The sequence below is a fragment of the Schistocerca serialis genome, chromosome 10 (genome assembly GCF_023864345.2).
Source record: "Schistocerca serialis cubense isolate TAMUIC-IGC-003099 chromosome 10, iqSchSeri2.2, whole genome shotgun sequence".
In the NCBI taxonomy this organism is placed as follows: Eukaryota; Metazoa; Arthropoda; class Insecta; order Orthoptera; family Acrididae; genus Schistocerca; species Schistocerca serialis.
Window position 1 is genome coordinate 252480871 of NC_064647.1, and position 72089 is coordinate 252552959.

Here is a 72089-nt window from a genome sequence, read left to right on the forward strand (position 1 = left end):
CTACTGCTTTATTATATTGCTTGACACAAGGAAGCCTGATTAGACTCGAGACCGATATCAGTATGTAGTGTTACGACTTGCTTTTGTGTTGGGAGGATGTCTGTTCCAGACCCATCTGTTTACTGTTGGTTATACTCTGCTGGAATGTTTCGGAAACGGATCAAAGTCTGTTCCCATTAGTTTATCTCACGGTCACAACTTTGTCAAAAATTCCTCGCGGAGGTTTGACGTTAGCATCGATTAAGGTGTTCGGTGTTACCGCTAAATCTATTTCAGTGTTCATACTGTTTTAGGGCAAAATAATCGAGCCCTGCAAAATTTCCGTTTGTTGCTTTAATTTTGGACACCAATGTAGTTACTAGATTAAATTAATTACAAATTTTTGTTATTTCGGTGTAATAAAACAATATGTGCTGTTGAATATAGTGCCAAATTATCTTACGTCACCCTCTACCTTGCATGCTAGGTGGAACAGTTTTGTACGGCTGGTTGCCCCAGGATCTCAGTAACTGTGAGGGGATGTTTGCTCTAGAGGCCTTGTTCCCATCTAGTTCTTTCACTGCTCTGTCAAATTCGTCTAGAGTATTATATATCCATAGCTTCATCTACTTCCTCTTGGCCTTCTGTATATTTTCATGCTTTCGACCTCTCTTTCTCTGCTGAGTGGTGGTATGCCAGCTGAACTGCTAATACGCCCACAGTAATTTCTCCCTTTCCAAAAAGTTTCCTTAATTTTTCCTGCAGCGTAAATATTTCCAAGAGTCACGCATGCTTCCATCCTCTGTATTTGTTCTCTAGCTATTACCGTCCCACTATTTCGTATTTTCTAAAAATCTCATTTTTAGAATTCACCAGTATGCCTTCCATTTTGCCTGCTTCACTTACTGTATTTGTGTATTTTTTCCTCACATCAATTTAATATTTCGTGTGCTGTCCATGGACTTCCACTGGACCTTGTCTCTCTCTGACTATTTGATTGTATGCTGCGTTGACTATTTCATCGCTCAGTGTTACCCATTCGTCTTCTACTGCAGTCTTTTCTTCTGTTTCAATCAGTTGTTGCCTAACATTCCCATTAAATCTCTTAACAATCACAGTCCTTTCATTTTATCTAATCCTCATGTCCAAGACAAATGAACAGCGGTGTTCTCAAGTAGACTATATCGTTTGACACCTTTCTGTAAATTTTTGAGTTTCAGTCCTCGCATTCAATAAATCGTTGTCAAAGTCCACCACTGCCCTTGAAGATTTTTTACAGTTTAAAACAGTAGCAGTCAATCTGGTCCCTACCACCTACTAGCAAACGTTCCTGCTTCCGTGACTGGTGGTAGGCAGTAGAGATTTCCGAAACATTTTGGTTAGATTTTCATAACAATTTGACATAAAGTATATGGTCAGTAATTATTATTATATGCACTAACTCTCCTCCATATATTTTATATACGAAAGTTCCTTCCCCATTTTATGGATCACCATATCTTTGGAGCTGGTAGGCAGTTAAAAAATTTTCTGCTAACAGAAACACAGAACTGGCCAGTAGGTTGATTACCCCTGGTTTAAAAGCAGGATCGAAATCTCTTCATTAATATGCACGAAAACTTCCGGTGTCTCTAGCTCTCTTCCATATACACAAACGTATTTAGTGATTCTTAACCCAAGACTTAACAGTGACTACATTGTGTTCTATGCAAAATTCTAGCAGGCTACTTGCCATTTCATTCCTTTCCCCTCTTTCCTTGTCTTCCTTTTCCTGCTATTGAGCTACGCTCCTACATTCAATTTCCTCTTCGTTAATGAAACAAATAATTTATTTTTCCTAAAAATTCATTTTTTTTTTTAATTTGGTCCCCATCTGCAGAACTGGTAGGCATACAAACCTGTATAACTTGACGGGTGTTGACTTTGTGTCAAAATAAATTACTCGCCACTGGATAATGAAATGCGAATCAGTGCCAGTGTTTGCCAATACTTAATTACCTGTAACATAATTTCCTACATCAAATTGCGTGCATAGTTGAATGAGAAGCCGCTGTGAAAACAGGCTGGACTCCACGGAGGACGAGGGAAGCGTAGCAGTGCTGTTAACTGCAGTCAGTCTCTCACCCCCATTAGCAGAATCGCCGCTCGCCCCTATGCGACAGATAAGCACGGTTCAAATGGTTCAAATGGCTCTGAGCACTATGGGACTTCTAAGGTCATCAGTCCCCTAGAACTTAGAACTACTTAAACCTAACTAACCTAAGGACATCACACACATCCATGCCCGAGGCAGGATTCGAACCTGCGACCGTAGTGGTCGCGCGGTTCCAGAGTGTAGCGCCTAGAAACGCTCTGCCACCTCGGCCGGCGATAAGCACGGGGCAGGTACGTTGCGGAGCCGGGCTGTGTTTCGAAAGAAGGCTATCCTGGAGTCGAGCAATGTAGGTTACGTCTGCAGGATGTGTCGGATGACTGACCGTTTTTTGCAGGCTGTGTGTCCACGAGGTGCATGCCACTAGATGGCAGAGTCCCAGAAGAACAACCGGCAGCAGGAAGTCAAAGGCAGCCGAAAGCACGGGCTGTTGAAGTAACACCTTAGAAAGTGGAATGGCAACAGCAAGTTTTGGACTCCTTTGAAGATTGTGGGATGCCGAGACCTCATTCAGGTGCCGCTAAAGCAAATAGTTAAAGAAATGCAAAAATAGCTATCAGTGCTTCTCGTAAATACTCTGGAAGTGGAAGTAAGGAATGCACCTGTGCTTACAGAGGTCCTTCCTTATTGGTCAGAGCGCGATGGTAGGCAGAGAGAGGGAGTAGGTTGGACACATTTTGGTGTGCCGAGACTGATAGGATTTTTCAACTTATTAACCACCTGAAATATCATTAAGGGAAAGAGACCAGCGTCTTGCAAGACAGCTTCTAACTGGTCGGCAATCATAAGAATTAATACTCATCCAATCACAAATTGCACAACACCAAAAAAAGCAAAGCACAGAGTTTTCGTCAGAAGCGCTCTGCAGGTTTCTCGTAGGCAGACATCACCCGTACACGACGCCTCCAGGCTCGTTTTGGACGAGAGGCTCTCGACCCGCTTAGCTGACACAGACTGATTCTGCAGCCACATCAGCCGCTACTTGCAGGCTGTGGTTATAGTGAGGTTCAGCCTCAACAGAGAAGCAAACTCCAGACAAAGACAAATCATTTGCAACGACATTCAGTATTCCCTCTGAAGATTTGTTTGCAGTTAGGGGTTCAATATGCTTTCAACTCAGGCAATAGATACAAATGCATATCCTTCTGTAATTTTTTCTATCTCTATGCACTGATCTTCGGCAAATCATGGTACGACTCCTGTAAATGTAAATGTTTTGTCCTAATACGTGTTCACTTGAGTTACATTACAGATGAATCACTTTAATGTTTGTTCCATTTGTTTATTGTGAATTTCATTATGTTCAGGTGTAATAAAATGAGTTCATTTTGATCCTTGTCCAATTTTGCAGTCCTTTTATCATCGTTTGGATATTATTTATGTCTGATATACAGGTCTAAATTAGGATATCCAATTAAAGAATACTTTAAAGTGCTCCACCCACATGTCACACAATAGAACATAAGTTTAAAAATTGGTGACTGTTCAGACTGTGTTTATTTCTGAAGTTCTGACGCCACAACTGTAACCATAAATTCTTTTTCAAATAAAACTTAACTTTTAAAGTAGGATTTGCATATTTATCTCAATAATCACTATATCGAGCCAAAAAAATTATTCTTAAAATTGCTTGCTTGTAACCGTTTCTTGTGTTTTATTTCAGAAATGAGGAAGTTAGTGCAACTCCATCGTAGTGCATCCAAAAATCGTCTTCGAACTTCTGGAGGGAATTTTCGTATTTCTGTTCCCTGTGTACCTCACGTGTTTCGTCTTAGGAGGGCACTGAACTGAAATATGTATGCAGGATCTGAGCAGTCTTTTGAAGGTCCATTAGTTTTATTCAGACATTTGGAGTATTGAAGTTTAGAAATTCTGTAAGGGCGTGCTGAAATTTACAGGAGATACGAGGTAGGAGTTTAGCGAGACGGGCTAGGTAGACAGAAAAATTTCAGTTAACTGTGAAACAGTAAACAGTGGATCAGACAGGGAGAAAGCTTACAGTAGCATTTAACATATTGTCTTATTATGATGCTCAGTGTTAGACCTGAACTATATTCCAGTTTTTCTGTTCATTGTTAGTGCTCTATTAGCTATTTTTGATTTTGTGTTGATAAGCTGACTTAAAATCCTGTTCTTCCTGCCAGGGTATTTCACGAGAACGCTCTGTCTCATATGTCAGCCTCTCTGTTCCCTTTTTAGACTGTCTAACCTGCAACCCAGTTAAGTGACCTAACATTCTACACTCGAATCCATAGAATGCGTGATTTCTGTTTCCTGATGACAATATCCTACTTAGCTATACTCATCCAGGGATCTGAATAACAGACTACTTCACCTCTAGAATAATTTACCTGAGAGGATGTCATCATCATTAAACTGCACATTACAGCTGAATGTCGAGGAGAAAAACAACGATTGTAATTTCTTTTTGCCTGCAGACATTCGCAGTACAATAATAGCAAAGGTCTTCTGGATAATATTGCAAGGCCAGATCAGTCAGTCATCAAGGTTGTTGGTTCCGCAAGTACTGACAAGTCTGCTGTCCTCTTCAGGAACCGTGCGTTTGACCTGCTTCTCCACGGACACCCACCTGCCACGTTCACACACAAGGAATGGCTACGTGTACTGTCGGCAAACACGAGCGACCCCTCTGTGGCAAGTCCTGTCGTTTGGGGGATTACTTGTTTGTATCGTCATTTTTTAAATGCCCAGTAATGAAATGCGTAATTAGCAGTCGCACCTACTGTCAGTGTGACGGACAACTGTATGGCGAAGCCCAGCTGCCAGTCAAAAAAAAAAAGAAAAAATATATATATATATATATATATATATATATATATATATATATATATATATATATATATATATATTGCGACAGGAGTGAACTGAGCAGCAGGCCTGTACTGTGCACACAGCTGCCGCCCCGGCCAGACAATGGAGGTGGAGGAGGGGTGGGTGCGGCGGTCCCGGGACGTTTGGCGACCGCGTCGGGACGCCAGGAGCCGCAGTAATGGCGCCCCCCGCCGGACAATGCGCCATTGTCAGCCACGAAACAATATCCGCCTGGCTGCCGTCTGCTGCCTGCCGTTCGCAGCGGTGATCAGCGGCTACTTGCCAGCCGCCACGTGGCTATTTACGTTCGTATGGCGCGCCCAGAGCCTCTCCTATTTCTGTCCAGGATGTCGGAATACAATGAACTGTTGCAGTCGAGGCCACCAGGGGTGGAGCATTGTATCAGGTACTCGACGCCATAGCACGCAATTACGTTGGTACCAGGAGGGATGTGGGGGAGGGGAGACACGGTTGCACAACTGATGCGCATCTACACACTTGTATGCACCCCACAACCCACAGTGCAGGGATCTTCATATGACATACCAGTACTGCCGATATTTTATTCTATTCCGAATGTCTACATGTCTGGTCAAATGTCTGCGGCCCCTCTCGAGATACACGTCGATTGCAGCCGAAAGATCGCACAGTTTCTTCCTAACCGGGCTCTTTAAATTCAGTCAGCACCAGACTGCGTCTCACAGTCCGCTGCTCGTGGTCTTGCGGTAGCGTTCTCGCTTCCCGCGCACGGGCTCCCCGGTTCGATTCCCGGCGGGGTCAGAGATTTTCTCTGTCCCGTGATGACTGGGTGTTGTGTGTTCTTCATCGTCATTGACTCGCAAGTCGCCGAAGTGGCTTCAACTAAAAAGGACTTGCACTCCGGCGGCCGAACTTCCCCGCACCGGGCCTCCCTGCCAACAATGCCATACGAGCATTTCATTTTTTGTGTTTCACAAAAAAGTAGCTGAACATTTCTGCTACACATTCGTTTGACTTCTACCGCACTGTTACGTTCCCAGCTGCGCACCTGTTGCAGAAACTCCACGTGTGGGGCCGTAAGCCCATATCGATGATGTTTCGTAGAATGATTCGCACGCTGGCATTTGTTGATGGCCCAGCACTGAAATCTGCAGAAATTTGCGGAATTGTAGCACTTCTGTCACGTTGAATGATTCTCTTCAGTCGTCGTTGGTTCCGTTTCTGCAGGATCTTTTTCCGGCGCAGCGATCTCGGAGATTTGATGTATTACCGGATTCGCGGTATTCACAGTGCACTCGTGAAATAGTCGTATGGGAAAACCCCTCCTTCTCGCTACATCTGAGATGCTGTGTCGTATCGCTCGTTCGTTGACAATAGCACCACGCTCATGTAGCACATTTGTTACCGACAAATTAAATAAGTTTTATTTGTTTTGTAGCCTAGAGCTACAGAAGCAGTTTGATTGTAAAACTCTTTTTCTCTTCTTGCTCTTATCTTCGCGGCTTCGTTGGCCTGCTGTGTTTACGTCATCAGTTAAGCATGTAATAAGGATAACGTTAACAAAAGTATACTTTCTCGCCTTTTCGCATGCAAACTAAACGTCCTATTTTTTCCTTCGAAGCGAATAAATACTTTTTATTCTCTTTCCGTTTGAGTCCTGAGTTACTTTAGTTTATTATTATGATCGTTTTTCTCTATGTAGGTCGGGGTCAACAAAATGTTTTCACTTTCGGAGTAGGATGTGGTGACTGATATTTCGTGCGAAGATCCCGCCGCAGTGAAACGCGTCTTGGTTCAATGATTTCCACCCCAAATCCTATACCACGTACGTGCCACTCTCCCCTTGTATTTATAATACAAGACTTACTGCCCTTCTTTGAACTTTTTCGATGAACTGCGTTAACCCTATCCGGAAAGGGTGCCACACCGCGCAGCAGTATTCTAAAAGAGGATGATAATCGTAGCGTAGGCAGTCTCTCTAGTAGATCTGTTACATCTTATAAGCGTTCTGCCAATAAAACGATAAAACGCAGTCTTTGGTTCACCCAGCCTGCAACATTTTCTATGTGTTCTTCCCATTTACATTGTTCGTAACTGTAATTCCTAGGGATTTAGTTGAATTTACGGCCTTTAGATTTGATTGGTTTAAGCATTCATGTGAATGACATCACATTTATCATTATACGGCGTCAACTGTCAATTTTCGCACCATACAGATACCTTACGTAAATTGTCTTGCAATTGATGACTTTACTAGACGGTAGCGTCATCTGTAAACAACTTAAGACGGCCGCTCAGATTGTCTCCTAAATCGTTTGCATAGATACGGAACAGTAGAGGACCTATAATACTGCCTTGTGGAACGCCAGAAATCACTTCTGTTTTACTCGATGACTTTCGACCAGTTACTACGAACTGTGACTTCTCTGATAGGAAATCACCAATTTAATTTTACAATCGAGACGATATTCCATCAATACCCAATTTGATTGCAGCCTGCTTGTGAGGTATGGTGTCAAAAGCCTCCTGGAAATCTAGCAATAGGAAATCAATTTGAAATTCCTTGCCAACAGCACTTAGCTGTTTGTATGAGTAAAGAGCTAATTGCGTTTCACAAGAACGCAGCTCGTGGTTGTGCGGTAGCGTTCTTACTTCCCACGCCCGGGTTCCCGGGTTCGATTCCCGGCGGGGTCAAGGATTTTCTCTGCCTCGTGATGACTGGGTGTTGTGTGATGCCCTTAGGTTGGTTAGGATTAAGTAGTTCTAAGTTCTAGGGGAGTGATCACCATAGATGTTAAGTCCCATAGTGCTCAGAGCCATTTTTTTTCACAAGAACGATGTTTCCTAAATCAGTGATCACTATGTGTCAATAGACCGTTCTCTTCGAGGTAGTTCATAATGTTCGAACACAATACATGTTCCAAAATCACGCTGCATATCAACGTTAATTATATGGGGCTGTAATTTAGTGGATTACTCCTGTCGGACTTCTTGGATACTGGTGTGGCCCGTGCAACTTTCCAGTCCTCAGGTACGGATCTCTCGCCAAGCGAGATGTTATATACGATTGTTAAGCATGGAGCTGTTGCATCAGCATACTCTGAAAGGAAACTGAACGCTGTACAATCTGAACCGGAAGATTTCGTTTTATTAAGTGATTTAAGTCGCTTCAGTACTCCGGGAATATCCGCTTCTAAGTAATAGCTAACACTTGATTCAAGAATCATGAAAGAAGGTTGTATACGTGGAAGAACCCTGGAGATACTGACAGGTTTCAGATAGATTATATGATGGTAAGCCAGAGATTTAGGAACCAGGTTTTAAATTGTAAGACATTTCCAGGGGCAGATGTGTACTCTGACCACAATCTATTGGTTATGACCCGTAGATTAAAACTGAAGAAACTGCAAAAAGGAGATGGGACCTGGATAAACTGACTAAACCAGAGGTTATACAGAGTGTCAGGGAGAGCATAACGGAACAGTTGACAGGAATGGGGGAAAGAAATACAGTAGAAGAAGAATGGGTAGCTTTAAGGGATGAAGTAGTGAAGGCAGCAGAGGATCAAATGCAGTAAATGCAGTAAATAAAGCAGGCAAAAACGAATACAAACGTCTCAAAAATGAGATTGACGGGAAGTGCAAAATGGCTAAGGAGGGATGGCTAGAGGACAAATGTAAGGATGTAGAGGCTTATCTCACTAGGGGTAAGATAGATACTGCCTACAGGAAAATTAAAGAGACCTTTGGCGAAAAGAGAACCACTTGTATGAATATCAACAGCTCAGATGGAAACCCAGTTCTAAGCAAAGAAGGGAAAGCAGAAAGATAGAAGGAGTATATAGAGGGTCTATACAAGGGCGATGTACTTGAGGACAATATTATGGAAATGGAAGAGGATGTAGATGAAAATGAAATGGGAGATATGATACTGCGTGAAGAGTTTGACAGAGCACTGAAAGACCTGAGTCGAAACAAGGCCCCGGGAGTAGACAACATTCCATTAGAACTACTGACGGCCTTGGGAGAGCCAGTCCTGACAGAACTCTACCATCTGGTGAGCAAGATGTATGAGACAGGCGAAATACCCTCAGACTTCAAGAAGAATATAATAATTCCAATCCCAAAGAAAGCAGGTGTTAACAGATGTGAAAATTACCGAACAATCAGTTTAATAAGCCAGAGCTGCAAAACACTAACGCGAATTCTTTACAGACGAATGGAAAAACTAGTAGAAGCCGATCTCGGGGAAGATCAGTTTGGATTCCGTAGAAATATTGGAACACGTGAGGCAATACTGACCCTACGACTTATCTTAGAAGCTAGATTAAGGAAAGGCAAACCTACGTTTCTAGCATTTGTAGACTTAGAGAAAGCGTTTGACAATGTTGACTGGAACACTCTCTTTCAAATTCTGAAGGTGGCAGGGGTAAAATACAGGGAGCGAAAGGCTATTTACAATTTGTACAGAAACCAGATGGCACTTAAAGGAGTCGAGGGACATGAAAGGGAAGCAGTGGTTGGGAAGGGAGTGAGAGAGGGTTGTAGCCCATCCCCGATGTTATTCAATCTGTATATTGAGCAAGCAGTACAGGAAACAAAAGAAAAGTTCGGAGTAGGTATTAAAATCCATGGAGAAGAAATAAAAACTTTGAGGTTCGCCGATGATATTGTAATTCTGTCAGAGACAACAAAGGACTTGGAAGAGCAGTTGAACGGAATGGACTGTATCATGAAAGGAGGATATAACAACAAAACGAGGATAATGGAATGTAGTCGAATTATGTCGGGTGATGCTGAGGGAATTAGATTAGGAAATGAGACACTTAAAGTAGTAAAGGAGTTTTGCTATTTTGGGGAGCAAAATAACTGACGACGGTCGAAGTAGAGAGGATATAAAACGTAGACTCGAAATGGCGTGGAAAGCGTTTCTGAAGAAGAGAAATTTGTTAACATCGAATGTAGATTTAAGTGTCAGGAAGTCGTTTCTGAAAGTATTTGTATGGAGTGTGGCGATGTATGGAAGTGAAACATGGACGATAAATAGTTTGGACAAGATGAGAATAGAAGGTTTCGAAATGTGGTGCTACAGAAGAATGCTGAAGATTAGATGGTAGATCATATAACTAATGAGAAGGTATTGAATAGTATTGGGGAGAAGAGAAGTTTGTGGCACAACTTGACTAGAAGAAAGTCCGCAGCTCGTGGTCATGCGGTAGCGTTCTCGCGTCCCACGCCCGGGTTCCCGGGTTCGATTCCCGGCGGGGTCAGGGATTTTTCTCTGCCTCGTGATGACTGGGTGTTGGTGTGATGTCCTTAGGTTAGTTAGGTTTAAGTAGTTCTAAGTTCTAGGGGACTGATGACCATAGATGTTAAGTCCCATAGTGCTCAGAGCCATTTGACTAGAAGAAGGGATCGGTTGGTAGGACATGTTCTGAGGCATCAAGGGATCACCAATTTAGTATTGGAGGGCAGCGTGGAAGGTAATAATCGTAGAGGGAGACCAAGAGATGAATACACTAAGCAGATTCAGAAGGATGTAGGTTGCAGTAGGTACTGGGAGATGAAGAAGCTTGCACAGGATAGAGTAGCATGGAGAGCTGCATCAAACCAGTCTCAGGACTGAAGACCACAACAACAACAACAAGTTACTCACGTTGGCAGCTGTTCTTGTTTCGAATTATGGGATATTTACTTCGTCTTCTTCGGTGAAGGAATAACGAAAGGGTTTTATGAACTCAGCCTTGGTAGCACTGTCATCGATAGCATTTCCATAGCTATCGCACAGAGAAGGCATTGATTGTGCCTTACGGCTGCCATACTTCACATACGACCAGAACCTTTTTGGATTTTCTCTCAGATTTCGAGAGAAAGTTTCGTTGTGGAAACTATTATAATCGTCTTCCATTGAACTCCGTAGAAAATGTCGAGCTTCTCTAATAGATCGCCAATCTGGGTTTTTTTTGCGCTCATTTAAAAATTTGGCATGCTTTTTAAGTTGTTCCTGCAGCAGTGTTGTGAGCCGTTTTGGGTACGAAGGGCGTCAGCTCCGTTGTATGTTAATGTATTTGGTATAAATCCTTCAACTGCTGTCGGCACTATTTCTTTGAATTCAAACCACATCTGGTCTACACTTACATTGTTAATTTGGAAGGAGTGGAGATTGGCTCTCACGAAGGCGTCAAGTGATTTTTTATCTGCTTTTGTGAATAGATTTGTTTCACTTTTTTCGGTGGATTTGGGAGTTACGGTATTCTGTCCTGTGTTCGCTAATCTCTGTAGCTGTTCTGGTGCTCGTTATTAGCTCAGGATTACTTGTTGCTAAGAGGTCAAGTGTGGTTTCACGACCGTTTACTATTCGAGCGGCCACATGACGTAACTGCTCAAAAAAATTTTCAGGGAATGCGTTTAGCACAATTTCGGATGATGTTTTATGCTTACCTCCGGATTTAAACACGTATCGAGGGCAAATTGAAATCACCACCAACTGTAATTGTATGAGGCGGTACAGGTTTGAAATTAGATCAAGTTTTATTCGAGCCTTTCAGCAATTGTATCGTCTGAGCTTTGATTACAGTGTAGTTCTTTGTTGTCGGATATCTGAGACTTTCTGGTGATATCAAATCAATTACATCTACATTTCGAAGGCTTTTTTTTTCTGTCGGTGGTTGTCAATTTCCGACGGAGGAAATTACACAGACCGCCTGCGCGTCCTTAAGTAAATCTGTTGAGGTACGCGTCAACATTTCTACATACAGCGTGGGCGTCGTCGTAAAGTATATTTTGCAGAGTTTTTCATTGGTCGTCGGATTTGTCGTTGATGATGAAATACCGTTTAGATCTGCCGACTGGCGTGATGTGAACGTTGTGTACGTTGCTCCAGAAGCTGGTCTATTTCGATAGAGGACTTTTTTTTCTTCGAGTGGGCTACAGTGGGCAGCTGCCGCCAGGATATCGTAAACCTCTCTGATTATGACGCATCACCTGCAGTTCACCGCAAAGTCAGACGGTGCCATTTAGCAGTGCAGTTTGGTACAAGACTTGCCAGTGTCGTATATTCATCTAAAGCAGACATCAACCACAGCAGAATCCCTTCCCGTCAGCACGATGACAACCGAGTGTCACCTTAATAAAAGATATATCACTATGTTTGAAAGAGTAGTGCACTAGCCCTTTAGAACGTAAACTATTTCAACAGCTAGAAGCAATGACAATTAACTAAAATTCGTGGTGCATTGTACAGCGCGTAATTGCCTTTTCTAATGATCGGAGTGTTCAAAGCACAATTTGAAAGTAGCTTGAGAAACTGGAAAACTGAAATGATGTATAATATCTAACAAAATAAATTATATATTGCGTGTTCCAATTACGCTGTATGTAATCTTAATTTTCGTGAGTTTGTCATTGTTCATAGTAACTGCTGCTGTTTGTTAAATCGTATTGAACACAACTGATACGAAATCTGTCTCGAAATGTCAATTACCCGTAAGCGCCGCTTCGTACAGCCTGAAGACGTAACGTTACTGCGAGTACCGTTACTCGGCCCGCAGCGAGTCACCTGCTACTGGTTGGTCCTCACTGAGTTAAGTTGTTGTTGTTGTTTTTTGGGGAAGACCAGACAGCGAGGTCATCGGTCTCATCGGACTAGGGAAGGACGGGATAGGAAGTCAGCCGTGCCCTTTGAAAGGAACCATCCCGGCATTTGCCTGGAGCGATTTAGGGAAATCACGGAGAACCTAAATTAGGATGGCCGGACGCGGGATTGAACCGCCGTCCTCCCGAATGCGAGTCCAGTGTCTAACCACTGCACCACCTCGCTCGGTCACTGAGTTAAGTGTCAGCTACAGTAACAGGCAACTTACAGGCGTGTCTTTATAGTGGTACTGTATTTCCACTTGAGCGTCCACGTGGGCCTACCTCTCTGTAATTACTACGTACCATCATTTTCAGTGTACGAGATACTAGTTCATAGCTTTTGCTCGAGCATAGGCTGGTGGCCCTATTTTACTCTCCAGCAATTAACATTTCAACCAACATCAGTTGTAAAATTGATTGCGAACTTGGCTAACTGCTCACCGTTATTTAGCTAGAATAAAGAAAAGTTTCCTCTTTATTGTTTAGTGCAAAAATTTAGTGGACACCAAACAATCTCGCTGCCATTCTTTCGGTTAGCTTTTATTCTCCGGAATCGATGCATTTGCTGTGACGTACGGGGAATCGTGTAGTACCGAAGAGTGTGGCCTCGCTGTTCACACAACTGATGTGCGGCACAAGAGAGGCTGCCCCAGCCTGTGGCGAGCGCGCGGCTCCACAGCCGGGCCCTGGCCTGCCCAGTGCTACTGCCTGCCTGCCCGTCTGTCTCACTGCTGCAGCTACACCGCCTGAAACGCCGCGTCGCGGCTGCGACTGCGCTCGCCGGAAATTGAATCCGGCCGCTCTGTTCCGCTGCGCCCGGTTCACCCGCCTTACCGTTCCGCGCATTTTACGTCGCACCCCCACGGACTGCGTCGTCCCTTTCTGCACTTTATGGCGGAATGTGGCTACCCCGCCGTCTGCAGTAAACCCACATTCCGTGCGACACAGATGCGTCGCGAGGAATTGAGCGACCATTCCTACTGTTGTATTGTAGCTGTCCAATGACTAAAACACAGGTACCTACACTACTGTCTGGTTGTTTCCCTAAATGAAAAATCCGTTGGCTCGATGGCAGTTCGTGTGCTGTGATGAAACTACCAGGTAGATTGAAATTGTGCAGCGGACCGGGCCTCAAACCCGGTACCTCGGTTACGGTATATTGATAATTTTTACTTATGGACCATCTGACAGCAACTGAATAAAACACAATTTCAGTGCCATAAGCGTTTCGCGTTTTCTTGCGTTTGTATAAGAAAACTTCCACAACCAGAAAGCCATATTACACGCAACTGAGGAAGACAGGACTAAGAAAGTTGAAGATGTCGGTACCTCGGTCTTTGCGGGCTGTGCTCTTACCAGTTGAGCTACCCAGCTACGACTCGCGAGATGTCCTTGCAATTTCCCTTCCGCCAGTACCTCTTCTGCTGCTTCCCAAACTTCACCGTAACTCAATCGTAGCAGGTACTGGGACAAGATGAAGCCAATTACGAAAAGAAGACAGACAAAGAAGTGGGATCTTGGGAAATTAGAGAGTATAGTCAACAGGCCGAAAATAATTTGGAACAGATACGGCGAAGTGCAGAAGTCTCCGAAGAATGGTATAACACTACAAATACAGCACTGGTAGGATTAGAGATAGAAACTGGAGAAGTGAAAAGAGCACGTAATAAAGAGTAGATAACAGGAAGTATGTTGAAAATTCCTTCTGGATTAAAATTCTTTTTCGGATAGGGACTCGAAACTGGGACCTTTCTATTTTTCCAAAAAGTACTCTACCAACTGAGCAACCCGAGCACGACTCGTGCTGACAGCTTTACTTCCGCCACTAACTCGTATCCTATCTGACAAACTTCAGACAAGTTCTCCTGCATAACTTGAGAGACCAGTACTTCTGGAGTAACGGATATTACGGAGACGTGGCGTGGTCACAGCCTGCGAAACTGTCTACAGAAATTAATCTTTTCTGCCAGGAGTTCTAGTCCCCGAAGTCAGACGGGAGAATTTCTGTTAAGTATGGTAGGTAGGAGATGAGGCAGTGGCGGGAGTAACGCTGCAAGGAAGCGTCCTAGGTGGTGCCAGGGAATTCGAGAGCTGTGTCAGCAGGCCTGGCCTACTGACCGCGGAGGACGCGGCTCCCGGGTGTGAGCCCTCTCTGACACTCAGTTTCAGTCCGCCAGGAATGCCAAGCTGCAAAAATGATGCTGAGTGGTAATATTGTAGTCTAAAATGAAACAGTTTAGATAAGGCTGAAGCACACGAAATGTGTATCGCAACTGTGAGTTAAGAGTGATGAACGGGTTGCAAGTTACCGGGGCAGGGACGTGAAGAATTTCGAACTGTCCAGGCGGAAAGTCACGTTTACTGAGGGAACAGCCGACTGTACGCGGCGTGTGACATATAGAATTCGAAATGAAATTCTTAAGTGCCCACAATAGGTTGTCATTAAATATCAATCTCGTTAATACACTCATACAGAGTAGTATAACGGTTGCAGGGTGTGTAAACCACAAGTCTGCACAATCGCTATCCGCAGCAAGCCCGATAGGCCAGCTGTACGTGGCGCCTCTGCGAAGTTTTTTCATTTCCTTTTCGATGCTGCAACAGCTCTCTAATTCTCTGGCACCGGACTTTCCAGGCTTTTTAGCTTCCTTTCGACGCAAGCTCCCCTCGGACTAGGTGTTCTATAAAATGGTTCAAATGGCTCTCAGCACTATAGGACTCAACATCTGATGTCATCAGTCCCCTAGAACTCACAACTACTTAAACCTAACTAACCTAAAGACATCACACACATCCATGCCCAATGCAGGATTCGAACCTGCGATCGTAGGCCAGCTGGTGTGGCCATGCGGTTAAAGGCGCTTCAGTCTGGAACCGCGTGAACGCACCCTGACACCGCACTCTGCTACTGTCACAACTGAAGCTCGGCACGGCGCTCTGCTACCGTCACGACCGCAGCCTGACACAGTGCTCTGCTACCATCACAACTGTAGCCTAGCACGACGCTCTGCTATTGTCACGACCGCAGCCTGACACACCACTCTGATACCGTCACAACTGTAGCCCAGCACGGCGCTCTGCTACCGTCACGAACGCAGCCTGAAAGTGCTCTGCTACCATCACGACTGTAGCCCGGCACGGCGCACAGCTACCATCACGACCGCAGCCTGACACACCACTCTGGTACCGTCACAACTGTAGCCCGGCACGGCGCTCTGCTACTGTCACGACAGCAGCCTACACAGCGCTCTGCTACCGTCACGACTGTAGCCCGGCATATCGTTCTGCTACTGTCGCGACTCCAGACCAGGATAGCGCTCTGCTACCGTCACAACTGTAGCCCAGCACGGCGCTCTGCTACCGTCACGAACGCAGCCTGAAAGTGCTCTGCTACCATCACGACTGTAGCCCGGCACGGCGCACAGCTACCATCACGACCGCAGCCTGACACAGCACTCTGGTACCGTCACAACTGTAGCCCGGCATGGCACTCTGATACCGCCACGAACGCAGCCGGACACTGCTCTGCTACCGTCACGACTGTAGCCCGGCATGGCGCTCAGCTCCCATCACGACCGCAGCCTGACACACCACTCTGGTACCGTCACAACTATAGCCCGGCACGGCGCTCTGTTACTGTCATGACCAGAGCCTGACACAGCACTCTGCTACCGTCACAACTGTAGCCCGGCACGGCGCTCTGCTACTGTCACGACAGCAGCCTACACAGCGCTCTGCTACCGTCACGATTGTAGCCCGGCATGTCGTTCTGCTACTGTCGCGAATCCAGCCCAGCATAGCGCTCTGCTACCGTCACAACTGTAGCCCGGCACGGCACTCTGCTACTGTCACGACCGCAGCCTGACACAGCACTCTGGTACCATCACAACTGTAGCCCGGCACGGTGCTCTGCTACCGTCACGAACGAAGCCTGACAGTGCTCTGCTACCATCACGACTGTAGCCCGGCACGGCGCACAGCTACCATCATGACCGCAGCCTGACACACCACTCTGGTACCGTCACAACTGTAGCCCGGCACGGCGCTCTGCTACTGTCACGACAGCAGCCTACACAGCGCTCTGCTACCGTCACGACTGTAGCCCGGCATGTCGTTCTGCTACAGTCGCGACTCCAGCCCAGCATAGCGCTCTGCTACCGTCACAACTGTAGCCCGGCACGGCACTCTGCTACCGTCACGACCGCAGCCTGACACAGCACTGTGGTACCGTCACAACTGTAGCCCGGCACGGAGCTCTGCTACCGCCACGAACGCAGCCGGACACTGCTCTGCTACCATCACGACTGTAGCCCGGCATGGCGCTCAGCTACCATCACGACCGCAGCCTGACACACCACTCTGGTACCGTCACAACTGTAGCCTGGCACGGCGCTCTGTTACTGTCATGACCAGAGCCTGACACAGCACTCTGCTACCGTCACAACTGTAGCCCGGCACGGCGCTCTGCTACCGTCACGACCGCAGCCTGACACAGTGCTCTGCTACCATCACGACTGTAGCCTGGCACAGCACTCTGCTACTGTCACGACCGCAGCCTGACACAGCACTCTGATACTGTCACAACTGCAGCCCAGCACGGCGCTCTGCTACTGTCATGACCGCAGCCTGGCACAGCGCTCTGCTACCGTCACGTCTGCAGCCCGGCATGTCGTTTTGCTACTGTCACCACTGCAGCCCAGCATAGTGCTCTACAACTGTCACGACTGTAGCCCGGCACGGCGCTCTGCTACCGTCACGCCCGCAGCCTGACACAGCACTCTGGTACCGTCACAACTGGAGCCCAGCACGGCGCTCTGCTACTATCACGACAGCAGCCTGACGCAGCGCCCTGCTACCATCATGATCGCAGCCTGACACAGCACTCTGCTACTGTTACAACTGTGGCACAGCACGGCGCTCTGCTACCATCATGACCGCAGCCTGAAACAGCACTCTGCTACCATCACGACTGTAGCCCGGCATGGCGCTCTGCTACCGTCACGACTGCAGCCTGACAAAGCACTCTGCTACTGTCACAACTGTAGCCCGGCACGGCGCTCTACTACCGTCATGACTGCAGTCTGACACAGCAATCTGGTAACATCACAACTGACTGGAGCCCAGCACGGCGCTCTGCTACTGTCACGACAGCAGCCTGACATAGCGCTCTGCTACTGTCACATCTGCAGCCCGGCATGGCGCTATGCTACCATCACGACCGCAGCCTGACACAGCACACTGCTACTGTCAAAACTGTGGCCCAGCACGGCGCTCTGCTACCATCACGACCGCAGCGTGACACAGCACTCTGCTACCATCACGACTGTAGCCCGGCACAGCGCTCTGCTACGGTCACGACTGCAGCCTGACAAAGCACTCTGCTACTGTCACAACTGTAACCCGGCACGGCACTCTACTACCATCATGACCGCAGCCTGGCACAGCACTTTGCTACTGTCACGACTGTAGCCCGGCATGTCGTTCTGCTACCGTCACGACCGCAACCGAGCATAGCGCTCTGCTACTGTCACAACTGTAGCGCAGCACGGCGAACTGCTACCGTCACGACCGCAACCTGACACAGCACTCTGCTACTCTCACAACTGTAGCCCGGCACGGCACTCTACTACCGTCACAACTGCAGCCTGGCACAGCGCACTGTTACTGTCACGACTGTAGCCCGGCATGTCATTCTGCTGCCATCGCAACCACAGCCCAGCATAGCGCTCTGCTACAATCACAACTGTAGCCCAGCACGGCGCTCTGCTACCGTCACGACCGCAGCCTGACACAGTGCGCTGCCACCATCAAGACTGTAGCCCAGCTCGGCGCTCTGCTACTGTCACGACCGCAGCCTGACACAGCGCTCTGCTACTGTCACGACTTTAGCCCGGCACGGCACTCTGCTACCGTCACGAATGCAGCCTGACACAGTGCTCTGCTACCATCACGACTGTAGCCCGGTATGGCGCTCTGCTACCATCACGACCGCAGCCTGACACAGCACTCTGGTACCGTCACAACTGTAGCAGGGCACGGCACTCTGCTACTGTCACGACCGCAACCTGGCACAGCGCTCTGCTACCGTCACGACTGTAGCCCATTATGGCCCTCTGCTACCATCTCGACCGCAGCCAGACACACCACTCTGGTACCGTCACAACTGTAGCCCAGCACGGCCCTCTGCTAATGTCACGACTGCAGCCTGAAACAGCACTTTGCTACTGTCACTACTGTAGCCCGGCACGGCGCTCTGCTACCGTCGCGGACGCAGCCTGACAGTGCTCAGCTACCATCACGACTGTAGCCCAGCATGGCGCTCAGCTACCATCACCACCGCAGCCTGACACACAACTCTGGTACCGTCACAACTGTAGCCCGGCGCGGCGCTCTGCTACTGTCACGACCGCAGCCTGACACACCACTCTGGTACCGTCACAACTGTAGCCCGGCAAAGCACTCAGCTACCATCTCTACCGCAGCCTGACACAGCACTCTTGTACCGTCACAACTGTTGCCCAGCACGGCGCTCTGCTACTGTTACGACCGCAGCCTGACACAGCACTCTGCTACTGTCACAACTGTAGCCCAGCACGGCGCTCTGCTACTGTAACGACTGCAGGGTGACACAGCACTCTGCTACTGTCACAACTCTAGCCCGGCATGGCACTCTGCTACCGTCACACCCGCAGCCTGGCACAGCGCTCTGCTACCATCACGGATGTAGCTCGGCACGGCGCTCTGCTACCGTCACGACCGCAACCTGACACAGCACTCTGATACCGTCACAACTGGACTCCAGCACGGCACTCTGCTACTGTCACGACAGTGTCCTGACACAGCACTTTGCCACAGTCACAATTGTAGCCCGGCACGGCGCTCCGCTACCATAACGACAGCAGCCTGACACAGCACTCTGCTACTGTCACAACTGTGGCGCAGCACGGCACTCTGCTACCATCACAACCGCAGCCTGACACAGCACACTGCTACCATCACGACTGTAGCCCGGCACGGCGCTCTGCTACCGTAACGACTGCAGCCTGACAAAGCACTCTGCTACTGTCACAACTGTAGCCCGGCACAGCGCTCTACTACCATCATGACCGCAGCCTGACACAGCACTCTGGTACCATCACAACTGGAACCCAGCACGGCTCTCTGCTACTGGCACGACAGCAGCCTGACATAGTGCTCTGCTCCTGTCACAACTGTAGCCCGGCACGGCGCTCTGCTACCGTCACAACTGCAGCCTGGCACAGCGCTCTGTAACTGTCACGACTGTAGCCCGGCATGTCATTCTGCTACCATCACAACCACAGCCCGGCATAGCGCTCTGCTACAATCACAACTGTAGCCCAGCACGGCGCTCTGCTACCGTCACGACCGCAGCCTGACACAGTGCTCTGCCACCATCAAGACTGTAGCCCAGCTCGGCGCTCTGCTACTGTCACAACCGCAGCCTGACACAACGCTCTGCTACTGTCACGACTGTAGCCCGGCACGGCACTCTGCTACCGTCATGAATGAAGCCTGACACAGTGCTCTGCTACCATCACGACTGTAGCCCGGCATGGCGCTCTGCTACCATCACGACCGCAGCCTGACACAGCACTCTGGTACCGTCACAACTGTACCCCGGCACGGCGCTCTGCTACTGTCACGACCGCAACCTGGCACAGCGCTCTGCTACCATCACGACTGTAGCCCGGCATGTCGTTCTGCTATTGTCGCGACCGCAGTGCAGCATAGCGCTCTGCTACCGTCACAACTGTTGCCCGGCACGGCGCTTTGCTACTGTCACGACTGCAGCCCGGCATGTCGTTCTGCTACCGTCGCGACCGCAGCCCCACATTGCGCTCTGCAACAATCAAAACTGTAGCCCGGCACGGCCCTCTGCTACCGTCACGACCGCAGCCTGACACAGTGCTCTGCTACCATCACTACTGTAGCCTGGCACGCCGCTCTGCTACCATCTCGACCGCAGCCTGACACAGCACTCTGGTACCATCACAACGGTAGCCCACCACGGCGCTCTGCTACTGTCACGACTGCAGCCTGACAGTGCTCTGCTACCATCACGACTGTAGCCCAACATGGCGCTCAGCTACCATCACCACCGCAGCCTGACACACCACTCTGGTACCGTCACAACTGTAGCCCGGCACGGCGCTCTGCTACTGTCACGACCGCAGCCTGACACACCACTCTAGTACCGTCACAACTGTAGCCCGGCAAAGCACTCAGCTACCATCTCTACCGCAGCCTGACACAGACTGTGGTACTGTCACAGTTGTAGCCCAGCACTGCGCTCTGCGACTGTCACGACTGCAGCCTGACACAGCACTCTGCTACTGTACAACTGTAGCCCGGCACGGCGCTCTGCTACCATCACGACCGCAGCCTGACACAGCACTCTGGTACCGTCACAACTGGAGCCCAGCACGGCGCTCTGCTACTGTCACGACAGCGGCCTGACAAAGCGCTCTGCTACTGTCACAACTGTAGACAGGCACGGGGATCTGCTATCATCACGACCGCAGCCTGACACAGCACCCTGCTACTGTCACAACTGTGGCACAGCACGGCGCTCTGCTACCATCACGACCTCAGCCTGACACAGCACTCTGCCACCATCACGACTGAAGCACGGCACAGCGCTCTGCTACCCTCACGACTGCAGCCTGACAAAGCACTCTGCTACTGTCACAACTGTAGCCCGGCACAGCGCTCTACTACCGTCATGACTGCAGCCTGACATAGCACTCTGGTACCATCACAACTGGAGCCCAGCACGGCGCTCTGCTACTGTCACGACAGCAGCCTGACGCAGCGCTCTGCTACTGTCACAACTGCAGCCCGGCACGGCGCTATGCTACCATCACGACCGCAGCCTGTCACAGCACACTGCTACTGTCAAAACTGTGGCCCAGCACGACGCTCTGCTACCATCACTACCGCAACCTGACACAGCACTCTGCTACTGTCACAACTGTAGCCCGGCATGTCGTTCTGCTACCGTCACGACCGCAACCCAGCATAGCGCTCTGCTACTGTCAAAACTACAGCGCAGCACGGCAAACTGCTACCGTCACGAATGCAGCCTGACACAGTGCTCTGCCACCGTCACGACTGTAGCCCGGCATGGCGCTCTGATGCCATCACGACTGCAGCCTGACACAGCACTCTGGTACCGTCACAACAGTAGCCATGCACGGCGCTCTGCTACTGTCACGACCGCAGCTTGGCACAGCGCTCTGCTACCGTCACGACTGTAGCCCGGCATGTCGTTCTACTACTGTCGCGACCACAGCCCAGCATAGGGCTCTGCTACCGTCACAACAGTAGCCCGGCACAGCGCTTTGCTACTGTCACGACTGTAGCCCGGCATGTCGTTCTGCTACCGTCGCGACCGCAGCCCCACATTGCGCTCTACTACAATCAAAACTGTAGCCCGGCACGGCTCTCTGCTACATCACGACCGCAGCCTTACCCAGTGCTCTGCTACCATCTCGACTGCAGCCTGACACGGCACTCTGGTACCGTCACAACTGTATCCCAGCACGGCGCTCTGCTACTGTCACGACTGCAGCCTGACACAGCACTCTGCTACAGTCACAACTCTAACCCGGCACGGCGCTCTGCTACCTTCACGAACGCAGCCTGACAGTGCTCTGCTACCATCATGACTGTAGCCCAGTATGGCGCTCAGCTACCATCACGACCGCAGCCTGACACACCACTCTGGTACCGTCACAACTGTTGCCCGGCACGGCGCTCTGCTACTGTCAGGACTGCAGCCTGACACACCACTCTGGTACCGTCACGACTGTAGCCCGGCAAGGCGTTCAGCTACCATCTCAACCTCAGCCTGACACAGCACTCTGGTACCGTCACAACTGTAGCCAACCACGGCGCTCTGCTACTGTCACGATCGCAACCTGACACAGCACTCTGCTACCATCACGACTGTACCCCGGCATGTTGTTCTGCTACTGTCGCGGCCACAGCCCAGCATAGCGCTCTGCTACCGTCACAACTGTAGCCCCGCACGGCACTCTGCTACCGTCGCGACCGCAACCTGACACAGCGTTCTGGTACCGTCACAACTGTAGCCCGGCACGGCGCTCTGCTACCACCAAGACCGCAGCCTGGCACTGCGCTCTGCTACTGTCATGACTGTTGCCTGGCATGTCGTTCTGCTACCGTCATGACTGCAGCCCAGCATAGCGCTCTGCTACAGTCACAACTGTACCGCGGCACGGCGAACTGCTACCGTCACGACCGCAGCCTGTCACAGCACTCTGCTTCCGTCACGACTATAGCCTGGCATGTCGTTCTGCTACTGTCGCGACCGCAACCTGACACAGCGTTCTGCTACCATCACAACTGTAGCCCGGCACGGCGCTCTGCTATCGTCACGACAGCAGCCCAGCATAGTGCTATGCTACCATGACGACTGTAGCCCGGCATGTCGTTCTGCAATTGTCGCGACCACAGCCCAGTATAGCGCTCTGCTACTGTCACAACTGTAGTCTGGCACGGCGCTCTGCTACCGTCACGACCGCATCCTGGCACAGCGCTCTGCTACCGTCACGACTGTAGCCCAGCATGTAGTTCTGCTACCATCACGACCGTAGCCCAGCATAGCGCTCTGCTACCGTCACAACTGTAGCCCAGCATTGTGCTCTGCTACTGTGACGACCGCAGCCTGACACACCGTTCTGCTACTGTCACAACTGTAGCCCGGCACGGCGCTCTACTACCGTCACGACCGCAGCCTGGCACAGCGCTCTGCTACTGTCAAGACTGTAGCCCGGCATGTCGTTCTGCTACCGTCGCGACCGCAGCCCAGCATTGCGCTCTGCTACTGTCACAACTGCAGCCCGGCATGGCGCTCTACTACCAACACGACTGCAGCCTGGCACAGCGCTCTGCTACTGTCACAACTGTAGCCCAGCATGTCGTTCTGCTACCGTCATGACCGCAGACTGGCACAGTGCTCTGCTACCATCGCGACTGTAGCCCAGCATGGCGCTCTGCTACCGTCACGACCGCAGCCTGACACAGTGCTCTCCTACTGTCACAACTGTAGCCCGGCTTGGTGTCTGCTACCATCACGACCGCAGCCTGACACAGTGCTCTGCTACCATCGCGACTGTAGCCCAGCACGGCGCTCTGCTACCGTCATGACTGCAGCCTGACACAGCACTCTGGTACCATCACTGTAGCTCAGCACGGCGCTCTGCTACTGTCACGACCGCAGCCTGACACAGCGCTCTTCTACTGTCACAACTGTAGCCCGGCACGGCATCTGCTACCATCACGACCGCAGCCTGTCACAGCGCTCTGCTACCATCACGACTGTAGCCTGGCACGGTGCTCTGCTACCGTCACGACTGCAGCCTGACACAACACTCTGCTACTGTCACAACTGTAGCTCGGCACGGCGCTCTACTACCATCATGACCGCAGCCTGGCACAGCGCTCTGCTACTGTCACAACTGTAGCCCGGCATGTCGTTCTGCTATCATCACGACCGCTGCCTGACACAGTGCTCTGCTACCATCACGACTGTAGCACGGCACGGCGCTCTGCTACCGTCGCGACCGCAGCCCAGTATAGCGCTCTACTACCGCCACGACTGTAGGCCGGCATGTCGTTCTGCTACCGTCGCGACTGCAGCCCGGCCTAGCGCTCTGCTACCGCCACGACTGTTGCCCGGCATTTCGTTCTGCTACCGTCGCGACCGCAGCCTGGCCTAGCGCTCGGCTACCGCCAAGGCTGTAGCCCGGCATGTCGTTCTGCTACCGTCGCGACCGTAGCCCGGCATAGCTCTCTGCTACCGCCACCACTGTAGCCCGGTATGGCACTCTGCTACCGTCATGACCGCTACTCTGTGCGGCACTGGCAGTGAGAACACTGCAGCCTTCCCCGAGTCCAGCTTTTCTGGACACACTGGACGCCAATTAGCCAGAACAACGTCTGCTTTCTGCTAATGTAGGGAAGTTCAGTCATGTCGTGTGCTTTGTAATCACTCTTACAGCCTAAGGCGACTCAAAAAAAAGTTGATGTTTCCTGTACCAGACGTTTCCTTCTGTATTCCTCCTCACACTTGTAAGAAAGGGTAATGAATAGCAAACAGAGGCTGCTGCCTCGTGATTACAGTTTCGCTCTCCAGAGCGCACAGGTACAGCCACAACACACACACAAAACAAACACAGAGAGAGAGAAAGAGGAAGGAAGAAATCACAGGCAAGCCTCACTGTGCGTATACTCGAGCTACTTTCAGGCAGCGGTGGCGGTGTTTGCTGAATTGCTGCGCGTAATTAACGTCATTATTCTTGCGCTGCGCTGCGCCGTTCTTCATTACCAGTCCTCATTACGTAATGCGCGAGCGAGCGTAGTGTGTGGTGTGTAATGGGCCAGCATCCCTACAGAGCTGTGTTTACTTTACTGACGAACCGCGTGCAAACACCAAAACAAGTACGGGCTGCCGCAACACGTTAATCTTTCTCCTCAGAGTAGTTGAGACAGTTCAGAGAGCCTAAATGATAGCGTGTAACTAAAAGATGTGGTCACGAAACATTCATCAAACGTAGAGTAAGAAAATGTGTCGCACAGGCACAGGTCTGGAAACGCTTTGTTTTTGTGTCAGTGCCCAGCTTCTACAATTTCCCAACACATTAATCTTCGAAAACGCACAGGAAAAGGACGTATCAGCACAGTATGAAAAACTTTCCTATATTAAATGTTGAAAATGTTCTCTTTTAGCAAGGATACAGTTATCAACTCGCCGTCAATTTGAACTCCTGATGTGCTGAGTCCGTTTAGATTCAGAGAGCATGGAGGCCAAGAGATTGGTCTACCATTACGCATCCGTCCGTCTCAGAATCGGTTATTTAGAAGCATGCGAACATTAACACTGAGATGAGGAGGAGTTCCATCGTTCAAGATGTACACTTTTCTCACCCGTAAACGCACTCGTTCCAGCACAACAGGCAAAGTATTCTCTAAGTTAGCGCAGTAGGTTTCTGTGTTGAGCCTGGTGGAATGACACGAGGCGCTAATATCATTTACCGAGAAGGCCGGCCGAAACGTTGACAGGAAGTCTTTTTCGATGACCTGATTGCACAATTATGTGAAAATTTTTGACAGCCCATATGTGCTAATTGTGAAAATTCACAATCTGATCACGCTGAAACAAAACGTCGTCCGTGAACACCACAGCTGCCCTAAGGCGAATGTTGACACATTGTTGAATGAACCATTTGTAGGAGAGTGCGTGTGCAGGGAGACCAGCTGCGAATACTGCTCTGCACGGTGCGGGTACAGCAGGGTCTCGTGTACTTGTTTTTAAGTGTAGTTACATGTCTAGGACTAAAATAATAATGTATTCATTATGTCGACACTAATCATGTACAAATATGCTGTAACATGATTCGTTCCACATGATTTCCATAAAAGAATCGTCCAAGTGATCTATGGAACCTGTAAATAACCGACTAACTAACTCTCTGCAAGATTAGTCGATGCCTACACAACGGTTTCCAGGGGAAACAAAAAATTGGTTTTCCATCCTATGCGTAATTATTGATCAAATTTGAGAATTTAAAATGCTGTCAGAATCTAAAAGGTATAATATTATGTTAAAGGTTTAACACAATAAGGCAAGTGTTACATATTATGTAAATTGAAGATATAGGGTGAGGGGGGGGGGGGCGGAGGAAGAAAAAGAAATTATACATGAATGATTGGCGTCTGTTCTTTCTGTCACGTCCGAAAGAACAGACGCCACGCTTTCTCATACAGGTACTACAGTTGTAAGGTGTCAGGCAAATTCAACACCTTCCATGAAAACCCTGACATGATAGCAAATCCGGCAGTATGTCACATAGCTCAGAATAAATCCTGGCATTAAATTAACCAAAGTAATACGATCAACGAGTGAGCAAACGGAATACCACAGACTAACACAAGAACGCCTAAATGCATGTCATCCCTTCCCATCGTGAAACAGACGCAGTTCCGAGGGGAGAAAAGAGAACAGAAGTTGAGAGCAGAACCGTGTTAAGCTGGAAGGCCTTGCCATAAGGGACACCCACATCTCCCGCCGACCGCCAAGACCACCCCCTAGCCCATGTTATAGAGCCCTCCAGAGCAGTATAGATCTTACGATAACACTAAAAGGGCCACACCAGCTGCAAGTTTTAGCGTGAGACTATAAGCCTCTCTGTTACGTAGCAAACATTGAAAACGTTGCCCCACCACGAAAAGTATAACGTTTGTCATTGGACAGACAGAATTTTTGTAGGCGGAGCTTAAGGTTAACATTGAGACCCGGATTGGCCAGTTGAAAATACAGCCAGATACCTTTTTCTGAAACCCACTTCAGTAAATTGTAGTAAGGAGAGGTTAGAGAGAGTTGCTTCCGAGACGGCGAGGTGTGTGAGCTGCGCCGCCCGCCGCCCTCTGACGCTGACGAACCACCGACGAGGTAATGAACGCCCGCGATGTCGCATAAGAGCGCATAAGGCTTCACTCACAACTGCAGAAGTCTCATCTGTTACACCCCCTTTTTACGTAATACTAGTGTCGATCGTCAATTAAAGCTCATGGTATTCACATTTGCTACTTGAAGTTAAAATCTGAAACGCGATGATTTTTCTGTTATATAATTATTGAGAAGCCACATCAGCCACAGTAATCTACGACAAGTTAAATAAGTAATTAAAGATAATTGAGGGTCACTGTAGACCATTTTTGATAGTTTTCTCTTTTATGAAACAATTTAAAACTAGATTATAGATGTGATATGGCATAGGTCATCCTTCGATCCATTATAGAACTTGGAAACCCATTCAGGGAATATTCGTTCACATTTCTGTTGAACATTTATAAGTAATGTTTTGTGAGTAGAATAAAAATTCCAATGGTAAACTTAACTGCTTTTTCGACATTATTTTACCAGCTAATTAAAAATAGGAAGGCCTTGAACCCCTTCCACTAAATTTAGTTAGTATTAAGATTCTTTTACAGGGAGTGCAGTGGAGCTGACGCTGAAATCATTAAGTATTTGGTTATATCATCGCTAGTCTCACTGAACTCTTCTGAATTCTACATGTCTTGTGTGGTCTGGGGTCTCCTTACCAGCAAAAGGTCCCAGGTTGAAACTAGTCAATTCCCTAAAAACACACTCAGAGCGTCGTGGCGTGAAAGTGGTAAGGAGACACGACTTAGAACAAACAGACACCACGCAGAGTGTTAGACAATTACAAACTGTGTGTATGTCCTGGAGGAGCGTAGACCAGGGCGCGCAGATTACCCACACTGTACTCAGCCAGTATTCAAGAATGACAGCACTATTTGACCTGCGACAAACATAATAAATAATTTCAAACCAGTACGAAACAATTAATTTCGCTGTTCGTGCAGTAAAACTACAGCAACGGGCATGACGTTTTATTTCATTACTTTTTTACACTAACTATAGTCACAATGGAGAGCCAAGTCGAGAAATCGAAACATTTCCAACATACTCTAATGTTTGAGTTCAGTAGAGGAGTGACAGTAGTAGAGGCAGCCCGCTGTGTTTGGGGTTGGATAATGACATTAGACTGAGCACAGTAATAAAATGGTTTTCTCGTTTTAAGGAAAATCTTTTTCATGTTACTGACTATCCACATCCAGGAAGAGCTTCACTGTTTGACGAAAATCGTTTAAACGTACAAACCCGCAAAGGTCCGCGTGAGTGTGCTCGACGCCCGCCAGATGTGACGGCCTGTCGTCATTCCACACGCGGTGGTGTTCGGGTGTACGGGCACCAAAATCACAATAATCTGCGGATAGTCATATGTGCGTCTCTGCTTCCTCATCGTCAAATGGCTCGTGAACGAAGCAAAAGCAAAAGTCAATGTCTCTCGAGATCCGTAACCGGGGTGCACGATCTGGTGACAGATCGGGCCCACAGTGTTTGTCGAATACAGGTTCTCGAAAATTATCCGACATCTTTCGCGACAACTACGTCGCCTTTCATCCAAAGCTTTCCATTCACGTGCCCCGGTCGCCTCAGCAACGCTGCAACGGCACGCTACGTTGCTATCAGTAGACTGGGCTTCACTAGTCACGGTCTGCACCTCAAGAGGTATGGGAAGAGAAGTCTGGCAAAGCTTAGAGGTGACTGTGTACTGAGTGGTGGTGGGATCGCTCGTGGAAAAATTCCTGTAGTAGTTGATGTTAGAGCTGCATCTTTTTTAGATTGAAGTCAGCTGATAGGTACACCTGCTTAAATGAAGTACCTCAAAGTAAGAGGAAGTAATGTTTCCAAGTAGAGAAGGAATTAGCATATTTCATCAAAATGTAAGAGGTAATAGAGATAAACTTAGTGAACTGCTTATAGATATTGACTCTGAAATTATTGGTATATCGGAGCAGCACTTAAAAAACTTGACAATTCAGAGGCTTCCTTTACCAAGATACAGATTAGCTGGCTGTTTTTCGAGGAGTTCCTTGTATGGTGGGGAGTGGCCATGTATCTAAAAAACAGTATCCCATATGAGTCCATAGACCTACCACGCCGTTGCACTGAACAGATATTTTGATGTTGTGCAGGGACAGTTGAATTTAGTGAAACTAGACTTCTAATTTTTGTTGTTTATAGGTCCCCTAACTCTGACTTCAGAGCATTTCTGCTCAAGCTAGAAAGGGTTCTTGGTTCACTTTATAGGAAGTATCAGAAATTAGGTATATGTGGTGACTTCAATATAAATTTTGTATATGATGGTGCAAGAAAAAGATGTTGGTAGATCTCCTAAATGCATGTGATCTGATGCAGACGGTTTTTTTTTCAACTTCGGTGTGAGGAAACAGTAGCACAGCCATAGACAATATTTTTATTCATTCCTCATTACTAGATGGGCATTCTGTTAGTAAAACGGTGAATGGCCTTTCAGACACCGATTTTAACACTAACAGGCTTTTGTACTCAAACAAATGTCACATATAATTTCAAACTATGCAGGAAAGTTAATCCAACAGCAATAGAGAGTTTTTTAAACCCTATCAAGGAACAAGAGTGGCAGAATGTTTATAGTGCCGATAACATAGATGATAAATATAATGCTTTCCTTAACACATTTCTCATGCTCTTTGAGAATTGCTTCCCATTAGAACATTCCAAATGGAGTACTAGCAGTAATAGGCAGCCCGGGTGGCTGACTAGTGGGATAAGAAGGATATCATGTAGAACAAAGTGGGAATTACATGAAAATGTCAGAAGTAGTCACAATCAAGCTACAGTAGCCCATTACAAACAGTATTGTAAGGTGCTTAAAAATATTACTAGGAAGGCAAAGAGTATGTGATATGCAAATAGAATAGCTAATTCACAGGATAAAATTAAAGCCATATGGTAGTTGTGAAGGAAGTGTCTTGTCAGCAGCACAAGGTCGACAATATAAAGTCAGTTCTTAATAAAAATATTTCTGTTACTGTTAAATCAGGTGTATGTACACTATTTAACAATAATTTCCTGAACATTGGTGGTGAATTAAATAAAAGTTTTTGTTTCTACAGGGAATCATATAACTTACTTGGCAAATGCCTTTCCGATATTAATGTCTGAAATACTCTTCTGTGATACAGATAAGGGGGAGACTGAGTCAATAATGAAACCACTGAAGACTGTCTCTCATGGATATGATGGAATTCCTGGAAGATTATTAACGTACTGAGTTGCACATGTATTTAGCCACATTTGTAATTTTTCCTTTAGAAATGGTCAGTTTCCTGAACACTTAAAGTACTCATTAGTAAAGCCGCTTTATAAAAAGGGAGAAAGGGATAGTGTAGACAATTTTGGACCTATTTCTACGCCATCAGTGTTTGCTAAAGCTATTGAAAAGGCTGTGTATGTAAGGAGAATTGTTCATTTTATTTCGTACAATTTGCTATCAAATGTACAGTTCGGCTTTAGAACTGGTTTAACAACTGAAAATGCTATATTCTCTTTTCTCTGTGAGGTACTGGATAGGTTAAACAAAAGGTTTCGAACGCTAGGCATATTTTTTTTATTTAACTGAGGCGTTTGAATGTATTGATCACAGAATACTGCTCCAGAAGTTGGACCATTACGGAATATGGTGAGTAGCTCACAACTGGTTCACCTCTTACTTTAGCAACAGACAACAAAAGGTCATTATTCACAGTGTTGAGAATGGCTGTGATGTGTGGTCTGAATGATGTACAGTCAAGTGCGTGGTGCCCCAGGGATCAGTGATGGACCACTCCTGTTCCTTATTTATATAAATGGTACGCCCTCTAGTATTATGGGTAACTCTAAAACATTTCTGTTTGCTGATGACACTAGCTTGGTAGTAAAGCATGTTGTGTGCAAGATTGACTCGGTTTCAAGTAGAGCAGTACATGACCTCAGTTCATGTCTTGTAGAAAATAAACTAACGTTAAATCACAGTAAGACTCAGTTTTTACAGTTTCTAACAAACAATTCAACAGAACCAGACGTTTTGATTTCACAGAATGGGCATATGATTAGTGAATTTGAACAGTTCAAATTTCTAGGTGTTCAGATAGATAGTAAACTGTCGTGGAAAGCCCATGTTCATGATCTTTTTCGAAGAATTAATGCTGCAATTTTTACTATTCGAAAGGTATCTGAAGTGAGTGATCGTTCGGCAGGAAAATTAGTCTGTTTTGCTTATTTTTATTCACTTAAGTCGTACGGTATTATATTTTGGGGTGACTCTTCCCACTCTAAAAGGATATTTCTGACTCAGAAACGGGCGATTCGGGCAGTAACTGGTATAAATTCAGGAACCTCTTGTCGACCCCTGTTCACGAGTCTGGTTATTGACATTGGCCTCTCAATAGATAGATTCTTTACTTTCATTTCTTGTTAACAATATTAGCTTATTCCCAAGAAAAAGCAACTTTCACTCAGTTAATACCCGGCAGAAATCAAACCTGCATTTGGAACGAATTTCCCTAACTCTCGTGTTGAAAGGTGTGCAGTATACTGCTGCATCCATTTTCAATAAGCTGCCACTCGAATTCAAAAATCGTAGCAGTAATCCACGCGCTTTCAATTCGAAACTGAAGAGTTTCCTCATAGGTCTTTCCTTGCATTCTGTCGATGAATTCCTTGAAAATTAAGCTGATTCTTGTTGTATTGTTGATCGCGTTTACTTAAACTTATGGAATGAAATTTTTCGGGTCGATAAACATTTTATTTTTACCTGTTATTACTTTTATGTTGCAATTTCATGCACAGGCACGTTCCATGACCTTGGAGATTTTTTCCTCAATTTGGTCCTACGGAACTTTACGTGTAAATAAATAAATAAAATATCAGAGCTTCCCTTAATCCGTTCGTCAGCTGCTGTGATGTCCGCTCGGTAAGGCCTCCAAAAGGTAGCGACGGAAAAGTCATCCAGCCATGCTGTACCAGGAGCACTGCCAACTCCAAGAACTAACATGCCATGTAACTTCGGTATAAAGGCCAGTTCCTGGTCTGTATAAACGACTAAAGGGACAATCTGAGCAGCGCTCTTAGATTCTTTTGAGATAATGTTGTCATTTATCATCTAGTAATGTCATCACGAGATCAAAATCGGTTGCAAATGACTCAGAAACGATATCTGCATGGTGCGAAAAGTGGCAGTTGTCTCTGAATATGAATAAGTGTGAGTATATCCACATGAGGACTGAAATAAATCCGTTAAATTTCGGTTACTCGAGAAATCATGTGAATTTAAAGGCTATCAATTCAACTAAATACCTAGGAATTACAATTAAAAACAATTTAAATTGAAACGATCACACAGGTAATGTAGCAAACGAAAGACTATGTTTTACTGGCAGAACACTAAAATGATGTAACAGGTCAGCTAGAGACCTCCTCCGTCCTCCGGTAGAGCATTGTCTGCTGTATGTGATCCTTGCCAAGTACCACTGACGGAGGAAAAGAAGGGCAGGATATGCTGTGAATGCAAACGAAAGACGTGCTGAAGAATAAAGCCTCCGAATTTTGTAGGTGAAAACTCTTCAAGCTTCTTAAATAAAATAAACGTTATTAACATTATTTGTCTTTACGCATCATGCCTATATATCCGTTTTCTCAACATAACCACACTGGTGACGGATACATTTCTCCCAACGAGAGACACCGTGACTGTATAACGTGTGACTTTGGTGACGGAGCCACAACCTTACAACTGCTTGCACCGCTTTATCTCTTTATCACTAAAGGTGTTCTTTACGTTCTGGAAACACGAAAATTGGATAGGGCCAAGTGGGGACTGTGTGAAGAACGATCGATGACAATGAACTCCACGCGTCGCAGCCGTCGTGTGTGGTCTAGCATTGTCAGGGTGGTCCGTGTGTTGGTGAACTCTTCGAACTCGATTACAGCTCGCTGTTACGTTACACACCAGCATGTTACACGCTCTAACGACAGAGGGGTGGAAATATGTACACATGAATAAGAAAGATATAAAATGATAATAATGGTGGTTTTATTGTTAAGAGTTTTCACATTAAAAGTGCAGAGGCTTCACTTTTCAGCACTTTTCACGATAAGCGAGTTGGGGTGGTAATCATCGAGACATAGGCATTTCTCGTCAATTATCAATTTTCGCCTCTGAATGCAAAAAAATTTGTCGATGCCTATCTAGATAAGGAGAAATGATAATCGTAAGGAAACAAGAGAAATCAGAGCTCGTACAGAAGTATTTAAGTGTTCGTTTTTACCACGCGCTTTTCGAGAGTATATCGGTAGACAAATAGTCTGAAGGTGGATCAAATGGCTCTAAACACTATGGGACTTAACATCTGAGGTCACCAGTCCCCTAGACGTAGAACTACTTAAACATAACTAACCTAAGGACATTATACACATCCGTGCCCGAGGCACGATCCGAACCTGCGACCGTAGCAGCAGCGCAGTTCCGGACTGAAGCGCCTAGAACCGTTCGGCCACAGGTGCCGTCCGAAGGCGGATCAAAGAACCCCCTGACAGGCACTTAAATGTGAATTGCAGAGCAGTCACGTTGATGTACACCGTCGAGTGTAACATACTTGGTTCTACAAGCCCTCGAGCCAGTTGCGACAGTACACTGTATAACCGTTTCTCGCTCAGTATTGGACGATGCCGCACAGTGCCGAACGCCTGTCACAAATGTAGGACACGAACATACACAGCCCTCACTTCCCAACATTCAGATACAAACACGTACTTTTTCTTTGTTGCGGAATCAGAGATGTCCATTGCTCCGGTGGTCGGGACCACGATTTCCCGAACGTGACGCACAGCTGTGGGGCAGGAAGGAGGGACCGGTGATCACTTCATACAGTTTGAGTTCCCGCCTGTACCACTGCGACTTCACTGGAATTTTTATGAGATCTGCATAGATTGGGAACTTACTCGTCTCAACGCAGTTACAAAAATGTGACAACGATAGTTTGGCGTTAGCAGCTCGAAAGATGCCTACGACTTTAATTTGTCTACCACAGTCTGTGAACAACAACAATACCACGCCATCAGAAACGGATTATAAGATGATGATCACGGAACGCACCAAATGTACAGCGACGTCGCCTCCGCTATGAGCGCAACACGAACTGCAGCGCACTGCGGGATGCCTACGCCTGTGCGCCCCCGCAGCGTAGCCTACCCGCACGACAGCGTCTGCCACGTTGGCGTGGTCACAGCGCCGCCGGCACGCGGGAGTCTGCGCTCTCACGGCTCTACGGAGGCACTTGTCTTTATTTGCCTCGCAAACCATACAGTTCGTTTACCGAAAATGGACGCGCATAAAATTCTTACGTTCGCTCTATTAAAACTCACAGTTCATCCCTTGTCCATATGACAGTCGTGGTGTTCTGCCTGTGGCATAAATAAATTTAAATTTCGGTATCCGTCAACATGTAATATGACAAAAAGGAAAGATATATGTTCGGTCAGGAAAGACATCAGCTTATAAAAGTTCACCAAATCGAACAGAGGACGCACTTATATTTAATTACTATCACTTATTACAGAAATTATTCCTATTAATTTTGTAAGATAACATTTTAGCAAACGCAAAATTTGATTGAGCGGGAATCGAACTCTTTAGCAACCAAACGTCTGTCGCAAAATGTGGTGCATCTACTCACTACGTTAGGCTGTAGCTTCCTAACGAGCGACTTTGTATTTTATTTTACAGTCTTCTGTAGGATTTAATCACCGACACGTTATTCATTTATATTTAATTATAACAAATCCTAATAATAACGACAGGTTTTTCACGAATCTTCAACGTGCCGCTTCCATAACACGGCTTTCAAAATACGCGAGTTATAACGCGATAATAACTAAATGCGAAAATTCTTTAACCGGCGATGTGTTGTTTTCCGTTGTTATATTACAAAAAAGCTCACCAATAAGGATCGTTCTTGAAACATTCAATTTGCTCCCGCTTAGAAGCAGCACGTATTTGTGGCTGCAACGTATAACACAAAACCCACTTGTACCCGGCGCGACAAATACAATATGGTGTCACGCCTTCTGCAGGCCTCGAGCTTTCTGCTTGTGAGGTAGGGAACGTTCTAGCTTTCTATTGGTTCTATTTTACGTGACACGATGCCGAAATGTAGCAGATCTTATTTTGTGTTTCACGTGATGAAATGGCTGCTCGCAGTGAAATAGCAGGAAGTGACGCTACGTCAGCCTCAATTGTCCTCCGTACTGAGCGACTTTCCCTCACCTCCTGGGAGTCTTTTGATAACGACAAGATGGCGTCTCGGCAGCACTCCAGAGCAAATTAGAGTACCTTTATTCGTCCACGACGTACAGCAAGTATATTTAACGTGAGGGGGGGGGGGGGGTGCATCTGTCCCCTGTTCTCGTGATGTTTCTGTTTCTGCTGCTCTACACAGTTTTGTTGCAGTCGTCAGGTGTACTATTTACGGAATATGGTATGGGCTCCTAAGTACAGGGTACATGAATTATTTCTCGCTTTCTGTTGCTTATTTTAAAATAATGGTTTAATATAATGTACTGAAAGTAGTGTCTTTCGGCAGCAACACCCTCTTCCCACTTTTCGGATAACAAATCGATTCTGCGATAAAAGAAATCGTAATCTTCTGAGGTGATCCAGTCATCGAGCAAGCTTTCGAGATCTTTAAAAGATGTCAAATTTTGTTCAGGAAGGCCATGCTGCACGGACCGAAACAAATCGCATTCGCAATGGATGGCGTCTGCTACAAATGTCGAGCGGAATAAGACATCCCATTTAACTCCTTCGAGGTTTTCTTCAAAAAATTGTTCAAATTCCTCTAAGCACTATGGGACTTAACATCTGAGGTCATCTGTCCCCTAGACTTAGAACGATTGGAATCCAGTGACTGTGGTTCGTAGCGTTCAACATTCGCCGTCTGATCCATTTGCAGCAGCTCACGATACCACAGCGAGCGGGACGCGTTTTGTCACTCACCGTAGAATCGTTGTCTCTGAATCATCGAAATCAATCTCTGCTCATCCTTTTCGACACAGCACGACTGTTTTTGTACGCTTCCACTAGCAAACGATGAATTTCCGCAGCAGGTTTATCGAGACCAAAGCAGAAGAGTAAAACTTTCAGCAAATCCTGTTTTGTAGGTACAAAACCCGATATGTTCACGGTATTAAATATGTGCGTTCTTTCGATTCCACTCGAAAGTCACACACAAATGTGAAACCCTTACGTGCCTACACTTAAATAGATCTAGTCTCGCCGTCCGCCGTACTGCACTAGTACAACTACTATCCTTTTTTCGTCAACAGAGGGGATGAATTCAAGCTCCTCATACACACACCAATCGCCAAAAACAAATAAAAAATCTTTCACACAATGAAGAAATCCGCAAGTTGTTGACCTAACAATAATTTATTGTTTACGACCAGCTTTTGGCTGACTTCCATTCTGTGTAGCCTGAAAAACGAAAGTTCCACGTTTCACTTTACATGATAGGGAACACTGGATAAAGTGGGATATTTCCTCAGACAAACAGAATGGAAGACAGCCTTAGTTCTTTTACGCTTTACCGTATGACAGAAAATTGAATTTTATATTTCCTAAACCGGTCATAACAATAAAATGTGATCAGCTCAACAACTGTTGCAGTTATCTTTATTTTATGAAAATGACATGAGCATGTACAATTGCGGTTGCTCTAAGAAATTATAAAAAAGCGATAAACGCCGCGAAACAAACCCTCCCACAAATCGCGACGCACTCACCAAAGATTGGAAGAGAACATGGAGATCATGATACACTGATTTCGTAAACACAACATGTTTCGGGAAACATGATCCCAATATCTAAATAAGAAAAATGTGAGTCATAATTTCACATAGTAATACACACATATTCAGCAACTGTCTACGTTGTCCACTGCGATGAAATCTACCCTAATACACATTATAAACCCTCTCATAATTATGGATATCGAGATTTTCATTTGTAAGATAAGCTCATACATAATTATGTGCAGCAAAATTCCATATTTCATGCATTTCTGCTTATATTTAATGCGGTTAGGATACTTTGGAAGCTTTAAAGCGAAAATATGTAAGTCTATTTACCATTAAATTTTGTTACATGTGTATCAGTTAATCTCTACAAAATCTTTCCCAGCGATATAAATAAATTCTTTGTCATAAAAATGTTGCCTCCATGCTTTCCCTCCCACCTGGTTATATTTTCCTTGTTGCACAAATCAGTTGGGATTTAGTCATTGTAAGGATTAGATACACTTCATGTTTAGATGGAGTTTTGTCAATTGGTCGATTGAAGCAATTCATAACTTTTTTATTTCTAATTATTGATCCATCAAACAATTACAAACCTGGAAAATTACAGATTTCTTCGCACAAGAAGAACTCGAGACCATCATATAACTGTGAAGAGGACAACGAGGCCAGCCGAACAATCAGCCAAGTAACAAACCTTTAATTAATCAAAGTTGGAATGTCGCTCAGTTTCACTCAAAATTGACGAAGTTCCTTGCGGTAGATACGTGATGAGATAGATATTCATTATTGATGTGGCATTTTACACCACACACTCAGTTATACACACCTTCTAAATATTACGCCATTAGGCACAGCAAAAAATTTTCCCAAGCTGAGAAATATTGTCAAATGTATGTAAGGCGCTCCAGTTTATACGTAACAACACGATTTAGCGATCGTAATTACTAGTGGCACATAGCGCTCCCAACGAACCCCTTTCACTGATTGAAGAAAATCACGTACCAAAGCTTGTCCCACACCATGCCGTACACATTAGCGCCGAACGAGGGTACAGCTATCGACTCGGACATTTTGAACATCGGTATGTTGTACCGATACGTAAAATTATTCACTATCATATACCACAATGCTTTTCATCTCTTCAGATTCGACAAAATATTATAATATTCGCTGGTCTACAAACAGCTTGGTAAATAATTGATTCATTATAATTATCTCTGGATTCACGATACGCCAAAATTGATAATGGTATCATGTTGTCTTGTTTCTTATAAATTAAATAAAACACAGATTCGGACAACTGGCGGGTCACGATCTCTTTAACGACATCGCGATGTTGTTGCACCGTGGCTTCACAACAGGTAACAATAGGTTTGTGTCTGCACTATGTTTGCAAGCGACAAACGCCAGACTATGAATCTGTATATTTGTCACAAAGCGTAACAAAGTTGATAACAACTCAACAAATACTCATTTCCTTTCGACTTTTTTTCCCTTTTGAGTTAATTTACTCTGTTTGCAAATAAACACAAAACGTTTACGAAGGCGCCGCCTTCTGCTACGAGACTTGTTTGCTGTTTTCGCTACTATAGTTTTATCTTCTTCTTTTACTGCAATGTTTCCAACAAAATATCGCAAATAACAGAAAATATACAGCAACCACGAGACAGTTTGTGTGCCAATGTGGAGCACCACAGCACTTTTTCTTTTCAAAGACAAGAGTGCGATACAAGAGGCACACCCGTCTCATTTGGCGCCTCTACGCGCACCACGCAGCTGGTCACATGTTACCGTCCAGCCAAGTGCGCCCAATACTTGCGCATGTTTGCTCACACTTTCCGATCCAGAGCAAACTTCTGGATCCCCTACGTAACTGTTACATTTTCTAATTAGCCTATTCGTATTTAAACACGAATATAGCTCTGGCAATAATAAACATATTCGGTTATCTTTATTTTACAGTTGGCGACGTCTTGTTAAATCTGTCAGTAAGTTGCTAAATTTTCAGAGCTTTTTCAAGAATCATAGGATTTTCGACTTTCCAAAAAATGGTTCAAATGGCTCTGAACACTATGGGACTTAACTGCTGAGGTCATCAGTCCCCTAGAACTTAGAACTACTTAAACCTAACTAACCTAAGGACATCACAAATATCCATGCCCGAGGCAGGATTCGAACCTGCAACCGTAGGGCTCGCTTGGCTCCGGAGTGTAGCGACTAGAACCGCTCGGCCACTCCGGCTGGCTTTCGACTTTTCAGTTCGTTATTATGGTATCAACTGTCACCCCAAATAAATAAATGACTAAATGCATATGTACATTATTATTTTTTATTCAATAAGAGTAACATACGACTCAGAGGGAAACAATACCATGTAAGATCCTAATTTTCCGACAAAGCAAGTAGTGTGTGTGTGTGTGTGTGTGTGTGTGTGTGTGTGATGAACGATCTACTAAACTGTGTACCTAAAGCCCAAAGATTCCATGTAAGTAAATTTTTCTGATACAAATGCTAACCTTTTTTACTTATGACAAAAAGGAATTCATTTTCATTAGTCTAATAGAAAAATAGGACAAAAATAGGGAGTTTTAATGAATCTTATGTCCACGTTCTAAGCAAGTCTAAAGTTCTGGTAGTTGTGTTTGTGCGCAGTTAAAAAGGTTTTCACTGAATCTTATTTTAATTCATATGTATTTTACAGGTAGCACAGAAGAATACCGCTTTGCTGTTTAATTTAGAGTTGCATATTACAAGAAAACAGGCTCTCACATTTTTATAGGATATATTGCACATCAGATGGTTATGAAACTTAAGGAAATCGCGAAAATTTGGCGAAAACGTTCGTTTCGATACTCTGCAGCATTATCTTTTAATTACCGTCTTCTTTGTCTTTATTCTCTCACCAGAATGCCGAATCTGTGTTCACGAAAAGTGCCACCAAACTATTTGCACACTGTATGAAAAGGTTAATCAGTAAGTGGGTGCATTATATTTGATTTGGACTTTTATTGTGTTTATTTCCGGTTAATTAGGTATACAGTAGATGGTAGAATATATGTTTAGGGTAAAAACCTTTGAATGCTTGTCAGAAATGACGTAACTTTGATCCTGGTTTGAAACTCTTTGTAAATCACACATGCACCCAGCGACCCTGCAGGACATTGTTGGAGCCACGTGAAGAAACATATCAGCACATGGACTGGGTGGACGCGTACGTCACACATGTCCTTACGCTGGTTATTACTCATGGCAGCATTTACTTACTTCTTAGTCTGTTTACTGCGTCTTTAGTATGAGTTGTATTTAACGTAGCAGTCTCTGCGCTTAATATGAGATCTGCTAGTGAATATCGAATTTCTGATCGGTTGATGAGGTTATCTGGTTAAGGGAGATTATAAAGCTTATAAAATATTGTAAGTGATAATGAGCTTTTTCAGATGTAAGCTGCATATCGAATTTAAACTCACTTTGCACGATATCTAAGTAACGACTGTCTTTTCGCTTTTACTAAATTATGAATGAAATACTGGCGATTATAAACCACTTCTCTATGAAGGATGATGATTTTCTTCCATCTGTAATAAGTGTTCAGTACAGATACTATGTACTTGAAAGAACGTAAATGTATGTAATCCTCTGAGAAGTTAATGAGATTATCTCTCTGTTGTCAATAAGGAAGCATTTGAGTTTCGTACATTAGTAATATTTTCCCTCCAGTGGACTTAAACGTCGAATTTTATACGCACGGTGTATTTGATAACTGAACAGATAGTTTATTGAAAAAAATGGTTTATTACGGTCTGCAAAACAGATTTATTTCAGCGAAACATGTGTTCGAAACGATAGAAATTCTGTTTAGGTAATGATCATCATCCTAATGTGAAATATGGAAGCACTCAATTTGGCACATCAGAAACATTTTTGTCGTTTTGCTATCGTCAAAATCTTAATATTCGAGAAGCGATCTTTAGTAATATTTTCTTCGAGTAGGCTTTTAAATTTAAATTTATACTTGCTGCGTGTCAGTAATATTTCTTTCGCTTCTTTTATTCGACGAGGAAATATTTGCCAAAGACTAGCTACGTACTAATTAATATGATGTTTTCGTCGCTATACGGAATTATTCGGGGGAAAGATGTGTTGCAAAAAGCTAAGCTGACGTATCTAAATTTGAGTGGTTACAAAGTTTATTTTCCCCGTGTGAAATATGAAGACATTCAAAGATAGTACACGAGGAACATTTTTCCTCACATGTACTCTGAAGGTCACATTCATACTCACTATGCCCGAGACGGAAGACACGTGTTTACGGAGGTGCCAGCCAGATGCAATAACAACCACTGATACATCACTATAACACATTTCTTCCCGAAACGGACATCTTAAGAAAAGACGCAAAAGGGCACCGAACGCTACGCGGAGTAACGAACTAGAGAAAACCGACGTCGACACACGCGCGGTGGGCCCTCGCGTAGCGCAGCTGGCGGCACGCGCGCGCAGAAGGAGCGCGACCTGTCCGCCCAGCACGTGCCGTCACACCGACAGCGACTGGCGCCGTTAACCGGCCGCCGCACCCTTTTATACGCGACGCGTGCAGCGCTGCGCAGGCGCAGTAGCGCCCGGCAGGCGGGCGGAGGGGGCGGGTGCGAGGCACGCGGCACAGGCGGCCGGCAGGCGCCGCGCGCTGCGGGTCTGTCTGCCAGCCAGGGGCAGGCCGGCGGAGCTTGCCGCAGGTCCAGGGGCAGTACAGGAAGGGTGGACATGCTGTGCTCGGCATTTTACTAGGAGACCATATGGTCCGTCGGTTTTTATTCTTGCTTAAAACACTATTTCACTTCTTTTTCTCCTTTAATTCCACATTTTTCATTATTGACGAATATATAGCCCTTCATACATGTTTTCACATGCAAGAGAGCTATTTGCGCAGCACTTTTTAAAAACAAAAGGAGGTTTATATGCGCAGTACAAGTTCTTACAGATCGCAGCCTGAGTGACGACTGAGGGTAGCCTGACTGCAGCCTAACAACAGACTAATGGTAAGTCGTTTCTGTATGACAAATCACGTTTTTCGGGAATGTTCTAAAACTGTTTGTTCAAACTGAATATTACCATAATATCCAGCTTTACAAACAGTAGGAGTCTAAATAAGCAGTTGTTTTTATATGTTCAAAAGTCTGAGAATAAAAGTCTCGAAAAAAGTTTTTGATATAGTCGCAAAATAAAATGTAAAATTCCGAAATATACCAAGACACACCGTTCATTTACATCCATATTTTTTATCACAACAAATTGTTTTTACAGAAATTGAATGTGTTTTTGAAATACATTAATGGTTCTTAATTTGAAGACTAATAAGGTTTAATTTGCCATTATGTGAATTAAATTTGGCTACAGTTATAAATGATATAAAACAAATAAAAACAAATTACATTCTTTGTAGGCACAAAATCTCTTTAAGTGAAATTTACAGTATGATGAAAGTACGTAGGCCACTGAAATTCACTCACGTAAGATTTCGCAAAAATGTGTAATATTATTATAAACAAATTTGAAAAAGAGCATACCTTCGTAAATACTTCAGAGTATATCTTACTTTTACGGGGTGATTCAGCTGTCGTTTTGTGCGACCCGCAATGTTATGCCTGGCCTTCACAGACGACGTGTGAGATTTTCATATGCTCTTGCTCGTTAAGCGCAAACTATTAGACCTACAGAAAAATGAGCAGGACCCTTTTGTACGAGACGCAATGTATTTAAGATTTGTTGTGGGATATGTTTTCGCTGGAGACCACGGTTTTCGAGTTATTCAAGAAAAACGTACAAAAGTGGCATTCCAGCACACTTCCACCCCTCACTCATCCGTCACCAGTCAGTCCCTCCCACCACTTTACATAAATTTTCAACTACACGAACTATTCCTGATATTCGCCCTGTCTTGGTCTATACTGATCGTATTATTACGCCACCAGCAGAGTCAGTTACTTCGTTAACATTAATAATTTAAACGTATCTGTGAGGATAATGAACGGGAAACGACTTTTGTAAGCGTTACACGTTAACCTTTACAATCACAGTAGTTTCGTAGTGAGAAGGCGTCACGAAGACAACAATGTAATTGTTTATTTTATACTGTCAAAATTCACAAAACTATTGGGTGAAAGTAGCGCAAATGTCAGTTTTACAATTTGTAAACGCTCGACCGAGCCGTTGGCGTATAATGCCAGTCACTGAAGAGACCAAACAAATTTGTATGTGGGACATAATTCGTGTAGTCGTAGATATTCGACCAGTGGTAGGAGGAATTCCACGAACAAAGCACTCGCAATCCTGGCCAGTGAGGGATGAGTCAGGGCGCGTTTTAAGGTCACTGTTGCATGTTTTTATTACATAATTCGAAAACGTGTGCCATTACAAAATTTAAATGCATTAAATTTCCTACAGTTTTTGTAGGACTAATATTTTGTGCTTAGCGAGAGAGAAAATATGAAAATCTCACTCACCGTTTATGAAGACCAGCAACAACATTGCGGATTGCATAAAACGACAGCCGACAGCCGCCTCTGTGTGTGTACAGACCACGAGGTGAGTAGAGGACACGCTGGCCGGAGGGCACTGGCAGTTTCAGTCCACAGCGCTGGCCGAGTTCATTCGTTTGTTCAGAAAGGAGTGTACACGCACCAGAAATAGGAAAAGCCCCGATTTATTGAACTATGATATTGTTTTCTCCTAGTTGTGATTAACGGCGCATTCTGCTGCTTAATAGCCACGCGATGGTAGGCGAACCTTGGTTCAATATTTTCTTGAGATTTTCCGTTGGATGGAGTATGTGAAGAGACGTGTTCACACGAGGTCGTTTAGTTATTTTGTGGTTGAGGATTAAAGCATGCAGTAAAGGACAGTAGCGTTGGATTGCGATATTTTGGTTGTATAGGTATGTGCAAGCACTGAGGGATAGTGACTTTGCTATATTTGGTTAGAATTTATTCTGTGACTTCAAATGGCCCTGAGCACTATGGGATTAACATCTGAGAACTACTTAAACCTAACTAACCTAAGGACATCACACACATCCATGCCCGAGGCAGGATTCGAACCTGCGACCGTAACGCTCGCGTGTGTGACTTCGGCGTGAGCGTTGCAGTTTAGTAAATCTCGTTGGATGCACTGGATGTGTAGTCTACATTAAAGAGAACGGCCTTCCTACGTAATAGTTATTTACTGAGAAACAGTCGGAAGTTTATTGAGAATGTGATACCTTTTCCCTTGGGCCCTAAAGGACAAATCAAGAACCATTTAAAAGACAACATGTTAATTCGCTCTGAAAGTTTTAAATATTAGTGGGTCGCCGAAGACAACGTCTGAAGCGGTTGAGCTTTGTCCGGTTATCTGAAATTCACATCGCTGGAAAGTGGCAGCGACACTCCCGTTTTTTTATTACGTTTCGGCTTAGTTGGGTTTTGAATAGAGAACCAGCACTAGTAAAATAAAACTCTGTCTTGTACCTGTAGATGATTTAATTGCAGGAAATAAAGAAAACGGTTTTAAACTAAAAAAGTCTGTACCCGACTTGACTTTTATTCCAAAACTATTACAAGAAAAAATAATCAAAGGCTTATTTGAAAGCAGATTAATATCTTGAATATATCGTTTCGGAACTAAATAAATTCAAAGACCAATAAAGTAAAAGACTGGAATAAAGTAAAAGACTGGAATATTGCTAAAAGCAAAGTTCAAAGAATTTAAAGAGAAGAATAGTATTTTTCAGTGAACGACTTGCAACGAAAAGAAAGATAATTAATCATTAGACAGAGAAAGCAAGTGTGCGTGTTATAGAAATGTGATTAATTATAAATGAAAAGTTATTGCACTTATTCTGAAAGGTTTTTTCCGTGATAAAATTTCAATAGAGACAAGGATATTGCTGTAGCAAGGCTCTACTTATAGAAGTTATCGTTGATTAACAACGTGACATAAACAATATAAAATATATCTTTGCCTTATGAACGTATTCTCATATTTACGTAAAAATTTGTAACGTTCATACTGATTGAGTGTATATACGATTAATCGTTGAAGCTTTAAAAGAGGACCAGCTAGAAGAGGCAACGGATCTAATGACGTATTTATCAATTATTAACGAAATATATCTGGTACCTACGTTGTTGAGAAAGTGTTTAGTTGGGTTGCCAGAGTACACAGCGTAAGCTTAACTGTAGGTTGTTGTTATTGGTAAAGTAAATACATCATTCCTACCCCCATAGACTCTCGCATTTAGTATTTTCCTGGTGACTGATACTGGCTTTAGTGATAGTGTGTCTTTCGAGCCTAGTGAACCCCGAGAGTCAGATGCGTATTAATATCTATATAGCTGCCTTTAAACCCATTGTACCACTAAAATCGTTATTGTATCCATCCTTGCCTACATAGTGATGTCGTAGCGCACTGCAGTGTGATTTATAGCGTGAGAGGCTGAATGTCAAACGTCACGTGACGTCGTTATGTTAGTTGGGTGATTATTTTAAATCACGCAGATTACGTCGTTGATTGCGGGCAGGGTCTTGTCAGTACAAATTATTGTAGTATTACGAGAGTGAGCTATATCGTCGTTGATTGCGGGCAAGGTCTTGTCAGTACAAATTATTGTAGTATTACGAGAGTGAGCTATATTGTCGGGCATTGCATTCGCCTACGTACTGCAATGCTTTTATAGCCTGTTCATACGCCACAACTACTGCGAGTTAGTGGTATCTAAAGGGTGGAGCAGTACAAGCGCCGCGTCAGCGATAAAACAAGAGTGAAATGACGTATCGGCTGTTGAAGCGTTCAGGAGTTCTAAATTACAGCAAAAACTCTGAAATACCTTAAATTCATTTTGGTGTATTGGCCTTAAGCATGGGGTTACGAAGTGAAACGTAGCTAAGTGGATGGTTTGAACTCTCTTGTGTCTTTTCCGTTCGCGTTTCCAAAAACCTTCTTTCTGAAGTTAATGGAACTATGTTCTTTAGTATTCAAGGATATGTACGTATAAGAGTGCTCCTTCCCTCCCTCCCTCTCTCCCTCTCCCTCTGTCACACACACACACACACACACACACACACACACACACACACACACACACATACACACGCATACACACACAGGAGAGATTTGTCACTGTCATTAACTTACAAAACAAAATAAGGATGAAAAACGCAAATGCGAATACTTACTCAAAACGTGTTGATGATCTGGTACAACAAACTACCACTCGGAACAAAATGAGTAGAAGATACTGACGCACTTGCAAAAGAAAATGTAACTTATTCTCAGCCATGTATAAAGTACAAATCACATTTTACGAACTAGTACTTTTAGGTCTCTTATTCTCCAGCAGTTTTTTCAATTTGTAAAAAACTGATCTCAGGTTATAATTGTGAAATTACAATACATTTAAAAGTTATGCAAGTGCACAGAAGAATTTTAATACTTTTTGGAGTGAAAGTTAAATTATCATTTTGATAGCTGGCAAATATTGCTACAAAATTACAAGACACATTACTAAGCAACCGCTGAATTGGCCTCAGCTGTGCCAGTTATTTCCACAGCAAACATGGGTGAAGACATCTTTGCATTGAATTCTTTACAGTGTATTTGGGCGAATATCCTATGAATAAACAGACTCCCGTGTGACGCAAGTCACCTAAAGCTAAAATCAGAAAACGTACTCTCAAAGAATAATTTGAACTTAGAGAAAGTGGAACTGTAGTATAGTTGAAACTTCTTGTGTTCAGAATTCAGACAATGTGTGTGAAACAAACACTAATTTAGACTGTAATTCCAAAAAGCAGCCAAATTACTTTGTTCTTGTTAGATCGATACAAGCTTTTTTTGTATGTTATTCACTGAGCAGTTCTGCTGAAATGTTTTAAGGTCGGAAAAGGAAATAACATAGCCTGAAGGATATACATTACACCCCACACTGGGGCAAACATACACGTCACCATTGTCAAAGAAGAAGAGGAAAAAGAAGAACTGGTCTGAATGACACAAAAGCGCATGAAACTCTTGGTTGACAACAGGGGCTACAAATTATAGCAACAGACTATTTACTGAGATGTTTGCAACAGAACGCAGGACATTAACTTGTCGCACAGCAAGGGCCACAATTCTTTAGCGTCCCTAAATTAATCTCATTTATAATGCAGAGGAACAACATTGGAAGAATTTAGAAGTTAAAATTCACCCATTACACAAGAAAATAGTAATGATGTAACTCTTATATGTAAATATCTTACTGCTTTCATTAGGCATTTCTACGGTGTGTCATCCTTATATTCTTTAATTTTCACAAGCTAATTGTAGATAGATAAACAAAACGACTTTGACTTGTTTGTGTAAAATGTTAATTTAAGACAATCGAGTCAATCGTCTGCATCCTTGGCTTACTACCAACATAACAGGTCCAAGAGCATTGTTTCGCATGTATCACTACGTTTACATGCGACACATCTTCCGAAAAACGGAAACCGAATTTCGGAAACCTCTTTTCGCTGTCGTGTTTACATGTTAAGATCTGAAGCGGATTTGCTAGCCCAGTTAAATATGAAACCTGGAAAACAGCTGTTACACTTTGTGATTTAGTCAGCTCAGCCGCTATTTCTCTTCAATTAGACGAAGTGTAAACAGCTTAGATATAATATTTACAATTATCGCTCACTGTGCGAAAAGCCACTCCGTCCATATTAGCCGAAAATTTTTACCAACAAGACGAAACCTGACAGTCCAAAGACGATTCAAATTCGGTTGCGTTTACATAGGATCGAAAATCGATTGCGTAATCGGAAAACCGGCAAATACAACGGATTTCGAGAATCGATTTTGAAGTTTTTACACATACTAACCTAAAACGGTATTGGGAAAGGTTTATGAAATCTGTTTTTGGGAGCCCCATGTAAACGGGGTTTATGTTGGCTCTGCTGTTTCCCTAAAGGAACATATTAAACTAACTTAATGAAAATTTGTCCTCCTTGACATTAAGTAAAATCATGTTAATTTTTTGTTTCGTATTGCTGGTAACGTTTTCAATTCGCTATACATATTTTCATTTATTGCAATATGCCTTCATCGTGTATTGACAAACTTAAATTTCTTACTTATTACTGAATATCATAACAGTGTCTTCGATTGACGTATCTGTGACGCTAAGAATTTTGACGTAACTTCCACTCGGCGGACTAGTGGCTAGCCGGGGGCGGGGCTTAGACTACGGGGAGTGCGTGGGCGGGGCTTGTTCCTGGCGCTAACGGCCCATTGTTGAGCGGGCCTCCGGCAGCCGGCTGAACTATGTGCACTGGCCCTGCCCCTCCTCCCCCTCACCACTCTCCTCGCCCCCTCCCCTCACCCGACCCGTGTCACTAGGCGGACTTCGCTGTCACTATTATCGTCTGCGGTTGTTTTCCGTTCGTTGCCTCCCGCGTACTCGTAGCAACTGGCAGAGGACGCTGAGAAGACCAGCCTTGAGCTCAGAGTTTCAACGAAGCACACAGTTCGCAGCGCTGTCCCCAGACCCGATAGTGGCCCTTCGGTTCTAAGTCGTGTGGAAGGGCTGAACCAGACACATCGAAGATTCTGTGACATGCTGGTCTGTGACTTTCTGGACTTGCAAGATACCCCTAAATCGTTCAGGTGTGCACTACACATCAGAGGCTGCTACTCAGGTAGTTGGCTGTGTGTCGGGTGGACACAAGGGTTTTTAGTTTAGGTGACTCTCCACCCAACCCAGCTGTAGGAAACCCGGAAGTATCAATATAACATCGAAAGAAATGCTTTCCACAGGTTAGAGTACTAAAATCCTAACGGTGAACTGCCGAACCATTCTCAACACGGTGCCAGAGTTTGAAGCGCTCGTGAAAGGTAGTGGAGCTCACATATATTAGTGAGGTTTTTGGTGAAAAATTAACTCTATATCGAAAGGATAGGCAAATAGGAAACGGACGTGGTGTTTTTGTCGAGGTAGACAAGAAACTCAAATCCACCGAGACAGAAATTGAAGCTGCATGTGAGATTGTTTGGGCAATACTGAGCATCAGGGTGAGCATAAAATGGTGGTAATTGGATCCTTCTCTCGCCCACCACAACTCATCTCCAGATGTATCCAAAAACTTTAGAGAAAACCTCATTTAACTTGTAGCTATGTCCTCATATCATAACGTAATCATCGGCAGAGACTTTAATCATCCAACAATTAATTAGGAAAATTACAGTTTTGTTACTGGTGAGCATGATAAGACATCCTGTGAAACATTAGTAAATGACTTTTCTGAAAACTTCCTGGTACAGACAGTTAGGAACCCCTTTCATGATGGAAATATACTGGACCTAACGGCAACATGTCGACCTGGCCTCTTTGAGGATGTCCGCATCGAAACTGGTATCACTGTCCATGATGCGGTTGTGGCAGCAATGATTACCAAAGTACACAGGACAACTAAACCAAGCAGAGAGATAAACTAGATGAAAAATCAGTCGCGGCATATCTCAATCGGGAACATGAACTTCCAGCACAGGGCAGCAGCATGTAAAAGAACTATGGTACAAGTTCAAAAGAATAGTTGCCCATGCTCTCTGTTGATATGTACCTAGTAGAACAGTTCATAATGGAGGCAAATCTCCATCGTATACAGTCAGTGTGAAACTTCTAAAGAAACAGGGTTTGTGGTATAGTAGGTGTAAAACGAAGCGTAGGACTATAGATAGAGGGATGCAGAATGAAACTGTCAAGAGAGCAATGCGTGATGCCTTCAATGACTACAGAAGCAGAATATTGTCAAATGATATTTTACGAAACCCAAATAAATTACGATCGTATTTAACGACTGTTAGTGGCACCAAAGTTTGCGTCCAGTCCCTGGCGAATAACACAGGAAGTGAAATTGAAGGTAACGGAACAAACGCTGAAATCCTTAACGCTGCTTTCAAATGCTACTTTACAAAGGAAAACGCAAGAGGCCACAATTTAATCCTCGTACCACTGAAAAGATGAATGAATTAAGTAGTAATGTAAATTGTTTGAGAAACAGCTGAAATCGTTAAAACTGAACAAAACTGCTGGGCCCGATAGAATACCCGTCACATTCTATACTCAACTTGCTCCTCACTTAGCCCCTCTTCTAACTATAATCTACCGTAGATACTTTGAACAAAAAACCGCGTCCAGTTCTTGGAGAAACGCACAGGTCATACCCGACTACAGGAAGGGCAGTAGAAGTCCTCTGCAAAATTACCGCCCAATATTCTTGACAGCGATTCGTTGTATAACCTTAGGACATATTCTGAGCTCAGACATAATGAGATATCTTGAACAGAATGACCTCGACGGCAACTAGCATGGATTCCGAAAACATCGATGATGTGAAACCTAACTCGAACTTTTCTTACACGACGTACCGAAATCTTTGGATCAAGGGAAGCAGGTAGATGCAGTATATGACGATTTCCGAAAGGCATTTGACTCAGAGCACACCTGCGCTTATTGTCAAAACTGCGATCACACAACGGATCAAATGAAATTTGTGGTTGGATTGAGAAGTTTTTGGAGGGATGGAGAACCACCGCCAGATGTAGAAGTGCCCCAGGGAACTGTCTTGGCACCGTTACTGTTCGTGTTCTACATTAATGATCTTGCAGACAATATTAATAGTAAGCCCAGACTTTTTGCAGATGATGCAGCTATCTTTAATGAACTACTACCTGAAAGAAGCTGCGTAAATATACAGTCAGATCTTCATAAAATTTCAAAGAAGTTTGACAACTGGCAACTTGCTTTAAGTGTTCAGAAATGTAAAATTGTGCACTTCACAAAACGAGAAAATGTGGTATCCTATAACTATAATATCAATGAGTAACCGTTGTAATCGACAAACTCATACAAATTCCTTGGCCCCACGGTATGTACACATATGAAACGGTATGATCACGTAGGCTCAGCCGTGGGTAGTGGACTTCAGTCGTTGGTGGAATACTGGCACAGTACAATCAGTCCGCAAAGGAGGTTGCTTACACATCACTCGTGCGACTGGTTCTAGAATATCGCTCAGTTGTGTGGAACCCGTACCAGGCAGGAGTGTCAGGGGATATTGATCGTATACAGAACAGGGCAGCGCGAATGGTCACAGGCTTGTCTCATTCGTGGAAGACTGTCACAGAGATTCTGAAGGAACTGAAATGGAAGACTTTTCAAGACAGACGTAAACTGTCCCGAGAAAGTCTGTTAACATCGCTCACATAGGGATCGTGAGGATAATATTAGAATAGTTATTGCACATACAGAGGCATTCAAACAATCATTTTTCCCGCTCTCCGCACGTGAACGAAACGGGAAGAAACCCTAATAACTGGTACAGTGGGAAGTGCCCTCTGCCACGAACCTGGCAGAGTATAGATGTAGATGCACTCTTACTTTCCACTAGCGAAGAAGGTATGCTCCACAACTACGAAATGTATATGCGAATTGTTTGTGTGACCCGATCTCCTCCTCGCTACCTCCTTGCCTCCTTCTCCCTCCTCTCATTGCCTCATCTCGCCCATCCCCCTCCCTGTGACCATTTTCTGCCCACGCCTCGACTCTGTCCACCTCCTCTGTCCTACCCACCCTCCCCCCTTTCCCTCCCACTCGCCATGAGCATTGTTTACTCGCTTAAATGGGCAAATCGGATGGGATCATTACTATACGGGTTATGTGAGAGACATCTCCAGATGCTGGACCTGCCACGAAGTAGCTTCAACGACGGTATTTCCCGTAGTTCTAATCTGCTAACTGCTAGCATTAGAAAGTTTCGGACGATTCAGATTCTTCATCTACACTACTGGACATTAAAATTGCTACACCACGACGATGACGTACTACAGGCGCGAAATTTAACCGACAGGAAGAAGATGCTGTGATATGCAAATGATTAGTTTTTCAGAGCATTCACACAAGGTTGGCGCCGGTGACGACACCTGCAACGTGCTGACATGAGGAAAGTTTCCAAGCGATTTCTCATACACAAACAGCAGTTAACCGGCGTTTCCTGATGAAACGTTGTGATGCCTCGTGTAAGGAGGAGAAATGCGTACCATCACGTTTCCGACTTTGATAAAGGTCGGATTGTAGCCTATCGCGATTGCGGTTTATCGTATCGCGACATTGCTGCTCGCGTTGGTCGAGATCCAATGACTGTTAACAGAATATGGAATCGGTGGGTTCAGGAAGGTAATACGGAACGCCGTGCTGGATCCCAACGGCCTCGTATCACTAACAGTCGAAATAACAGGCATCTTATCCGCGTGGCTGTAACGGATCGTGCAGCCACGTCTCGATCCCTGAGTCAATAGATGGGGACGTTTGCAAGACAACAACCATCTGCACGAACAGTTCGACGACGTTTGCAGCAGCATGGACTATCAGCTCGGAGACCGTGGCTGCGCTTACCCTTGACGCTGCATCACAGACAGGAGCGCCTCCGATGGTGTACTCAACAACGAACCTGGGTGCACGAATGGCAAAACGTCATTTTTTCGGATGATGCCAGGTTGTGTTTACAGCATCATGATGATCGCGTCCGTGTTTGGCGACATCGCGGTGAACGCACACTGGAAGCGTGTATTCGTCATCGCCATACTGGCGTATCACCCAGCGTGATGGTATGGGGTGCCACTGGTTACACGTCTCGGTCACCTCTTGTTCGCATTGACGGCACTTAGAACAGTGGACGTTACATTCCAGATGTGTTACGACCCGTGGCTCTACTCTTCGTTCGATCCCAGCGAAGCCCTACATTTCAGCATGTTAAAGCACGACCGCATGTTGCAAGTCCTGTACGGACCTTTCTGGATACAGAAAATGTTCGACTGCTGCCCTGGCCAGCACATTCTCCAGATCTTTCACCAATTGAAAACGTCTGGTCAATGGTGGCCGAGCAACTGGCTCGTCACAATACGCAAGTCACTACTCTTGATGAACTGTGGTGTCGTAACTGTACACGCCATCCAAACTTTGTTTGAGTCAATGCCCAGGCGTATCAAGGCCGTTATTACGGCCAGAGGTGATTGTTCTGGGTACTGATTTCTCAGGATCTATGCACCCAAATTGCGTGAAAATGTAATCACATGTCAGCTCTAGTATAATATATTTGTCCAATGAATACCCGTTTATCATCTGCATTTCTTCTTGGTGTAGCAGTTTTAATGGCCACTAGTGTACATCTATACCCTGAAAACCACGGCGAGGTGCATGCAGAGGGTACGGCCCATTTTACCAGTTATTAAAGTTTCATCCTGTTCCATTCAAATATGGAGCGTGGTAAGAATGATTGTTTGAATACCTCTGTGCGTGCAGTAATTTATCTAATCTTGTCCTCACGATCCCTGTATGAGCAATACGTAGGGAGTTGTAATATATCCCTAGGGTAACCATCTAAAGCCAGATCTCGAAATTTTGTTAATACACTTTCTCGGGATAGTTTACGCCCGTCTCCGAGAGTCTGTCACTTCAGTTCCTTTAGTATCCCTGTGACATTCTCCGACAGATTAAACTAACCTGTGAGCATTCGCGGTGCCCATCTCTTCAGTGTCCCCTGCTGGTCTTACATGGTAAGGGTCCCAAACACTTGAGCAATAGTCTAGTAGGTTGCAGGAGTCATTTGTAAGCAATTTCTTTTGTAGACTGATAGCACTTCCCCAGTATTCTACCAATCAACAGATGTCTACACCTGCTTTACCCACGACTGAACCATGTCATCATTCTGTTTCATATCCCTACAAAGTGTTACACCCAGATATTTGTATGAGTTTGCGGATAACAACAGTGACTAATTGACATTGCAATCCTAGGATACTACGTTTTTTCGTTTTGTGAACTGCACAATTTTACATCTCTGAACATTTATAACAAGTTGCCAATCTCTGTAACATGTTGAAATCTTATCAAGGTCTGACTGAATATTTATGCAGATTCTCTCAGATAGTACGTCATTATAGATAACCGCATCACCTGCAAAAAGCCTGACTTTAGTATTAATATTATCTGTAAGTTGGTAGAATTCTGGAGATTCTAGAAGGTATTAGATAGATTATATAATGGTAAGACACAGATTTAGTAACCAGGTTTTAAATTGTAAGACATTTTCAGGGGCAGATGTGGACTCTGACCACAATCTATTGATTATGAACTGTAGATTAAAACTGAAGAAATTGCAAAAAGGTGGGAATTTAAGGAGCTGGGATCTGGATAAACTGACTAGACCAGAGGTTGTACAGAGTTTGAGGGAGAGCATAAGGTAACAATTGACAGGAATGGGGGAAAGAAATACAGTAGAAGAAGAAGGGGTAGCTCTGAGGGATGAAGTAGTGAAGGCAGCAGAGGATCAAGTAGGTAAAAGGACGAGGACTAGTAGAAATCCTTGGGTAACAGAAGAAATATTGAATTTAATTGATGAAAGGAGAAAATATAAAAATGCAGTAAATGAAGTAGGCAAAAACGAATACAGACGTCACAAAACTGAGATCGACAGGAAGGGCAAAATGGCTAAGCAGGGATGGCTTCTTGTAAATTCACATGTACTTCTTCTTAATTGTCATATCATCAAGAAAACAGTTTTGTATCAATTTTCATATATTTAATTTCCACTTTAGCCAAACACAAGACTTGACTGTTCTAATATTTAAAGAAACAGGTTCGTATAAGAACAGGTTACATACAATGTATATATTTACCAGCTTAACCCGCCTTGGCGGAAGGAAGATAAATACTAAACTTTGGAAGGCGGTCTGTGAACAACTCCCGGTAGTGGCCAAGTTCTTAAACACTGCCTGACCTAGACCTCGGTTGACATTTCATTCCCTGCCAAGGCGCTGGCACAATCAAAGGTTTTTGCGTGAATCACAAAGACATTCGAATAACTCTGAAACATAGAAACACTCGGCAGAACTTTTGACTCTATATACGGGTAAGCCTGTAAAGGAACACGTTACACTACTGACAGATTCGCAACTTTGACCTTAAGCATTTTACACATCGACAGCTGTATCAATAGTGTGCAGACTTTGAAGACGCCAACATAAAATCATTTGATTACAAGAAACACAGATCACTAGTAAAAGTACTTAGAAAACTTTCAAATAACGGCCGCCATTTAACTAGGCCAACTGAACCCTTCCACAACAACTTAAAGATGACTGTGAAAGTCTCACCATAATAATAAAATTTAAATGCCTCTGAGTGCGTCGGTCAACAAAACACGATTACGACCACCTACTTCGTATCACGTACACAATACGAAGGAGCGAGCGGGTTCCACAGCTTCACCGGTTCACTTCAAATTTTGTTCCCAGCGAAGTCACAGAACTTGTATCTCCAAGCTGCCCACGTCGCCGAAACAGCCGACCAACTTCACACCACAGCACATAACGACCATCACGCTCGTTCGGCAGCCGTTGACATTCGTCTCCCAGCGAATGTCACGAGATCTCGAGGGTTTACCCGTCGAAGGCTAACAACCCAGTCCCTTCATGATCGTACTTTTGTCAATAAGGGTACGTGCGGAACTGAGCTAAATGCTTTTCAGAAATCGTGACACACTGCATCTACCTGGTTGCCTTGGCCAAAGCTTTCAGTATGTCTTGCGAGAAAAGTTGGAGTTGGATTTGACATGATCAATGTTTTCGGAATCCATGCTGATTGGCATAGAGGAGTTCATTCTGTTCAAGATCCCTCGTTATGTTTGAATCAGAATATTTTCTAAGATTTTACAACAAATCGATGTCAAGGATATGTCATGATTACCTTTTCGAGATTTTTGCTGACATTGTTTCCCTGTGGTATACGAGACACTCGCACAGGATGAATCTCCTTACTCTTGATCGCAAATATTTCGGAAATAGAAGGCGGTATCGATATGCGGTTTCCACATAAATGAATTGTAGATGAGGGCGAGTATTTGCAGCCAGTACATAAGTCTTGATACTTAAACGAAAGTGAATTTTTTTTACAACAGTTACAGATTTTTAAATGGGACAATTTCTGTTGACAGGCCGGCCGCGGTGGTCTAGCGGTTCTAGGCACTCAGTCAGGAACCGCGCGACTCCTACGGTCGCAGGTTCGAATCCTGCCTCGGGCATGGATGTGTGTGATGTCCTTAGGTTAGTTAGGTTTAAGTAGTTCTAAGTTCTAGGGGACTTATGACCTCAGATGTTAAGTCCCATAGTGCTCAGAGGCATTTTTCTGTTGGCAGTGAAATCCTAAAAGTAGCGTACATGAGAACGCCGATGGTGTTCGATGTGGGAAGCTGCTGCAAGTGGTTCACGACTTGTCGTGTTATGAAAAGTGTAAACACCGTCGTTTCCCTGTTCCATCCTACTGCTTACGTGCTAGGCGACGATGTTATGTTTGTTTTCCTTGTGTAGTGTGTACACTGAGATTGCATTGCGACGGTCCTGTCACGTATTATGTGACAGTGGATGCAGTAGGATGAGGTATTTCCCAGTACGAAAGAAGAGGACATGCTCACGGTTTATGGTGAACGTAAAAATTACACCTTTCTTTCGTGCATAGTGTACGCCGAGAGATGCCCCAGTAGGTGTCACCCTCTTCAGACAGTTACAGATGATATGAAATGGCGCATTACTGCAATTTCCCCTGAAACGCTAGGACGTGTGCAGACGGGAAGCTTATATTGACGCTTGCGGTGGTCATTTTTAGCACGGGCGTCGAGGATACATTGGTCCTTTGCCGACAGAGGTACAGATTCCACCTTTGTTTGTCTCTAGTTTGTCCTAAGCAATGCCCATTTAACAGCACGTCACCTCCGGAGACTTATTAACATCTCTGGAGGGCTGCACATTCGCACCCACCTGAAAGTCAGATTCGTTGTGCTAAAAGTTGGAATAAACAACTGACGCTGTTTATAATGTTCAAACTACGATATTTCGTAAACTACTTGCAGTAGACTTCTGCAACGAACACCACTGACGTACTAATTTAGTCTACTTTGATTGTGGTACTGTCAATAGGCATTATTCCATTGAAATATTTGTACCCTGTTTGAAATACAAACTTATTTGAAACTCATAGTACTCTTTGCATGACATGCAAAGTCGGGCTCTGCCTACCAGTCCAACCTGCGGAATTGGCGTATCAGTGGCGCCTCTCACCGTGGAAATATTTTCAGTGCAAGTTTTAGGTGATTCATCCTTACCTACGTCCGTCCGAATGTTTCTTAGAGCATCGAGTAAAAGTCCGAAGTAAATCGAAGTAAGAACGTTTCGTAATGTTTGCTAACAAAGTTTCCCCTTTATATATTATAGATATACTTATAAGTAGATATACAGGGTGATTCAAAAGTCCCGCGACAGAAGGCAACTGCGTTATTTGTGGAGATACCACAAAACGATGGATTGCAAAATTGTTGAAAATACGTTGTTCAACGAGCTTAATTCTTACGATATAATATTCCCATACAGGTTAATTATTGGGTAACTTCATTAGTCTGCCGAAATTAACAAAACGCAGTGACTGTCAAAATTTCAAACAGGAAAAAAACACAACGAAATCAGTGTCATATCTTTTACGACTTAACAAAAAAGTGACAATCGCAATAGCAAACTCACGGAGTGGCAAACTAGAACAAATTCAATGGTTTCAAGTGCCATGTCCTGCAACTGGAGCGGTTGGACATTACTGGAGGAATTGTTCAAATTGGTTGCCACCCTGTTGACGGTTCACGTAACTCCTGCGCACTTTACGCAACGCCGGACTCCACTGATGTTTTGTTGCAGTCGGTGCCGTGTTTGGGCTGTTCCTGAGGCGCTCCCACGGGAAAGCATTGAGTGGTGTCAGATCTGGAGCGCCCCTGCCCGTCCATCTCTGGACTGGAGCTGTTCGTCCGTCTTCCTGCAAGAAAAACCCCCGTCCTTTTGCTAGGGGCAGATTATTCGAGTAGGGCAGGAGAGAGTCATCTCGAGATGCTCTCTGTACAGTTGAGCCGTGAGCTCGTTGTTGAGAAACGCGGGACCGATGAGAAGGCGGCCGTGTGTGACGAGCATCCGCAGCGATGTGAGGCTTCTCGGCTGCCCAATGAACACAATCACGTGTGTTCACGGTTCCGTTTAGGTGGAAACAGGCACCATCGCTGAAAAAAATATTAGCCTGAAGCTGCGGCTGTTGCGAACCACTCTCAGAACTGCTCCCATCTACCTGTGTCGTCTCCACGATATTCGTGGACAAAATTTACGCGATTCCTGGATAATGTCCTGAACGCGGCTGTTTTCCTTGCCGACGCTGAGGGACTGACAGTCAGTTCAGCTGTTACTCTGGTTGAAGTTGTGCGTTAGAGTTGCGTTTGTTGCAGTATCATGTAAAAATTTAAGGAAAATCGATCAAAAACTTTCAGAGATTTTTTGGTAACGATGTCAAACAAGGTCCTGCCTTAAGTACAACACCAGTGAGGAAAATGAAAGATTTTACAGAAATGTGCGCCCAGCCCAGAGGTGACACCAGTACTGTAAGCAAGAAACGGACAACGAAATCGTATCACTGGCGGTGTTTTAACTGAACGGAAAGAAACGTGTAGCCGTGAGAAACAAACACGCTGCGTACACACCTCCAGCTGTAATGAGTTATCGATATCGCAGCTGTTGGTACCGGGTGCGCACACAGGCGGAGAGTTACACAGTGTTATTTCAAAAGCACCAGAGGACGGATGGCGTGAGGTGATGTAACAGTCTTACGTCATTCCGACATCTTCAATCGTAATGTTGAAGTATCTGCATTCGAGACAATGGTTTTAAGAACAGCGCGTACACCAGGGTGTCCGGGGATGTCGCAGCACTCGCACCACCCCGCTGGGACAGTCGACCGGCGTGAAGCACTGCGAATGCGACGTAGAGAAGCTGGACTGCGGGAGCAGCAGAGCGACCACATGAAAGGCAGGCACAGTTAAGAAAGATTATAGCCTGTCCCTCCAGATATTAAAAAAAAAAATTCAAATGGTTCTGAGCACTATGGGACATCTGAGGTCATCAGTCCCCTAGAACTTAGAACTACTTAAACCTAACTAACCTAAGGACAGCACACACAGTCATGCCCGAGGCAGGATTCGTACCTGCGACCCTAGCGATCGCGCGGTTTCAAACTGTAGCGCCTAGAACCACTCGGCCACACCGCCCGGCCTCAGATATTCAGTCCGCACGTTGAGCCAGCAGTGAAGTTATCGAGCGAGAGATCTGGCAAGAGACCAAAGATTCAGGGGAATGAAATGAAAAAAACTTTGAACTTTGGCAGTGACACAGCAATTACGTCCGAGACAAAGGATTTCTAAGATGAGGTGCACACTGTCATGGAACAAGTATCAGAAAACGTCAAACAAGAGTAATCGAATATAGAAAAATTAAATCAGACGGTGTTGAGATATTATGAAATGAAACATTAAAAGTACATGAACTTTTTTTTTGCTTGCACAAGGAAACAATCTGAAAACGCCAGAAGTGGAGTGTATTTTAAAAAATACATACCGACAGTAATGAAGAAACCCTTACTGAGAGAGAAAAATCCGGTTAACACTGGACGTAAACCTACGTGTTAACAAGTCTTTAATGAATATGAAACATGAGTTTCTCCCGTTGTATAAAATTTCCAAATAACTTCAGGAAATGTCGCCCAATGACGTAGTAGACAACGGCAGACATTTTGACAGCTGAACACTCTCTCATTTTCAAGCCGCAAATGCAACGTGAAGGCACTGGCAGGGCATTTAAAATCTCGGCAGTTAGGGTGGGGGGGTGGTAAAGTAAATGCATCATTCCTACCCCCATAGACTCTCGCATTTAGTGTTTTCCTGGTGACTGATACTGGCTTTAGTGATAGTGTGTCTTTCGAGCCTAGTGAACCCCGAGAGTCAGATGCGTATTAATATCTATATAGCTGCCTTTAAACACATTGTACCACAAAAATTGTTATTGTATTCATCCTTGCCACATAGTGATGTCGTAGCGCACTGCAGTGTGATTTATAGCGTGAGAGGCTGAATGTCAAACGTCACGTGACGTCGTTATGTTAGTTGGGTGATTATTTTAAATCACGCAGATTACGTCGTTGATTGCGGGCAGGGTCTTGTCAGTACAAATTATTGTAGTATTACGAGAGTGAGCTATATTGTCGGGCATTGCATTCGCCTACGTACTGCAATGCTTTTATAGCCTGTTCATACGCCACGACTACTGCGAGTTAGTGGTATCTAAAGGGTGGAGCAGTACAAGCGCCGCGTCAGCGATAAAACAAGAGTGAAATGACGTATCGGCTGTTGAAGCGTTCAGGAGTTCTAAATTACAGCAAAAACTCTGAAATACCTTAAATTCATTTTGGTGTATTGGCCTTAAGCATGGGGTTACGAAGTGCAACGTAGCTAAGTGGATGGTTTGAACTCTCTTGTGTCTTTTCCGTTCGCGTTTCCAAAAACCTTCTTTCTGAAGTTAATGGAACTATGTTCTTTAGTATTCAAGGATATGTACGTATAAGAGTGCTCCTTCCCTCCCTCCCTCTCTCCCTCTCCCTCAGTCACACACACACACACACACACACGCATACACACACAGGAGAGATTTGTCACTGTCATTAACTTACAAAACAAAATAAGGATGAAAAACGCAAATGCGAATACTTACTCAAAACGTGTTGATGATCTGGTACAACAAACTACCACTCGGAACAAAATGAGTAGAAGATACTGACGCACTTGCAAAAGAAAATGTAACTTATTCTCAGCCATGTATAAAGTACAAATCACATTTTACGAATTAGTACTTTTAGGTCTCTTATTCTCCAGCAGTTTTTTCAATTTGTAAAAAACTGATCTCAGGTTATAATTGTGAAATTACAATACATTTAAAAGTTATGCAAGTGCACAGAAGAATTTTAATACTTTTTGGAGTGAAAGTTAAATTATCATTTTGATAGCTGGCAAATATTGCTACAAAATTACAAGACACATTACTAAGCAACCGCTGAATTGGCCTCAGCTGTTCCAGTTATTTCCACAGCAAACATGGGTGAAGACATCTTTGCATTGAATTCTTTACAGTGTATTTGGGCGAATATCCTATGAATAAACAGACTCCCGTGTGAGGTAAGTCACCTAAAGCTAAAATCAGAAAACGTACTCTCAAAGAATAATTTGAACTTAGAGAAAGTGGAACCGTAGTATAGTTGAAACTTCTTGTGTTCAGAATTCAGACAATGTGTGTGAAACAAACACTAATTATACTGTAATTCCAAAAAGCAGCCAAATTACTTTGTTCTTGTTAGATCGATACAAGCTTTTTTTGTATGTTATTCACTGAGCAGTTCTGCTGAAATGTTTTAAGGTCGGAAAAGGAAATAACATAGCCTGAAGGATATACATTACACCCCACACTAGGACAAACATACATGTCACCATTGTCAAAGAAGAAGAGGAAAAAGAAGAACTGGTCTGAATGACACAAAAGCGCATGAAACTCTTGGTTGACAACAGGGGCTACAAATTATAGCAACAGACTATTTACTGAGATGTTTGCAACAGAACGCAGGACATTAACTTGTCGCACAGCAAGGGCCACAATTCTTTAGCGTCCCTAAATTAATCTCATTTATAATGCAGAGGAACAACATTGGAAGAATTTAGAAGTTAAAATTCACCCATTACACAAGAAAATAGTAATGATGTAACTCTTATATGTAAATATCTTACTGCTTTCATTAGGCATTTCTACGGTGTGTCATCCTTATATTCTTTAATTTTCACAAGCTAATTGTAGATAGATAAACAAAACGACTTTGACTTGTTTGTGTAAAATGTTAATTTAAGACAATCGAGTCAATCGTCTGCATCCTTGGCTTACTACCAACATAACAGGTCCAAGAGCATTGTTTCGCATGTATCACTACGTTTACATGCGACACATCTTCCGAAAAACGGAAACCGAATTTCGGAAACCTCTTTTCGCTGTCGTGTTTACATGTTAAGATCTGAAGCGGATTTGCTAGCCCAGTTAAATATGAAACCTGGAAAACAGCTGTTACACTTTGTGATTTAGTCAGCTCAGCCGCTATTTCTCTTCAATTAGACGAAGTGTAAACAGCTTAGATATAATATTTACAATTATCGCTCACTGTGCGAAAAGCCACTCCGTCCATATTAGCCGAAAATTTTTACCAACAAGACGAAACCTGACAGTCCAAAGACGATTCAAATTCGGTTGCGTTTACATAGGATCGAAAATCGATTGCGTAATCGGAAAACCGGCAAATACAACGGATTTCGAGAATCGATTTTGAAGTTTTTACACATACTAACCTAAAACGGTATTGGGAAAGGTTTATGAAATCTGTTTTTGGGAGCCCCATGTAAACGGGGTTTATGTTGGCTCTGCTGTTTCCCTAAAGGAACATATTAAACTAACTTAATGAAAATTTGTCCTCCTTGACATTAAGTAAAATCATGTTAATTTTTTGTTTCGTATTGCTGGTAACGTTTTCAATTCGTTATACATATTTTCATTTATTGCAATATGCCTTCTTCTTGTATTGACAAACTTAAATTTCTTACTTATTACTGAATATCATAACAGTGTCTTCGATTGACGTATCTGTGACGCTAAGAATTTTGACGTAACTTCCACTCGGCGGAACTAGTGGCTAGCCGGGGGCGGGGCTTAGACTACGGGGAGTGCATGGGCGGGGCTTGTTCCTGGCGCTAACGGCCCATTGTTGAGCGGGCCTCCGGCAGCCGGCTGAACTATGTGCACTGGCCCTGCCCCTCCTCCCCCTCACCACTCTCCTCGCCCCCTCCCCTCACCCGACCCGTGTCACTAGGCAGACTTCGCTGTCACTATTATCGTCTGCGGTTGTTTTCCGTTCGTTGCCTCCCGCGTACTCGTAGCAACTGGCAGAGGACGCTGAGAAGACCAGCCTCGAGCTCAGAGTTTCAACGAAGCACACAGTTCGCAGCGCTGTCCCCAGACCCGATAGTGGCCCTTCGGTTCTAAGTCGTGTGGAAGGGCTGAACCAGACACATCGAAGATTCTGTGACATGCTGGTCTGTGACTTTCTGGACTTGCAAGATACCCCTAAATCGTTCAGGTGTGCACTACACATCAGAGGCTGCTACTCAGGTAGTTGGCTGTGTGTCGGGTGGACGCAAGGGTTTTTAGTTTAGGTGACTCTCCACCCAACCCAGCTGTAGGAAACCCGGAAGTATCAATATAACATCGAAAGAAATGCTTTCCACAGGTTAGAGTACTAAAATCCTAACGGTGAACTGCCGAACCATTCTCAACACGGTGCCAGAGTTTGAAGCGCTCGTGAAAGGTAGTGGAGCTCACATATATTAGTGAGGTTTTTGGTGAAAAATTAACTCTATATCGAAAGGATAGGCAAATAGGAAACGGACGTGGTGTTTTTGTCGAGGTAGACAAGAAACTCAAATCCACCGAGACAGAAATTGAAGCTGCATGTGAGATTGTTTGGGCAATACTGAGCATCAGGGTGAGCATAAAATGGTGGTAATTGGATCCTTCTCTCGCCCACCACAACTCATCTCCAGATGTATCCAAAAACTTTAGAGAAAACCTCATTTAACTTGTAGCTATGTCCTCATATCATAACGTAATCATCGGCAGAGACTTTAATCATCCAACAATTAATTAGGAAAATTACAGTTTTGTTACTGGTGAGCATGATAAGACATCATGTGAAACATTAGTAAATGACTTTTCTGAAAACTTCCTGGTACAGACAGTTAGGAACCCCTTTCATGATGGAAATATACTGGACCTAACGGCAACATGTCGACCTGGCCTCTTTGAGGATGTCCGCATCGAAACTGGTATCAGTGTCCATGATGCGGTTGTGGCAGCAATGATTACCAAAGTACACAGGACAACTAAACCAAGCAGAGAGATAAACTAGATGAAAAATCAGTCGCGGCATATCTCAATCGGGAACATGAACTTCCAGCACAGGGCAGCAGCATGTAAAAGAACTATGGTACAAGTTCAAAAGAATAGTTGCCCATGCTCTCTGTTGATATGAACCTAGTAGAACAGTTCATAATGGAGGCAAATCTCCATCGTATACAGTCAGTGTGAAACTTCTAAAGAAACAGGGTTTGTGGTATAGTAGGTGTAAAACGAAGTGTAGGACTATAGATAGAGGGATACAGAATGAAACTGTCAAGAGAGCAATGCGTGATGCCTTCAATGACTACAGAAGCAGAATATTGTCAAATGATATTTTACGAAACCCAAATAAATTACGATCGTATTTAACGACTGTTAGTGGCACCAAAGTTTGCGTCCAGTCCCTGGCGAATAACACAGGAAGTGAAATTGAAGGTAACGGAACAAACGCTGAAATCCTTAACGCTGCTTTCAAATGCTACTTTACAAAGGAAAACGCAAGAGGCCACAATTTAATCCTCGTACCACTGAAAAGATGAATGAATTAAGTAGTAATGTAAATTGTTTGAGAAACAGCTGAAATCGTTAAAACTGAACAAAACTGCTGGGCCCGATAGAATACCCGTCACATTCTATACTCAACTTGCTCCTCACTTAGCCCCTCTTCTAACTATAATCTACCGTAGATACTTTGAACAAAAAACCGCGTCCAGTTCTTGGAGAAACGCACAGGTCATACCCGACTACAGGAAGGGCAGTAGAAGTCCTCTGCAAAATTACCGCCCAATATTCTTGACAGCGATTCGTTGTATAACCTTAGGACATATTCTGAGCTCAGACATAATGAGATATCTTGAACAGAATGACCTCGACGCCAACTAGCATGGATTCCGAAAACATCGATGATGTGAAACCTAACTCGAACTTTTCTTACACGACGTACCGAAATCTTTGGATCAAGGGAAGCAGGTAGATGCAGTATATGACGATTTCCGAAAAGCATTTGACTCAGAGCACACCTGCGCTTATTGTCAAAAGTGCGATCACACAATGGATCAAGTGAAATTTGTGGTTGGATTGAGAAGTTTTTGGAGGGATGGAGAACCACCGCCAGATGTAGAAGTGCCCCAGGGAACTGTCTTGGCACCGTTACTGTTCGTGTTCTACATTAATGATCTTGCAGACAATATTAATAGTAAGCGCAGACTTTTTGCAGATGATGCAGCTATCTTTAATGAACTACTACCTGAAAGAAGCTGCGTAAATATACAGTCAGATCTTCATAAAATTTCAAAGAAGTTTGACAACTGGCAACTTGCTTTAAGTGTTCAGAAATGTAAAATTGTGCACTTCACAAAACGAGAAAATGTGGTATCCTATAACTATAATATCAATGAGTAACCGTTGTAATCGACAAACTCATACAAATTCCTTGGCCCCACGGTATGTACACATATGAAACGGTATGATCACGTAGGCTCAGCCGTGGGTAGTGGACTTCAGTCGTTGGTGGAATACTGGCACAGTACAATCAGTCCGCAAAGGAGGTTGCTTACACATCACTCGTGCGACTGGTTCTAGAATATCGCTCAGTTGTGTGGAACCCGTACCAGGCAGGAGTGTCAGGGGATATTGATCGTATACAGAACAGGGCAGCGCGAATGGTCACAGGCTTGTCTCATTCGTGGAAGACTGTCACAGAGATTCTGAAGGAACTGAAATGGAAGACTTTTCAAGACAGACGTAAACTGTCCCGAGAAAGTCTGTTAACATCGCTCACATAGGGATCGTGAGGATAATATTAGAATAGTTATTGCACATACAGAGGCATTCAAACAATCATTTTTCCCGCTCTCCGCACGTGAACGAAACGGGAAGAAACCCTAATAACTGGTACAGTGGGAAGTACCCTCTGCCACGAACCTGGCAGAGTATAGATGTAGATGCACTCTTACTTTCCACTAGCGAAGAAGGTATGCTCCACAACTGCGAAATGTATATGCGAATTGTTTGTGTGACCCGATCTCCTCCTCGCTACCTCCTTGCCTCCTTCTCCCTCCTCTCATTGCCTCATCTCGCCCATCCCCCTCCCTGTGACCATTTTCTGCCCACGCCTCGACTCTGTCCACCTCCTCTGTCCTACCCACCCTCCCCCCTTTCCCTCCCACTCGCCATGAGCATTGTTTACTCGCTTAAATGGGCAAATCGGATGGGATCATTACTATACGGGTTATGTGAGAGACATCTCCAGATGCTGGACCTGCCACGAAGTAGCTTCAACGACGGTATTTCCCGTAGTTCTAATCTGCTAACTGCTAGCATTAGAAAGTTTCGGACGATTCAGATTCTTCATCTACACTACTGGACATTAAAATTGCTACACCACGACGATGACGTACTACAGGCGCGAAATTTAACCGACAGGAAGAAGATGCTGTGATATGCAAATGATTAGTTTTTCAGAGCATTCACACAAGGTTGGCGCCGGTGACGACACCTGCAACGTGCTGACATGAGGAAAGTTTCCAAGCGATTTCTCATACACAAACAGCAGTTAACCGGCGTTTCCTGATGAAACGTTGTGATGCCTCGTGTAAGGAGGAGAAATGCGTACCATCACGTTTCCGACTTTGATAAAGGTCGGATTGTAGCCTATCGCGATTGCGGTTTATCGTATCGCGACATTGCTGCTCGCGTTGGTCGAGATCCAATGACTGTTAACAGAATATGGAATCGGTGGGTTCAGGAAGGTAATACGGAACGCCGTGCTGGATCCCAACGGCCTCGTATCACTAACAGTCGAAATAACAGGCATCTTATCCGCGTGGCTGTAACGGATCGTGCAGCCACGTCTCGATCCCTGAGTCAATAGATGGGGACGTTTGCAAGACAACAACCATCTGCACGAACAGTTCGACGACGTTTGCAGCAGCATGGACTATCAGCTCGGAGACCGTGGCTGCGCTTACCCTTGACGCTGCATCACAGACAGGAGCGCCTCCGATGGTGTACTCAACAACGAACCTGGGTGCACGAATGGCAAAACGTCATTTTTTCGGATGATGCCAGGTTGTGTTTACAGCATCATGATGATCGCGTCCGTGTTTGGCGACATCGCGGTGAACGCACACTGGAAGCGTGTATTCGTCATCGCCATACTGGCGTATCACCCAGCGTGATGGTATGGGGTGCCACTGGTTACACGTCTCGGTCACCTCTTGTTCGCATTGACGGCACTTAGAACAGTGGACGTTACATTCCAGATGTGTTACGACCCGTGGCTCTACTCTTCGTTCGATCCCAGCGAAGCCCTACATTTCAGCATGTTAAAGCACGACCGCATGTTGCAAGTCCTGTACGGACCTTTCTGGATACAGAAAATGTTCGACTGCTGCCCTGGCCAGCACATTCTCCAGATCTTTCACCAATTGAAAACGTCTGGTCAATGGTGGCCGAGCAACTGGCTCGTCACAATACGCAAGTCACTACTCTTGATGAACTGTGGTGTCGTAACTGTACACGCCATCCAAACTTTGTTTGAGTCAATGCCCAGGCGTATCAAGGCCGTTATTACGGCCAGAGGTGATTGTTCTGGGTACTGATTTCTCAGGATCTATGCACCCAAATTGCGTGAAAATGTAATCACATGTCAGCTCTAGTATAATATATTTGTCCAATGAATACCCGTTTATCATCTGCATTTCTTCTTGGTGTAGCAGTTTTAATGGCCACTAGTGTACATCTATACCCTGAAAACCACGGCGAGGTGCATGCAGAGGGTACGGCCCATTTTACCAGTTATTAAAGTTTCATCCTGTTCCATTCAAATATGGAGCGTGGTAAGAATGATTGTTTGAATACCTCTGTGCGTGCAGTAATTTATCTAATCTTGTCCTCACGATCCCTGTATGAGCAATACGTAGGGAGTTGTAATATATCCCTAGGGTAACCATCTAAAGCCAGATCTCGAAATTTTGTTAATACACTTTCTCGGGATAGTTTACGCCCGTCTCCGAGAGTCTGTCACTTCAGTTCCTTTAGTATCCCTGTGACATTCTCCGACAGATTAAACTAACCTGTGAGCATTCGCGGTGCCCATCTCTTCAGTGTCCCCTGCTGGTCTTACATGGTAAGGGTCCCAAACACTTGAGCAATAGTCTAGTAGGTTGCAGGAGTCATTTGTAAGCAATTTCTTTTGTAGACTGATAGCACTTCCCCAGTATTCTACCAATCAACAGATGTCTACACCTGCTTTACCCACGACTGAACCATGTCATCATTCTGTTTCATATCCCTACAAAGTGTTACACCCAGATATTTGTATGAGTTTGCGGATAACAACAGTGACTAATTGACATTGCAATCCTAGGATACTACGTTTTTTCGTTTTGTGAACTGCACAATTTTACATCTCTGAACATTTATAACAAGTTGCCAATCTCTGTAACATGTTGAAATCTTATCAAGGTCTGACTGAATATTTATGCAGATTCTCTCAGATAGTACGTCATTATAGATAACTGCATCACCTGCAAAAAGTCTGACTTTAGTATTAATATTATCTGTAAGTTGGTAGAATCCTGGAGATTCTAGAAGGTATTAGATAGATTACATAATGGTAAGACACAGATTTAGTAACCAGGTTTTAAATTGTAAGACATTTTCAGTGGCAGATGTGGACTCTGACCACAATCTATTGATTATGAACTGTAGATTAAAACTGAAGAAATTGCAAAAAGGTGGGAATTTAAGGAGATGGGACCTGGATAAACTGACTAGACCAGAGGTTGTACAGAGTTTGAGGGAGAGCATAAGGGAACAATTGACAGGAATGGGGGAAAGAAATACAGTAGAAGAAGAAGGGGTAGCTCTGAGCGATGAAGTAGTGAAGGCAGCAGAGGATCAAGTAGGTAAAAGGACGAGGACTAGTAGAAATCCTTGGGTAACAGAAGAAATATTGAATTTAATTGATGAAAGGAGAAAATATAAAAATGCAGTAAATGAAGTAGGCAAAAACGAATACAGACGTCACAAAACTGAGATCGACAGGAAGGGCAAAATGGCTAAGCAGGGACGGCTTCTTGTAAATTCACATGTACTTCTTCTTAATTGTCATATCATCAAGAAAACAGTTTTGTATCAATCTTCATATATTTAATTTCCACTTTAGCCAAACACAAGACTTGACTGTTCTAATATTTAAAGAAACAGGTTCGTATAAGAACAGGTTACATACAATGTATATATTTACCAGCTTAACCCGCCTTGGCGGAAGGAAGATAAATACTAAACTTTGGAAGGCGGTCTGTGAACAACTCCCGGTAGTGGCCAAGTTCTTAAACACTGCCTGACCTAGACCTCGGTTGACATTTCATTCCCTGCCAAGGCGCTGGCACAATCAAAGGTTTTTGCGTGAATCGCAAAGACATTCGAATAACTCTGAAACATAGAAACACTCGGCAGAACTTTTGACTCTATATACGGGTAAGCCTGTAAAGGAACACGTTACACTACTGACAGATTCGCAACTTTGACCTTAAGCATTTTACACATCGACAGCTGTATCAATAGTGTGCAGACTTTGAAGACGCCAACATAAAATCATTTGATTACAAGAAACACAGATCACTAGTAAAAGTACTTAGAAAACTTTCAAATAACGGCCGCCATTTAACTAGGCCAACTGAACCCTTCCACAACAACTTAAAGATGACTGTGAAAGTCTCACCATAATAATAATATTTAAATGCCTCTGAGTGCGTCGGTCAACAAAACACGATTACGACCACCTACTTCGTATCACGTACACAATACGAAGGAGCGAGCGGGTTCCACAGCTTCACCGGTTCACTTCAAATTTTGTTCCCAGCGAAGTCACAGAACTTGTATCTCCAAGCTGCCCACGTCGCCGAAACAGCCGACCAACTTCACACCACAGCACATAACGACCATCACGCTCGTTCGGCAGCCGTTGACATTCGTCTCCCAGCGAATGTCACGAGATCTCGAGGGTTTACCCGTCGAAGGCTAACAACCCAGTCCCTTCATGATCGTACTTTTGTCAATAAGGGTACGTGCGGAACTGAGCTAAATGCTTTTCAGAAATCGTGACACACTGCATCTACCTGGTTGCCTTGGCCAAAGCTTTCAGTATGTCTTGCGAGAAAAGTTGGAGTTGGATTTGACATGATCAATGTTTTCGGAATCCATACTGATTGGCATAGAGGAGTTCATTCTGTTCAAGATCCCTCGTTATGTTTGAATCAGAATATTTTCTAAGATTTTACAACAAATCGATGTCAAGGATATGTCATGATTACCTTTTCGAGATTTTTGCTGACATTGTTTCCCTGTGGTATACGAGACACTCGCACAGGATGAATCTCCTTACTCTTGATCGCAAATATTTCGGAAATAGAAGGCGCTATCGATATGCGGTTTCCACATAAATGAATTGTAGATGAGGGCGAGTATTTGCAGCCAGTACATAAGTCTTGATACTTAAACGAAAGTGAATTTTTTTTACAACAGTTACAGATTTTTAAATGGGACAATTTCTGTTGACAGGCCGGCCGCGGTGGTCTAGCGGTACTAGGCACTCAGTCAGGAACCGCGCGACTCCTACGGTCGCAGGTTCGAATCCTGCCTCGGGCATGGATGTGTGTGATGTCCTTAGGTTAGTTAGGTTTAAGTAGTTCTAAGTTCTAGGGGACTTATGACCTCAGATGTTAAGTCCCATAGTGCTCAGAGGCATTTTTCTGTTGGCAGTGAAATCCTAAAAGTAGCGTACATGAGAACGCCGATGGTGTTCGATGTGGGAAGCTGCTGCAAGTGGTTCACGACTTGTCGTGTTATGAAAAGTGTAAACACCGTCGTTTCCCTGTTCCATCCTACTGCTTACGTGCTAGGCGACGATGTTATGTTTGTTTTCCTTGTGTAGTGTGTACACTGAGATTGCATTGCGACGGTCCTGTCACGTATTATGTGACAGTGGATGCAGTAGGATGAGGTATTTCCCAGTACGAAAGAAGAGGACATGCTCACGGTTTATGGTGAACGTAAAAATTACACCTTTCTTTCGTGCATAGTGTACGCCGAGAGATGCCCCAGTAGGTGTCACCCTCTTCAGACAGTTACAGATGATATGAAATGGCGCATTACTGCAATTTCCCCTGAAACGCTAGGACGTGTGCAGACGGGAAGCTTATATTGACGCTTGCGGTGGTCATTTTTAGCACGGGCGTCGAGGATACATTGGTCCTTTGCCGACAGAGGTACAGATTCCACCTTTGTTTGTCTCTAGTTTGTCCTAAGCAATGCCCATTTAACAGCACGTCACCTCCGGAGACTTATTAACATCCCCAATGACGTAGTAGACAACGGCAGACATTTTGACAGCTGAACACTCTCTCATTTTCAAGCCGCAAGGCACTGGCAGGGCATTTAAAATCTCGGCAGTTAGGGTGGGGGGGGTGGGGGGGGGGGGGGGTGCGGAGCGACAGTGTACATCAGTTAGCAGTGAGCTTTAACTAAGCTGGTCTGTGGCTCGACAAGGGGGTGACCACGATTTCAAGAAGAATTTCCGGAGCAATACTCATGGGGAAGAGACGCACTGTTTAAAAGATGCACCAAATCCACAATTCTGAACATAAGGCAATGAAATTTTATAGCACGTTTTACATGAATTGATACATTTACTATTAAGTTCCTTGGATTATAAATATATTTAACTTTTTTATGCAATTTAAAAATTTTGTTTCCAAAAAATAATATATGTAGCTTTATCTCTCAAACTATTCAAGAGATTTCCACAAAATTTTCTGTCTTTAATCTCTTTGTATATATTAAATGTCTCTCATAAGATTTTCTGAACATTTCTAATAGGAAAATTTTAATTTTTTTAAAAATTATAATAATGTGGGTACAGTTTAAAATTTATGCAAAATTCCAAGCACTTTGCACCATATCTCAGCTTACAGTCAGAATTTCAACATTTACTCTTAAAACAACATTTATTGGGTTTATAGACTCAAGTGTCCAGAATTTCATAATTCTATCCTTCATACTTGTAAATTCTGCAAAAGGGTACGTGAAGATTAACAAACATAATATTCAGGAAATGCAATTTAAAGTTTAACCTAACGTTTTTTACTTGTGTCACTTCTTCAGAACACCACATCTTTGTACTGAAGGTCCTCTTTCCGTTCAACGCTTCTCTTCTGATCTCTTGTTTTCTATCTTCTTTCCTTCACCAGGTCTTCAACTGATTTTT